The sequence below is a fragment of the Lactuca saligna genome, chromosome 4, assembly GCF_052625555.1.
Source record: "Lactuca saligna cultivar CGN05327 chromosome 4, ASM5262555v1, whole genome shotgun sequence".
Classification (NCBI taxonomy): Eukaryota; Viridiplantae; Streptophyta; class Magnoliopsida; order Asterales; family Asteraceae; genus Lactuca; species Lactuca saligna.
This window is the reverse complement of record NC_136420.1, coordinates 286,499,306-286,571,394: the sequence shown is the minus strand read 5'-3', so window position 1 is coordinate 286,571,394 and position 72,089 is coordinate 286,499,306. Positions and strand designations below refer to the sequence as shown.

Below are 72,089 nucleotides of genomic sequence, written 5' to 3'. Positions count from 1 at the left end.
AAGGGAAATAAAAGATTTTAGTAAAATAAAAAAAAATGTTTTACCAAAAAGAATTTTGAAAGCACTTAGAAAGAAAGAATTGCTTTTAACAAGATAGAGGTGTGTCCATGCGGTCAGCCGAGCTCAAGTAAGTACTCCCAAATTACCCATACAAGTTAATTGTTCAGTTTCAGTTTCAGTAGAACAGCATGCTAGTATAGGACTAAGGATCTAGGAGAATGCCTTATGTGCCTGCTTATGTGTTACAGCTTTATGAGTATTGCATGCTAGTACTGAGTAGACAACAGTAGGATCGCCTGATTAGGTTATGCATGTTAGTGGAAGCTTAGCATCCTATGCTAGTGCAGTTTCTTGTTATGGGAATAGTTTGGCCTGAGTCTGTTTCCCTTGTCCGAATGCTGCTTGCTTCGTGCTTGGTGGGGTTCTGAGTAGTGGGAGTTAGCCATTAGGTGAACACGTCACACCACATGTGATCAGGTTTGAATAATCCCAGAGTGCTGGAACTGGCCCTATTGCGCAGCTCTTGTTTGAGTCCAACCGTTGTAGGGACGGATCTTTTACTTGAAGGATTATCTGATCCTCATCACATGTGATGGTGTTTAGGTGGTGGCTAACTGGCATTATGAGGAGACCTACAGCAGTTGAGGACCAGTCGTGTTAAGCTTGAGGTCTCCCTAGGGCAAGCCTAGGATGAGAGTAGCAGAGAATAGCAGGAGTAGAAGTGACTTGGTGGAGTCAAGGCAGTTCTTGAGGAAAGTACGGATAGATGTGGAAGGTAGTATGGGCCCGTACTACTGAAAGCAGAGGATCCGTACTCGAATCAAGGAAGGCCAAGACAAGACCAGGAAGCTAGTAGCAGTGTCATGATCCCTTGAGATATTTCAGTGTTCTGATGTTGTTATGATATGTTTCAGAATGGTAGTTTTGCGTCCGAGACCAGCAGTCGGCAGCTCAGATGCCGGAGGGGGATCAGGATCGGGATCAGGCCCGGAGGTCGGGCAGATGGATGAGCAGACTAGAGAGTTCCTTTCTTCTAAGGTTACCCGCATCATACTGGAGCAGACTCCTGTGATCTTCGGTTCGATCAAGGAGGGTATTTTAGAGCTATTGGATGAGAGATTGAGTACTTTCCGTGATGAGATGGCGGCCGTGATGGGGTCGCGCACACTTACGTTCAGGGAGTTCAGGGCATGCGGGGCTCCAGACTATCATGGGGAGCGGGACCCCATAGCGAGTACTAGATGGTTGGCGGATGTGGCCAACGCTTTCCGCACTAGTAGGTGTCCCGAGGGGGACAAGGTCAGATTGGCGTCCTGTCTTCTGAAGGACAGGGCACGAGATTGGTGGGAGGAGGTCGGACATGCCATCGGGGATGATGCGGCATTGGATGCCGTGACCCGGGCTAATTTCTCTACCAGGTTCAGGGCAGAGTTTGCACCAGTCATTGAGGTGCAGCAGTTAGCTAGGGAGTTTCAGGACCTTACCCAGACTACAGAGACAGTGGCGGAGATCACCACCAAGTTCAGGGAGAGGGCCCTTCTTGTTCCTCAGTATGCAGCCGATGAGGAGATGAAGAAGGCCCGTTATCATGAGATGTTGCGGAGTGACATCTGCATGTTTGTGAGCCGGTCCAGTTGTAAAACGCTGGACGACATGATTGCCAGAGCTAGAGAGAGGGAGATTGATCTCGAGATGGAGAAGAAGAGGAAACCGGAGGCGGTTTCGGGTTCAGGCAGTGTGGGCAAAAAGCCCAAGGTTTCAGATCACAGGTCTACGAGTCAGCAGAGCCACGGTCGGTGTGGCAAGTGTGGGAGATTGCACGAGGGGGCGTGCAAGGCAGGGAGTTCCGGCTGCTACAAGTGCGGTCGGACTGGGCATTTGAGTAGGGATTGTACGGCCCCTGCTACTACGGTTACAGCATCAGATCTGATTTGCTTTCAGTGCAATCAGAGGGGACATAAAAGGTCCCAGTGTCCCAGTTTAGCTGCAACAAGGAAGGTGGTTGCACCTGCCCCTGCCACCTTGAGGATTACGGATGGCCGGCAGGGCCGATCTGATGCGCCAGTAGCGAAGAGCAGGGCATTTCAGATGACAGCAGAGGAGGCGCGAGCGACTCCTGATGTGGTGACGGATATGTATCTTTCCTCCATCTTTTAATTGTTATAATATCGTTTGAATATTACTTGATGATATGTTTTATTTAGGGTCGTTCTCGGTGAACGGCATCCCTGCTTTGGTATTGTTCGATTCGGGGGCTACCCGATCATTTGTATCGCTTGCGCTTAGCAAGAGATTTAGCAGAGCTCCAGGGGAGCTGGATTGTCCATTAGAGGTTGAGATAGCAGATGATAGGACCGTGAGGGTCGGCAGACTACATAGAGGGTGTTCCCTTCAGATATTTGATGAGCAGTTTTCAATGGACCTGTTTCCTATTCCCCTGCGTGGGAATAAAGTTATTTTGGGCATGGATTGGCTCAGCCCCAATGGGGCGGTGATTGATTGTGAGCTTCAGCTAGTGAGGGTTCGCACTCCCAGTGGGGGAGAGATAGTGATTCAGGGCGAGAGGCCCCAGCGAGGACCGACCTTTTGTTCCGCCGCAAGGGCGAGGCGCTATGTTCAGCACGGTTGCGCCGGTTTTGTAGCTTACGTCTTGGATGCCCGGGAGAAGGGCAAGACGACGATTGATGATGTTCCTATTGTTCGTGACTACCTGGATGTGTTTCCCGAGGATTTGCCGGGGATACCTCCAGAGAGGCAGGTTGAGTTCAGGATCGACCTAGTTCCGGGTGCGGCTCCGATAGCCAAAGCACCGTATCGACTTGCTCCCCCTGAGATGCAGGAGTTGTCTACACAGCTTCAGGAGCTGTTAGACAAGGGTTTCATTCGGCCGAGCAGTTCGCCTTGGGGAGCGCCGATCTTATTTGTGAGGAAGAAGGATGGGTCGCATCGTATGTGCATTGATTATCGGGAGTTGAACAAAGTAACGGTGAAGAACCGTTACCCACTTCCGATGATAGATGACTTGTTTGATCAGCTTCAGGGAGTGTCTTGGTTCTCCAAGATCGATCTACGCTCCGGTTATCATCAAATGAGGGTTAGAGATGAGGATGTACAGAAGACTGCTTTCAGGACCCGGTATGGTCATTATGAGTTCGTGGTGATGCCATTTGGGCTCACCAATTCCCCAGCCGTGTTCATGGATCTCATGAACCGCGTGTGCAGACCGATGCTGGATCGGTCGGTGATAGTATTCATAGATGACATCTTGGTATATTCCAAGACACAGGGGCAGCACGAGGAGCACCTGCGGGAGGTGTTGGAGACTTTGAGGAGGGAGAGACTTTTCGCAAAGTTCTCCAAGTGTGAGTTCTGGTTGCGCGAGGTGCAGTTTCTTGGTCATCTCGTCAACCAGAAGGGTATTTTGGTAGATCCGGCCAAGATTGAGGCCGTGATGCAGTGGGAGGTCCCGAGGTCTCCATCTGAGATTCGGAGCTTCCTAGGGCTGGCAGGGTATTATCGGAGATTTATTCAGTACTTCTCCAAGATAGCAGTGCCGCTCACCCGACTAACCAAGAAGTCGGTGGTTTTTCGTTGGGGGCCTGAGCAGCAGGCGGCGTTCGAGACTCTCAGACAGAGATTGTGCGAGGCTCCGATCCTTACCTTGCCAGAGGGAGTAGAGGACTTCGTAGTCTATTGTGATGCTTCGATCACAGGTATGGGAGCAGTATTGATGCAGCGCGGCCATGTGGTAGCTTATGCCTCGAGACAGTTGAAGCCTCACGAGGCTAATTATCCTACCCACAACTTGGAGCTGGGGGCAGTTGTATTTGCCCTCAAGATTTGGAGACATTACCTTTATGGGGTCCGCTGTACTATATACACGGATCACAAGAGTTTGCGATATCTTATGGATCAGCCGAGTTTGAACATGAGGCAGAGGAGATGGTTGGACGTGCTGAAAGACTATGACTGTGAGATCCTTTATCATCCAGGGAAGGCCAATGTGGTGGCCGACGCCCTGAGCCGCAAGGTGTCGACGACCCCTATCAGAGATCTGTGTATGAGGATGACAGTGATCACTCCGTTGTTGGAGCGGATCAAGGAGGCTCAGATGGAGGGCCTCAAGGAGGAGAGGCAGAAGTGTGAGAGGATAGTGGGCCGAGTAGCTTCATTTGATTACGACAGTCGGGGTTTGTTGACGCTTCATGGTAGGGTGTGGGTACCGTACTGGGGTGGGGTACGGCAAGTATTGATGGACGAGGCTCATAAGTCTCGATTTTCTATCCACCCAGGAGCGACGAAGATGTATCGAGATCTTCGACCTGATTATTGGTGGCCCTGCATGAAGCGGGACGTCGCTTGGTATGTTGAGAGATGTTTGACCTGCCGGAAGGTCAAGGCGGAGCACCAGAGACCTCACGGCAAAATGCAGCCGTTAGACATTCCCGTGTGGAAATGGGAGGATATCACCATGGATTTTGTCACCAAACTCCCCAGGACCGCACGTGGAGTGGACTCGATATGGGTAGTAGTGGATCGGTTGACGAAGAGTGCTCATTTTATTCCGATTCAGGAGAGTATATCGGCGGAAAAGTTAGCCGATATCTATGTGCGGGAGATTGTGGCACGCCATGGAGTGCCGGTATCGGTGGTGTCGGACCGAGATGTTCGTTTCACGTCCAGATTCTGGAAGCGGTTCCACGACGAGATGGGTACTCGTCTCCATTTCAGCACCGCTTTCCACCCTCAGACTGACGGGCAGAGCGAGAGGATGATTCAGACTCTTGAGGACATGCTTAGGGCATGTGTTCTAGATTTTGGGGGCAGTTGGGATACGTATCTTCCGTTAGCGGAATTCTCGTATAACAACAGTTATCATGCGAGCATTGATCGACCTCCTTTTGAGATGTTATATGGCAGGAAGTGCAGGACCCCGATTTGTTGGGGCGAGGTCGGTCAGCGAGTCATAGGGAGCACCGAAGTGGTGCTCAAGACGACTGAGTTGATCCAGCAGGTCCGTAGTAGGCTGCAGACTGCGCAGAGTCGGCAGAAAAGCTACGCCGACAGGAGGCGTTCGGACTTGGAGTTCCAGGTGGGAGATATGGTTCTTCTGAAAGTCTCACCATGGAAAGGTGTCATTCGATTCAGGAAGCGGGGCAAGTTGGGCCCAAGATTCATCGGGCCATTCAGGGTTGTAGCCCGGGTGGGCAAGGTAGCGTATAGGCTGGATCTGCCAGCCGAGCTCAGTCAGATCCACAGCACTTTCCATGTTTCGCAGCTGCGGAAGTGCCTGGTGGACGATTCAACGGTAGTACCGTTGGAGGATATTCAGGTTGATGACAGCTTGAATTACATTGAGCGCCCAGTCGCAATACTTGACAGGAAGTCAAAGGCTTTGAGAAACAAGAGGGTAGAACTAGTAAAGGTGCAATGGCAGCACCGCAAGGGTTCGGAATGGACTTGGGAACCGATGGACGAGATGATGGAGCATTACCCCGAGCTGTTTCAGGATCGAGCAGCAGACTTCGAGGACGAAGTCTAAAATAAGTGGGGGAGATTTGTAGCACTTGGTTTCCGGTATGTGAATTTTATTTGAGCATTTCCCTATTTTAGCCTTGGACTTGGCGAGTCATAAGGTCCGACTCACCGAGTAGGGACAAGACTCAGGACACGTTTAAGTTGGTGACTCGGCGAGTCCATATCCCGGACTCGGCGAGTCACCGCTGTTGGATGAAACCCTAAATTTCAAGGGTTTGCACCCTATTTAAACCCTCATTCCGCCCAACCTCGTCCCCATTCACCCCCCAGAACTCCCAACCTCGCTTTTCCCTTATTTCCTTGAGAGATTGAAGTGTTTTTGGAGTGTTCTTGAAGATTTTGAGGAGAAAGAAGAGTAGATCAAGAAGAGGAGAAGGAGACCAGGCATCTTTGTGTCATCCCAACGTTTTCCTTGAGGTATAGCTCGTTTCCCCCCTGTTTTCAAGCTTGTAATCTCTTTTAGCTTCATAGGAGTCCTTGTTGGGCTCTTCCCCAAGCTTGTTTGTGCTTTGTGGGTTGTAATAAGTTGTTAGCCTTTAGATCTAGGCATGATTTAGTCCCTGGAACTTGGATCTAATGCCTTTATGGGGTCATATTGCATGAAAGCCCTAGATCTACCTCTTTTGGTGCACTTTGAGCCTTAAAATCCATATTGGTGAATATCTACACGTAAAGTTGGAAACTTTACGTGTGATTTGTGTCCTAGAAGCCCAGATCTGTGAATGGCATGGACTGGAATTGAGCAAATCGGTGTATTTGATGGATGCATGGCTGCGACTCGGCGAGTCGTATATGTGACTCGACGAGTCTGGTCGCGACTCACTGGGCTGGTCCCTTCATGATGTGTCGAGTTGAGCCGTGAGCCACAGGGGGTGACTCGGTGAGTTGGGAGCTGAACTCACCCATGTTAGGACTCGGCGAGTCAATGCCTTGACTCGGCGAGTCCAAGGCAATCTTCTTAAAGATCAAGAACAACTCGTCGAGTTTGTTCATACGGCTCGACGAGTCGGATGAAGATTGTCTGAGTTCTTGGATCAAGAGGGTACTCGTCGAGTCGATGCCACACTCGACGAGTAGCAGCGTGCAGAACTGAGAAGTGAGAGTAGGACTCGGTGAGTTGGGCAGCCCAACTCGGCGAGTCAGCCCAAAAGAGAGTTGACTTTGACCAAGGGTAAAAGAGTCATTTTACCCCAAGCGCAGTGTTTAGTATTTGATTGAGTGTGTTTATGGACTTGTAGCCGAGGAGATTCAGGAGCAGCAGCCGTTAGCTTCCCGAGCCACACACTCAGCAACCAGCTTACGAGGTGAGTTTCCTTCCAGTAGGGACGGGTCTAAGGCCACAATGCCGGCCCGTTCAGTTAGCAGAAGTTTCCGGACTTCGGTCCGATGCAGTAGTTAGTATGTTTGATGCCTTCGTGGCTCAAACAGGATTGTGTGCTATGTTTTATGCGTTAAGTGTTATGTGTTCCAGGCTACGGCCCGATGAAGTATGTCGTATATGTGTTCATGTTAGTTGATGTGTTATGCTATGCCAAGTTCAGTCAGTCGGTTCCGGACTTCGGTCCGATGCAGTTAGTTCCGGACTTTGGTCCGATGCAGTTAGTTCCGGACTTCGGTCCGATGCAGTTAGTTCCGAACTTCAGTCCGATGCAGGGGACAAGGTCCCAGTTAGTTCCGGACTTTGGTCCGATGCAGTTAGTTCCGGACTTCGGTCCGATGCAGGGGACAGGGTCCCAGTCAGTTCCGGACTTCGGTCCGATGCAGTTTCCGGGCTTCGGCCCGATGCAGTGGGCGAGGCCCAATATGTGTTTATATGTTATTGTATGGTATGTGGTAGTTTGGGGGAGCTCACTAAGCTTTGTGCTTACAGTTTCAGTTTTGGTTTCAGGTACTTCCGCAAGCAAAGGGAAGAGCTCGGGGTGATAGCATCGCACACACCACAGCTTAGCTTTTATCCTGGGGATGGTTTTAGTTGTTTTGGATTTGATACAGTATGATACAGTTTTCCGCACAGTATTTTATTATGATTTGGGATGCATCGCGTATGTTTTTCTATGTTGTGATACTCATATTACGGTTTTGATTATATTGAAAAACGAGATTTTTGGGTCGTATTTTTGGGTCGTTTCAGTTGGGTGGGAGAATTTACAAAAACACATGATGGAAAAAACTTACAAAATCAATGAAAGAAAACAACTTAAAAATGGGCAAAATCTATGAAAGAAAACAACGTTCGACCGCACAGAGAACATGTTTATTAATGAAGTATTAAATAACCATCCTAGACGGTGTTATGAAAACAAATGGCTTATGGATGTACCAATAGATTTGTGCAAGATTTTTTTTAGTCAGCATGGGGATACGATTCGTAGACATTTCCATATAGTTTTGAAAGTTGTGCTTAAGATGAGCGCCAACATCATCAAGCTAGCCTCAAAGTATAATGATGAAGTTCCCGAATATATATTATTGTGATATATGCCCTGGACTTAACGTCGTCTTGTGAAGATTCTGAAGGGGTGAAACCCTGAAATCACAACAATGAAGAAGCAACGTCAGTCGACGTCTGGGAGGAGGTCGAAAGTTCGATGGTCTAGTTAGTATGAGTGTATATGGGTATATGGAGATTAGGGTTTTTTTAGGGAAGATATGATACCTTCCTCTAGAGATGAAGGATCCCTTTCATACATGTCATGCCTAGGGCATAATCCTAAACAATATCCTTTGTCCCGTCTAGGCCGCTAAGCGCTACACTTGTCGCTCTGGGAGTGACCAAATGTGTTTTGGCTTATTATAGATTGGAGATTATCGTTTAGAATTGGACTTGGGGCGAGAGCGCCAGGTACCAAGGTCCTAACGCGAAACTGCGAGGGTTTGGGCCTGCGTCTGGCACTAGGGCGGTCAGCGACCGTTAACTAGGTCATCCTAAAGATAACAATTTCGTTATCTTTAACAAAATCATAAAGGGATATGCTAACAAGTCCCTATCGTCAAGATCTTGTTTTTTCTTCAACAATTAGCTCCAACTTTTCCTCTCAAGCTCAAAAATCTCCCATGGGAGCTCCCCTCTTCAAATTCATTATCCTCTTGCAAACGAGAGCATCCACAATGACGAGTTTAATAAGAGAGTTGAATGAGATGACAAGTCTATTTGTCAGTCAATAGATTAAACTCTACTATAGTGAGATGCCACATTGGTATTCAATGTATTTGGAGTTCAATGGTCATTGAACTCTTTAATGAGAAAAAACAAAATTTTTAATTCTTATATATATATATATATATATATATATATATATATATATATATATATATATATATATATATAACTTTTGTAAATTCATATTGAACTTTGTAGAGTTCAATACATTATAGAAAAAAAATTGATAGATTTGTATGAAATGTAAAAAAGTGATGTGTCAATCTATTGAACTCTATAGAATTCAATAAATTGTGGATGTCCTAACTAGTTTGAATCTTTGGTCACTTGACACATATGGTCATTCTAACTTTCTTTTTTTCTAAAAAATGTTATCATTTGATCAAATTGCTTATGAAACTTCTTTCTTTCACACTCTCACCCTTAAATATACTTTCTTTTAACCAATTGGTCATTGACTAGGTCAACACTTGGTCTTTAAAGTTTGTTCTTTTGACAAAACTAATCTCTTATCTATTTTTCTTTACTTTTTAAATCTAGCACTTATTTTATTCAAGGTTGGAATTTATCTTATTAGTCACGTATTAATTAATTTATTATTTATTCAAACTTACTATTTTTTTTCACTAAAAATGACAAAGCTCCTAGGCCCAATTTGAAGATGATACATAAAAAACGCCTCTGAGGTTTTATGATGCATGCTGTGTTGCGAGGCGTTCCCGAAAATGCATCATGTACGTGAGGCGATGTAATTCCATGATGTGGGGGGATGCATACATTTTTCTAGATGTGTTGCAAGGCACGAAGTGTGGGCTTTTTTCACTCAATACATTGTTTGTTTGTTTGTTTTTTTTACTAAGGAGGTGTTTGAGATTGCTTATTTAAAATATTCCTTATTTGATTATATCAATTTGGTATCGGGAATAAATATATTTTAGTGTTTGGCTAAATAAAAATTATAGTATGCACTCGTTTTCTTACATAAGAAGCTTTTAAATAAGTTGATCTCTTTTCACTTATTTCAAACTCTTTAATTGAGTAGAAAAGTTAAAGTAAATATTTAAAGGGTGTTTGACATAACTTTTAAAATGACTTTTTTACTTTATCTTTTTCTAAAAATCAAAAAAATGTTTGGTAATTTTGACTTTTCCAACTTTTTCAATAGAGTAAATTGTATCTTTTTGAAAAATCACATAATCCTGACTTTTCCAACTTTTACAAAAAAATCTCTTTTGGTTTTTAAAAGCTAAACCAAACACCCTCTTAACCTATATTAATCTAGTCCTCTATATATTATTGGGGTTTATTTTATTTCTTGACACTTTTTGCTTTGTTTTTTCATCGTTTGGCTTGTTGGGACTTCTCAAATCTATATGAGATGCACGCATTTCAATAAATCCTTTCCCATAATGTAAATATTTACTTGATTTGTAATGAAGCGATAACTTGATTTATAATGAAGTGATAAGTTCACTTCACCATATTAGAATCAATATAAATACAAAAATATAAAATACTAACTAGATATTAAGCCTAATCAGAATTGAAAATCTTTTTAATGTTAGTGATATTAATTTTCTATTTTATATCTAATTATTATAAATGATAAAAAATAAATTATCTTAACAAATAAAAAAATGTTGGAAATTATGAATGTATAATAGTAAGTTGGCTATTTTTCTTTATCCTACATTGGGGGGGGGGGAAGAAATTTTATGTATTTATAAGTCTTTTTCTTTGACAGACATTTAAGAGCTTTAGTGGATCAAAAGAATGTGCAAAGTTGACACACGCACGGCTAGCCCAACCTAGTACTATCCGACACTTGAGTGTGCAAAATGGTGCGATTTATATGCACTTGGCACGACACATCGGTCGTTTGGAGTTGAGGAACTTCTATTTTTAGCGAAGTTTGGGTCAAATCGGTCGTGGATATGACAACAAAATATTCTAGAAGGCTTAGAAAACGGCTATCTTGGAGCATAAGTCGTCGCCCTAGGGTTTCTAAGGGGCCGACCTAGGAGGACTTCTTTATTTCCTTCTAGGGTTTCGATACATATAAATACAACTCTTTAGGACTCATATTTCATGCACGAATTTCGAAGCTCTCTCTCTCTCTCTCTTTCTCTCTACAATTTCTATCAGTTTCTCAGTATTTACTTTGCGTTTATCGTTTTTCATTGCTGTTGGAAACTCGGTAAATCTGCATTAAATCCTGATTTTTTACTTTGTTGCTTACAACCGATAGAAGCAAAGTAAAAACCTCAAATGACAAGAGTCATATCCGTGCAGTATTCCGTGTTCAAGATCACTCATCAACATATCAGTTTTATATTATTGTCTTGTTTTTTAATTCACTCAATAACATAACACTCTCATTCTATCTTATTTATAATCAGATCTAATCGAGAAGAATTATTCTGGTTTCTGGACGAAACTTGGTAATCAAATTAATTATAATTGGATCTATTATTCGCAACGAATCGACATATAATTCTCATTATTATTTGTCGATTTCATTACGTGTCAATTGGTTATGATTTACAACAAAAAACCAATAATGTATAAGATGTTCTTTTTTTTTTTTTTTTTTTTTTGTCATTTTGGTATTTTTATGTTTATAAACAAAATTTGTCAAATACTAAAAAAACAATTTATTAATTTATTATATTATGTTTTTCTAACTGGATAAACTAATATAAACATTTTATATAGTTATATTATTTTATAAATAAATATAAATCATTTTAAATAATCAAAAAAAGGGCATTTAATTGGTTTTATTAGCGACTTGGGCTTTTAATGGGTTAAATGAATAGATTCATTTTAGAGTAAATTACACGAATGGTCCCTATGGTTTAGGGTAATTTGCGCGTTTGGTCATTAACTTATTTTTTTAATTCGGAAGGTCTCTACTGTTTGTTTTTATTACGCGTTTGGTTCCTATCTTACTTAAAAAGACTATTATGCCCTTGATCTTTTTAATTTATTTAAATAAACACTCCCCTAATCCCACCCCCTCACCTTACCTCATCTACCCCATTATTTTTTCTCTTTAAATAATAGTCTTTTTAGATAAGATAGGGACCAAACTCGTAACAAAAATAAACAGTAGAGATCAAACGCGTAACAAAAACAAATCATAAGGACCTTCCGAGTTAAAAAAATAAGTTAGGGATCAAACACATAAATTACCCCAAACCATAGGGACCATTCGTGTAATTTACTCTTCATTTTGTATTCTTAACAAAAAAAAAAAAAAAACCTTTTTAACCCTAAAACACCGGCTCTCAATCACAACCGCATCTCTCAATCGATTTCAGCATCGATGATCTCAATCAACCGAATGAACCCCTGTTTCAGCGTCGATGATCTTGTGGTTCACTGCATAAGGCTCGAGATGTCTGACTAAGCATCGATCCTTATTCAATTTCAGCATTGTTCCTCAATTAATTTCATCACTCTTTCTAATTGTCGAATTCTGCGACTCTACATATCATCGGTTTATCTCTCTGCCTATCATCATTTCTGTTTCTTTCTTGATTCTGAGTTCTTGCTGATTGTTTCTGAATTCTGAATTGTAAATCAGTTATAGCTTGTTTCCGTATTCTGAGTTCTTGTTGATTGTTTATGAATTGCTATTAGCCTGTTACTGTTTCTAAATTGCTACGATAGTTTGATTAGTTTCTGAAATCTGAATTGCTATTTGTTACCCTTTTTTACAATGTCGATGTAGTGACTATCAGGTTTTTCAGTTGTAGGTTTTGTGGGCAAATGGAAAGAGGCAGAGGATCCCCCTTCAAGAAACGCCCAAACCCTCGCTTCAACAAGGGTGGCAACAAAAGAGGGAAATTTGATGACGAAGAATCTTCAGAAAGCTCTCATGTTTCAGAAACAGTCTACCGAATCCTATGCCAATCCAGAAGAATCGGCAGCGTAATCGGAAAAGGTGGCACTGTAGTGAAAGCCTTACGCGAAGAAACCCAAGCTAAAATTACAGTTGCGGAATCTGTCATTGGTTCAGAAGAAAGAGTAATCATAATCTACAGCCCTTCTGCAAAAGCTCCAGTAGTAAAAAATGACGATGATGATGATAATGATTTGGAGCTGCATTGTGCAGCTCAAGATGCTCTTGTAAAAGTTCATGATAGGATTGTTGAGGAAGATATTTTTGATGATGAGGAAAGTGTGGTGTTTTGTCGAATGCTTGTTCCAAATAACACAGTTGGGTGTCTTTTGGGGAAAGGAGGTGAAGTTATTAAGAGATTAAGAGGTGAGACTGGTGCTGTTATTCGTCTTTTGCCTGCAGAGCAGCTTCCTACTTGTGCTATGGAGACTGATGAGTTGTTGCAGGTAATCTACTTTTATTTATTTCTGTATTACTTTCATTCCTCTTGAAAATAATGTATTGATCATTATTATATACCTCTTTCTTTTTCATCCTACTTTCATTTTTCCCTTGAAAATCTCTTTTCCAGACTACATAAGGGCATTTTAGTATTTTCTCTGACATATAATAATACTATTTTGCAGATATCAGGTACACCAGATGTTACAAGAAAAGCACTTGCTAAAGTCTCAACATTATTACATCAAAATCCACGAAAAGATGAACCACCATCAAACAGTCGACCCGTGGGCCCCCCACGGGCCTTTCAGCCCGGTGCACCACCGCCGCCTGAACGTGGGCCATACACGTACGGTGCACCGCCACTTCCATGGCGGGAGCCACCACGATATGGGCCTCCGGCCATTGATCCTGTTCAAATTGAAGAGACACCAATTGAGTTCCCAATGAAAATTCTTTGCTCTGAAGCAAGAATTCATGGAGTGATTGGGAGAAATGGGATCAGTTTAAGACAGTTTCAGCAAGAAACGGGTACAAGTATCCATGTGGAGGATCCGCTTCTAGGCTCAGATGAAAGAGTCATTGTTGTTTCTTCTTTTGATGTTAGTATTTTTAATTCTTTCAGTTTTGATTCTTATTTTATAAGTAATAGTAAACAAATAAACTAAACGACATAAATTTTTTTAAGAAATATAATATGAAGGGCAATATAGTCATTTTAGGGACCAAATCCACAAAGAAAATAGTGTTTTCGCAGTTGACAAAATTTTTGACTACCTTTTTTGTCCCAAAAAGTTTTCTTTTGCAAAATTTTGAGGGTTTTGTAACATTTTGGGTAGAAAGTTAGAAAGACTATCTTGGGATCACAGTTGCAAAAATCAACTATACTCAGGGACCAAATAGTCATTTGGAATAGGGACAAAAAGCATTGCAAGAACCTCAATCAAATAAGGAGCAAAGTTTTACAAGAGCAGTTTTTGGGACCAAAATTAGAAAAAAAAACAGGAAATTTATGTTAATTATTGGTTAATATTTGAAAATGTTTCTCAGGCTTTACAGAAACCAAGGTCAAGAACAATTGATGCGATTCTTCTTTTACAAGATAAAACAAGTGAGCATGATGAAAAGGGAATAATTACAACACGTGTTTTAATTCCTTCTAGTAAAGTAGGCTGTATTCTTGGCCAAGGTGGCATGATAATCAATGAAATGAGGAGAAGAATTAAAGCAGATATCCGTGTCTATCCTAAAGAAGACAAACCAAAGTGTGCTGCTGAAAATGAAGAGCTTGTTCAGGTCATAACCATATCTCAGTTTCCAGAAATACCCTTTTGGTTTTTTCACTTTCCTGAAACACCCTTTTGGATCTTTTACAATTTCCGTAAATACCCTTTTAGGTTTCGGGGAGTTACGGTGTTGCGAAAGAAGCTTTGGCTGAGATTGCATCAAGATTTAGGGCAAGATATCTTAGAGATACAAAACCTGTAACAGAGGTGGTCCCACGAGGTGGTCGTTATGAACCTTTTAAGGTAAAATTTAAAATTGGGAAATGGGAATTTATTAATTTTAATAACTAAATATTTATTTATGTTTTCATGAAGCGCGAATATAATCCACATCAGCATCAACATCAACATCAACATCAACATCCTCCACCTAGTTACCTTGCTCCTCCTCCTCCTCCAAGAGAGTATCAACCTCATAGTTATCATGCCCCTCCAGTGGAATATGCAACCCATGCTTATCCAGTTCCTTCACACGCACCAGGGTATTTTAGTCATTTTTCATTTTCCATATTCCTATACTCTGTTTCACATTAATATATATTTAATTTTATTTTAAATCAGATATCCAAGTGGTGTTGATATGAATGTGGCAAACAGTGGGCAAGCTTCGGTTCCGGGTCCCCCTGGAGTTCACAACCCTAGTGAGGTCGGTTAGTTAGTTAGTTTCTTAATCAGGGGTAATTTAGTAATTTTCCAACTTGAAGTCATGAATTGTTGTAAATTGTAAAAAATATATATAGGTTGCAGGAACAATGGTGAACAGTCAAGATCCGTATGCACAAACAGTTGCAGTTGCAGCCACACATGGTGTGGTGGATGTGTACCAAGCATACGGTGGGGCTGCAGGCGGACAAACCCATCCTGTTCAGGTTACTTATGCTGAAAACTATGGTACCCAGCAAGATCCCTACTCTTCTGCACACACATCATATTACACCACCACGACCACCGCCCCTGCCACCATGACCACCGCCCCTGCCGCCACTGTCCCAACCTACCCCCCTCAGCAAGGCCATTACACCACCACCCAGACTTCTCAGCAGTATGGACACTAGTTTTAGTTTTGGGGCATATTTGAGTTACTACCAGACCTTTTTAAAGACCACCTGATCAGATCATGTTGTTGACTTTTTAGAATGTTGACCAGACTTAATTGTTATGACTTATGATTTAAAAAAAAAATATTGGGGACTTTTCTTGCCTAGAATTCAACATTATGATGAGACTTTGTCCTGATGATGTGGACTTTGGGAGTCATGTGATGTGTGCTTGACAGGACAGGATTTCATTTGTACTGTGTTTGACTGACTGACTGACTGATGTTAGTGGGATAAAAATTAAAAATTGGCAGCAAAAGGTGGGACAGGGAGGTTGCTTTTGATCTGTCGTAATGGCAAAAGACGTCAATGCCCTTTCTCATTCTTATCCTAGAAAGTCAGTCGTCAGTCTAGTCTGTTAGGTCTTGTATGACAAACATAGACTATTTTTGATGATAAGGATGAGAAGGGCGTTGTCTTTTTCACAAATGACAGATCAAAGGTGAGTCCTTGTCCTATACCTTTTGGTCGGGACAAATAAATTACAAATTTTGTCTCACCGACATATGTACCGTTCCTATCATGTGTATTACACTTGCATCTCCTCTCTCTCTCTCTCTCTCTCTCTCTCTCTCTCTCTCTCATATTTAAATTGAATACTTATTTTATTACTTTCATAACAGCTAAAATGATATAGTCTGTCTAGATACAAAAGGTATACAAAGTAGTTGTGTGTTGTATATGATGTACATATCATTATAGAGACGATTGTTTTTTTTTTTTTGTTTTTGTTTTTGTTTTGCCACCAAATCACTCATTTTTCTTAATATACGACTATTTTATAATGAAAAAAGAAAATCTATATATGCGTCCATATTAACATGAGAAACTGACTATTTTAAAATGAAAAAGAAGACCTATATATGCGTCCATATTAACATGAGAAACTTTTGGACATTCGGAAAGTCTATAAGGACTTGACCAATTTGCCTTTCACTCTATAAGGATTTGACCAATTCGCCATTCTTTTGGAAAATATACTGTTTGAAATGAGATGATGTAAACTCAAAAGAATTAAAACATTCAAACATTAGGATCATCTTTTACTGCGATTCAGATTATGATTACTAGTGATGTGGGTATATATATCATACCTTGAACAATGATCGTTTGGACAACCCTTCAACCTCTGTAATTTAGCTAAATGTTGTTTATTGATTGGAGTTAACACAAAGTTCTATCTAAACATGTTAAAACGGTGATGCTTGAAGTCTTAGTTACTACTATTCATGTCTTTCAAATCAAGACTACTTTTAATTTTGTTTATGTGCAAGTTGAGGTTTGAATTTTCTATCTCAAAAGGGTGGATAACAATAGGTATTGTTGAAATCTAACACCATATTGTTTGAATGTATTATGCAATTGACGTTTTTATTTTCAAAAGCATTTTGTGAACTTCATAAGATGATTGACAATGTAATCAAATTTATCAAAGATCTCCTATATCTCCAGATCAAATCTAGAATTAAAGACAGGAAATATGAAACATTATTCAAAAAGAATCTAACAAAACAGTTTAATAATCATGCAAAGATTACCATTAGACAATGTGAATGTGTGTTCTCTTAAAAAAATAAAAGTACATGACAACCCTTTATATACGACAATGAGTGGGTGACCAAAGGTTGTAACCTCTAAGTACATGAATACTACTTATGAATAAAATAAATATGAGCAATCACTACCAACATAAATGAGCAATCATTATCCTTATAAATGAGTTACAACACTCCCCCTTGGTTGCTTAGATTTATGTTATCATTGATGTACTTCTTCATCTTGTATTTTCAAACAATCCATTAGATGTTCACCTCATTAAAAACCATGTCGGAGAAAACCCTTTGGGACTAAAACTCTGGTCGAAGGACAAAAGAGTACGAATTGGATGTCTTAAGCGAGGGAAGGAACCATATATATGATGTGCCTTATTAAAACATGTTTAGAGAAAACATGATATGCCTTATTAAAACCTTGTTTAGAGAAAACCCAGTAAGAATAAAACTCTAATGAATGATAAAAGAGTGCACAATGGTTAATAAGTATTCACTACTCCCCCCGACTCCAGAAACTATACGTGGGAACGGGATACAATTAGTGTCTCAATAAAACAAAACATTGTCAAGGTAAACCCCATTGTACAAAACCCTTGAGCGAAAGGAAAAAAGTACACAAGCATTCATCAGGATGCTCCCCCTCATATACACTCAACAGGGTGCAAAACATATGTGATGATACAAGTCTTATTTACACACAACTGGGTGCATGATACATATCATTTAGGTAGCTCAGAGAGCTTCCTAAGTCCAATAGCTTTGACATATTTTTGGAAAGAATACTTTGGCAGTGAGTTGGTGAACAAGTCTGCATGATTCTTATCCGATTTGATATGTTGCACTTCAATATTTTGAAATGCTTGTGTGCATGTCTAAAGAACAATTCCGACAAGATGTGTTTAGTGTTATCCCCTTTGATGTAACCATGTTTCGCTTGATTAATAACACCAGTGTTATCTTCATATATGACAACTGGTTCATTAGGATCATAAGCCAAATCACATGTACTTCGAACATGGCTAATTATAGCTCAAAGCCATACACACTCTCTAGTCGCCTCATAAAGCGCGAGTAGTTTAGAGAGATTTGTTTAAGTAGCAACTAGAGTCTGTTTACAAGATCTCTAGGATATCGTCGTATTTCTGATGGTAAAGAAATAACCAGATTGGGAACGTCCCTTATGTGGGTCTGATAAGTAACATGCATCAGCATAGCCGACAAGGGTTGCGTTGTCTCGAGCATCATTTGGACTTGATACATTGGATGACGAGTAGGGATAAAATAAACCCACATACGTAGTACCTTTAAGACAACAAAATATGTCTTTAATACCATTCCAATGGCGGCGTGTTGGCGTATTACTATGTCGAGAAAGACAATTCACAGCAAAAGAGACGTCCACTCTAGTACATTAGGCTAAGTACAATAATGTGCCTATTACACCTAGATATGAACACTTGGGGCTTAATATCTCTTCATCGTTCTCATTTGGACGAAATTCGTCCTTTTTAATGTCTAGAGAACGAACGACATGGGAGTAGATGATGGCTTCACGTCATGATGACTAAAGTGTCTCAACACCTTTTGGGTGTAGTTTCTTTGATGGAGGAAAATCCTATCTTTATGATGCTCGATCTACATGCCGAGACAATACCGTGTCTTTCCAAGATCTTTCATCTTGAATTCTTTCTTCAGGATTTCAACAGTTTTGAACAACTCTTTTAAGGTTCCTATGAGATTTAACATAGACTGCGATAATCGCATATCATGAAGTGGATTTTTTAAAAATGTATGGACATATCTCGTTATTCAAATATCATACCTTGATCAAGTACTCACTTAGACGTTTATACCACATCTGCCCAATTGTTTCAATCCACAACATGAACGTCTCAGTCTTATCGACAACGTGTTCTGTGGTCTGGAACTACTTGATTCAGACAACTTAAGTCCATCAAGGAGTTTCATGTATATCTCTATGTCTAGATCCCTATATAGATAGGTTGTGACCACGTCCATGAGTTGCATATTCAGTTTCTCGGAAACTACTAAACTGATTAAGTAGCAGAACGTTCTAACGTCCATTACGGGAGAATATGTCTCTTCGTAATCAACTCCAGGGCGTTTGGAGAAGCCTTGTGCCACGAGGCAAGCTTTGAATCTTATAATCTCATTATTCTCATTACGCTTCCTTACGAATATCCATTTATAACCAATTGGTTTAACATTGGGTGGTGTTGGAGCAACAGATCCGAACACTCTTCTTTTCGCTAAGGAATTCAATTCTACCTGGAATGTTTGTTTCCATTGAGGCGAGTCCATTCTACATTGACTCTCGACAATAGTACGTGTTTCCATGTCATCATTGCTCATAATGTCAGTGGCAACAGCGTATATGAACACATCATCGATGACAGTCTCGCTTCACTTCAAAATATCGTCTAAGATAGTATACTTGACAAATATTTCAAGATTATCGGGACGATGAGGAATTGGTGTTCCATCGGGAACGCTCTCCTCTAATACACTCCCATGATCCTTAATGATCTCATGTGGCAAAACGGATGCAACATGATTTATCCTTTTTCGAGGCAGAACATCCTTGGAACCGACTGATCTTCCTCATTACTTGGTAAGAGCAGCGGACTGGACAGTCGATGTTATGTCCTTTGCATGATAGGTACGACCGGTGCAACATGTTCAAATAGAACATGCCATTTCACAGGGACGTCTATCCTTGCAAGCATATTTGCATAAGGTATATTTGATCTCGTGACATTTGCTAAGTCATTAAATGTATCTGGTAGCTGATTAGCAACATTTTGTAGACTTAGTATTCATTGCACTTCCTTATCATCATGTGCAGTTGGGGGATCCATATGAGACATACTAGGTACCTGCCACGTTATTTCATGTCATTCTTCATCAACATTAACCTGCAAATCTCCCTGTATCGACCCAAATTTTCAAATAAAAATTTTCATTTAAATAAAAATACCCATCTTCATAAATTATAAATTTTAAACACAATTGTTTCTCAAAATCCCAAACAACATGCAATTATTCCAAAATCAGAGTGCCCATAATAAAGTACTGGAGAGTGCGTGCAACGTCATTATGCCGAGTCCTTGCCCTTAGATCCCGAAGTACTTGAAACCATCCACAAACTGTAAGCTAATGCTTAGCGAGTTCCACATAACATACCCCACATAAATCCACAAAATCACATAAGTCCATATAACCATCATAAACCATGCATACAAACATATAGGGATGCTATCGACTCCCTCCATGGTCTTACTCCAGGATGTCGTGGGCTCCCCCAGGGTGTTATATCTATGTGCCATGGGCTCCTCCCAAGGTCTTAACTACTTGCCATGGGCTCCCCCCATGGTCTTTACATAAAAACATAATACAATACTAACACATCCATATATAACCACAACAACTGCATAACAAACATGGACCGACCTTGGCGCCTTCGACCCATTGGTATGGTGAGGAGACTCACCTCAGTCTGTTGAACACGAAAGTCGCTCGCTTAACAGTCTGAAACCACACGCACTGAAAAATAATACAATTAACCCTAAATTAGGATTAAACACAATCTACTTAAAGAGTCCATACACCTAAGCCCAAGTCCTTCCATAATGACCCAATAGTTGTAACATCCGGATTTTACCAGGTATCTTGTAAGTTTAAATTTTGTTATATTGTGAGAAGGACTCGGCGAGTTGGGGCTCAGACTCGCCGAGTAGGGACGCGGAATTGATCACTGGTGCGCGCTTGGACTCGGCGAGTCCAGGGTATGGACTCGGCGAGTCTGCGCTGTGTAATGAAACCCTAAATCTCCGGGTTTGAGGCCTATTTAAAGGGCCTTATGGCCGTCATTTGTGCTCATCCAACCCCCAGAGAGTGTCCCTAGAGTTCTTGAGCGTTTTGTGAAGGGAAGAGAGCCAATCTTGATCTTGGGTGTGTTGTTTAGCAAGAAGAAGGAGGCCCTAGGCAAGAGGAAGCAAAGGAGGTTGCTATTTCGTGGATTTGGAGCTTGGATCATCACTCTAGAGGTATTATTTTCGGACCATTCTCTGTTTGGTGAAGCTTGATGCAATTTAGGGTTTAATGTGGTCATTTATGGGGTGATTTGGTGCCCCTTTGGTTCCCTCTTTGAGTTGAGACCATGGATCTGGATCCATAGAGGTCCAGAGGGCCTCACTCATCAAGCTTTATGGGTGGAAATGGAGCCCTTGACCTTGTGTTGAAGTATTTGAGTCAAAAACATCATTTGTGATCATGTAGAGGTTATTTATGCATCAAGATTGTGACTTTACGTGCTAAATAAGCATGGAGGGACTGGATCTATGAATTAATGGACTGGATCTGACCTTTAGAGCAAGATTGAGTCAGTGCATGGCACGGACTCGCCGAGTCCGAAGAACAGACTCGGCGAGTAGCATGAATGTTGCCCGACCACTCAGCGAGTGGCCTCGCCGAGTTGGGAAAGGTGAACTCAGTGAGTCAAGGGGGAGACAGGAAGGACAGGTGGACCGAGTCAAACTGGACTCGCCGAGTTGTTCTTGAGACTCGGCGAGTTGAGTCGTGGTGGCCCCACCACTCGTGCCAGGTGGAGCTCGTCGAGTTGGGGGAAATGCTCGACGTATCGAGGGAGGGTTCCAGGGAAATTGGTGCATGCGCACAGACTCGCCGAGTCGCCATAGTGCACTCGCCGAGTCCGGTCAAAGTTGACCATTGACCGTTGACCAGCGTTGACCAAGAGTGACTTGTTATAGCGTGGTCAACCCTAGTTGGGAAAGTGTTAATTAGAGATGTATTGTGCTATAGGGGGACTACAGCTCGGCGGATCGAGTGTTAGCGATTTCAGGGTTACGATTTACCGAAACACGCGAGGTGTGTCTTCTCACTATACCTTACCTTGAGTAGGTAACCAGAGCTATGTGATAGAGTATTTGTATGCTATGTATGTTATGTGTTGTACTGCATGATTTCTATGTGATTTATGTGGTGCATGTTTATCAGAGTTAGAACCTGAGGGTTCACAGAGTTTGGGTGCACGGACCCACAGAGTTATAGCCTAGAGTGGCAAATACGTGTTATATGTGGTATTTTGGGGAACTCACTAAGCCTTGTGCTTACAGTGTTGATGTTATTTGTTTCAGGTACTAGTGACGACCGCGGGAAGGCGCCGGCTTGATCCGTACACACACGTTTGGAGTTTGACATGTCGATCTTGGGATTTTGTACTGTTTTGTTGAACAATTAAATGGTTGTTTTTATAAATATTAATGGAATTATGTTTTATAAAAAAATGAAAAATTGGTTTTAAATTTTCGGTGTTACAATAGTCTTCCCTTTGCTAATGGGCCCAAGGACCATGACTAAATCTATTAATGGGCCACATGCCTCAATTCAGAATATTAGCCCACAACTCTAAATGGGACCAGGCTCAATACTGACTAAAGCCCACTAAACCATCAAGCCCATAAAAAGCCCCAACCCAATTAGAGTGCGTACACCCTGTGTACCACTCTAGTACGCTCAGCGTACTGACTATGCCGCTATACGTGCAACGTACAACTTGTTACGCATGGCGTATTAATGGGTTATGCATATTCTTCATTAAGTGCTTAATGCATGAAGACTTTACGTCCCAAACTCAGATCTAGGTTGTTTGAAGAGTCCCAAGGCATAAAGTTGGCAACTTTATGCCTTTGCATGCTCTATATGCTCCCAACAACCCTTTATAACCTATTAAGACCTTTCCAAGGGTCTTAACTCATGCATGAGGTCAAAACAACCAATAAGTTTGTATTTTTATGATATGAACACGCTAAAGGACCTTAGATCTACTCTTCCTAAGCTCTAGAGTTGCTCAAACTCCGAAGAGGTGACTTATGAACTCAAAAGGGGACAATATAGCAAACCCTAACTCAATCTAATGAGTAAGATGACAAGATTAAGACTTTATACCTCCACAAGCTCCTCAAGATGAACTAGATGCAGGATCTTGAAGCTCAATGCCACACAAAGCTTGATCACTACCTTCTCCTTCTTGAATGATCTCTAAAATGGCCACCAACACACTTTTAAGCTCAAGAATCACACTCACGAGATAATCTAAGGTTAAGGGACAAAATGAGGCTATAGAGGCTGGCTAGGGTTAAGCCTCAATGAATTAAGGATGCTTAAATATGCCTCAAGTACAGAAATTAGGGTTTGGTTGTCCATTGCATACGCCCATCGTACTTTCACGTACGCCCCGCATACTCGATATTCCTTCACGATCCTTCCTCCATAGTACGCTAAGCATACACTTAAGTACACCCAGTGTACAAGAAGGGGTCATTTTTGCAAAACTAACTCATGTAAAGGAATAAAAAATGGTTACCTGATTTGGAGGTTACACTCCCCTTAACGACGGGAAGATTGTCTCATCAAAGTCACAATCCACATGTCTAGCGTTAAAGAGATCGTCTGCCAATGGCTCTAAATAAGATATAATGGACGGGGATTCATAACCAACATATATTCTTTGTCGTTTATGATGTACAAATTTTGAACGCTTTTAAGGTTCAATTGGAACATTGAGTAAACATCCAAATATGCATAAATGCGAGATGTCAGGCTCATATCTAGTTACCAGCTGGTACATAGAAAGTGGTTGGGTGGACATGGGCCTCAGACAGACCAATGCAACTGCTTGCAATATTGCGTAACCCTATGCAGAAATGGGAAGTTTGGTGCGCATAACCAAAGTTCTCGCAATTATTTGTATCCGTTTAATAAATGCTTCTTCAAGACCATTTTGTGAAAGAACATACGCAACAGGGTGTTCAAGATCAATGCCCAATGTTATGCAATATTCACCGAATATTTTTGACGTAAACTGTAACACCTTGTCCCGAATCGTTCCCATTTAGGTGTGGGTGACGTAATTTAGATTAGCTGGGTGTTCGGTTTGTGTTTTAGAGCCAAGGGGTATTTTAGTAAAGTGTCAGTTTGGGATTTTATGGAAGTTGGATTTTTATTCGGGAAGTTTTAAGGCCATCATGAGATGATTAAAGAGTAGAGATTCTCGTTACCTTTTCACAGATATAAGGATCGTCAGAATCGGATTTAGAATGAAGAAGTTATGGCCTTTAGAAGAATTTAAGGTTTTTGGGAAAAACCCTAGTACGCAGGGCATGCATGGGAAGTATGCAGGGCGTACTCATGTGAGGGCCCTTACGCGAGGCATACCTTGGCGTACCCTGGGCGTAGTTAGTAGTTGGTCGCGAAGCTTCGGCCTCGTACGCTGGGCGTACGAGGGATTATATAATCCCGAATTTAAGGGTGTTGTACCCTATTTAAGCACCTTAAGTCTTTAGGGCTGGCCTCTTTACCAGCCTCCAAACCTCCTAAAACCCTAAATCGTCCGTTAAGCTTCCTTAGTGGTGTTCTTAAGTCCTTGAGATGATTTATAACAACCTAAATGTCCAATAAAAATTTTCATTTTTAAGTAACTAAATCATTTCCATAAAATATAAAGTTCCAATCATATTTGATTTAAAAAATCCATGACATCAAACAATTTATTCATAATATCAGAGTGTCCCCAAATAAAATATTGGAGGGTGCATGTCGCACCATCACGCCGGGCTCTTGCCCTTAGATCCTGAAGTACCTAAAACAACCAACAAACTGTAAGCTAATGCTTAGTGAGTTCCCCTAGAGCATACCCCACACAATCCATATAATTACATAACCCATATTAGCTATATTAGCTACATGTACCACATAAGCCATGTATACAACCATATAAAGATGCTATGGAAACCCTCCACGATCTTACACCGGGTGCCACTGGAACCCCCACGTGGTCTTAACCCACTGCCATGGGAACCCCCACATGGTCTTAACTACCTGCCATAGGAACCCCCCCATGATCTTCACTAACTGCCATGGAAACCCCTACATGGTCTTAGCTAACCAAATAAATATCATGTTAGCTAAACATACAAGCATACTAGGATGCCATGGAAACCCTCCAAGGTCTTACACCAAATGCCATGGGAACCCCCACATGGTCTTAATCTACTGCCATAGGAACCCCTCGGGGTCTTCCATGCAAATTTCATACCAACATAACACGTAATCCACTAACAATCCATATATCACATAATGGGTCAGCCTTGGTGCCTTCGACCCATTAGTATGGTGAGGATACTCACCTCTCAAGAATTCCTAAACCAGTAAAATCAAATCCTAACTCACGACTTCGAGCTCAACCGCCAACAACCACCCTGCAACTAACTTCAACAAAACCCCGAATTAACAGTGATACCCTTTAAGTCAAACTTGGTCAATCCTGGTCCAAGTCAAAGTCAACAGTCTAGGTCAACAGGCCATGTTGACCCAACTCATCGAGTGCATCTGGCAACTCGTCGAGTTCCTTCAGTGCTCAGAAAACTGGGAAAAGCCCTAGCCAACTCGCCGAGTTATCTCATCAACCCACTGAGTTCACTTAGTATCCAGAAGGAGGGGAAACCCGATCCAACTCGTCGAGTTGCTAGGGCAACTCGTTGAGATTTCCCACTCTTAACATATTCATCCCCTTTCAGTCAAATCTGAAGCTCCAAACTACAGATCTAGTCCCCTAGGGTTAAGATGCCACGTAAAGTTGCTAACTTTATGCCCATGCAAGGCATCAAAGGGCTAAAACTCTCAAACAAAGCTTATCAAGGGACTTAGAGTATGAAGGAGGGCCAAGACTTGATAAAGTTGGCAACTTTAAGTCCACAAAGGTAATGAGATGTCCAGATCTACAGCCATATCGTCATAACATGCTCAAATCCAAGAATGGTCCCAAAATAAGTTAATAATGGCCATAAACTTTCAAGGGATGAGATCTAGCAAAAGAATAGTCAAGGTATCGACTTTATACCTTAATATAAATAACTGCCACAACTGAGAAATCCCCGTATCTAAAGCTTCTCCTTTCAGCTATACACCACCAAATTCAACTCCTTCAAGAAATACCAAGGAAACATACTCTTTTAACTCACACACAATCAAAAATGGGAGATGAGAAACGATTTAGGCTTTCTATGGACTGAGAGGATGATGAGGGAAGCTAACAATGCAGCTAAAGGCCTTTAAATAGGGTGCAAACCCTAAAAATTAGGGTTTTCCTTTCCAGGGTCTACTCGTCGAGTTAGGGCCTTTCAAATCATCGAGTAGAGTCTTAATCCCGCATCCAAAACGATCCATACACGACGAGTTGGAGCCCCCAACTCATTGAGTTCCAGTCCCAAATCCTAAAATGTTGAGAAATAAAGGATTCCTGAATAAAGCGTTACATGATTTTTGTGGTTGTTCTACTCTTTTTGAAGGAAGCTTTAAATATTGAAGGTGCTTTGCATGGAAGGAAGGTCATAGATCTAGAATTATCTCACTTGTTGCAATCTTTTTGAGGTATCAAGTTTATACCTTGTCTTGTAGATGTTTAGGTCTCTTTATGGCTTGATCTGTTGTGTCTTTGGTCCCTTTTTGGGTTGGTTGTGTGGATAAGGCATTTGAAGGAATTATTCTTTTGGATATGAGCTTATTCGGAGTTCCTTATGCATAAAGGTGCCAACTTTATGAGGTATTGGATCTCATGCATGCATTAAGTTACATATTAAGTCCTTTTAAAGCTTAAGAGCTTCATTTAGCCATGCATGAATGTAAAGTTAGTAACTTTATGTGATTAATCAGTCCAAGGAAGTCAGATATAGGTTGTGGTGTAAAGTCTTTATGGATTAAGAGCTTAAAATGGAAGTTGGCTGTATGAAAGGGTACGCTGGGCGTATAAGAAAGTACGCTTAGCATACAAGCCCTAAGGTGAGTACGCTGCGTGTACGAGCTGAGTACGCCCCACATACTCGGCAAATTGGGCCTCAGATTAATGGATCTTCGGTTTGGGCCATTTTTGGACTTTGCTGCTTTGGGCCTTGTTGGGCCATCAGAATTCAAGTGTTTTTGGACTAGGAATGTTTTGGGTTTAGGCCCAATTTGGAAAATTGGGCCATAATTAGGCCTTGGATAATTAATGGGAATTTGGGCTTTTGGATTGTTGGATTGGGCCTTGGCTTTGGGCCAAGTTATGAAGACGGTAAAAAGGTCTTTTATCCTAGTTTGGACACTTAGTGTGGGTCGGATCCGATTATTGATGGATGTTTATCTTGTGATTGATAGCGTAATGATTCTTGCGGTTCAAAAGTCAGAGATTCTAACTGTGAGATTCGGCAGTGCGAGGTGAGTTTTCCTGACTGTACTTTTGGGTCGAAGGCACCAAGGCCTGCCCATTGGATTATTATCCTGGTTTATTGCATGTTCGTATTTTGTAGTGATATGTTAGATATGTACCCTCGTATATAGAATGATGCTATGCTTTGTGATCTGTAAGATCTGTCTGATTATCTGTTGACCGGTTATATGTTTAGCTGTGTATATGTCGCCGTCTTGTGGGTGGGTTGAGATTGTACTATTTTGTGCTGTCAGTCAACAAACCCGATAATTTTTATATCGATATGTTGGTATGGTTTACTGGGATTATGTGTTTTGATGTGGTATATGTTGATATGTGATGGTGTGTTGGGTTGAGGTGGTCCTGCTGTGTGCTGAAGGGCAAGAGACCCAGGGTGGCCCAGATAGGGTACCAGTCATGCTGAAGACTCAGAGAACGGTCCAAATAGGCTGAAGTCTCGGTGAGGCGTTCCAGTCATGCTGAAGGTTCTGTGAGCGGTCCAGATAGTCTGTAGGCCGGTGGGGCATTCTAGTTAGGTTGAAGGCTTTGTATACATGTTGTTTGTTGATATATGTTATTTGTTTGTGTGTTGGTACTTTGGGGGAACTCACTAAGATTTGTGCTTATAGTTTTTGGTTTATGGTTTTAGGTACTTCCGAGAATCGTAGCAAGGCGAAGGTGTGACTGTACACATCCTAATTTTATGTCATTGATCTTGGCAGAAAAACATGTTTAAATAATGTTTTGGAGACAATATGATGTAGACACTTTTATTAGCTTGAAAAAAAGTTTTTATTGGTTGATTTTTGGGATGCTACATAAACTCCGCAACATTATCTAGTCGAATTGACTTTATCGAATAATCCAGATGATGAGCCCTCAATTTAATGATCCGGGCTAGGAGTTTAGGAAACGCGACATTGCTTGTGGACAAAAAAGCGACGTGTGACCATCTTGTTGATGCATCAACCAATGCCATTAATTATTTAAATGGTCCACATGTTGGTTGGATAGGTCCACAAATATTCCCTTGAATTACCTCAAGCAAACGAGAAACCACTTTTTTAGATTTTACGTGTAGTGGTTTGAGACGTGTCTTTCCAATTGAGCATGCTTGGCATACGCTTTTTAGATTAATCACGAAATTCTTTCCTCCAAGAGGATGCCTATGAAATGCATTTATTATTTGAATCATCGAATTTTGATCCAAGTATCCCAGCTGGTCATGCCATAACATATAAGTTCCCTCATCAACGGGGGCTCGGCGAATGATCAAATTGCTTTCAGTCTTTTGGATCGTGGTAAGATACAAACCATTCGACACACATCTCAACTTCTTCAATATACGCTTTTGGTCATATTGAGTGGAGGTAATGTAAAGGTATTCAATACCATTCTCTCGAGTAGTTTTGTAGGTGAAACATATTTTCTCGAATATCCTTAAAACTCAACATGTTTCGACTGGAACTTGGACAATATAAGGCTTCATTTATGGTTAAAACAGTACCATTTAACAACATAAACTAGGTGTTACCATAGCCAAAAACCAAGGTCGACGGGCCTGAAATGGTTGTCAATGAAGTTACTTTAGGTGTAATGTTGATAAAATAATCCATGTAGTTTAGGATAATATGGGTTGTACCACTATCAACCAGACAATCAACCGACCCAATACGCATGCATAAAAGTAAAAATAATTTATAGTCAGTCACACGTATAAAATAATTTCATAAGGAAATAATTTTAAATTATATCGAGAAACATGTTTGTGATAAACAAACCATAATCCAAAAGTATTATTCAAATGGGAAAGCATAAACCAAATGAAAAAGAAAAAACATAATCCATGGACTAAACAAAAGCTTTATTCTTTTATCTAAACCACAAAATTAGGGGTCTCAAAATAGGGAAATAAATTTTGATTCACATTTCCCTCAATGGGAGGAAAAATATTGGATTAGTTATCATATAAAACGACATGTTTATATGTTTATGGTTTGCATTAGCATAAATTGTGTTTCAAAACGGCATGCTCGCTAAACACACAATTTTCTAAACTTTGTTTTCGAAACGACAGGTTCGCGAAAGACAAGATTTACTATAAAGAATTTTCTTTTTCAAAACGACATGTTCGAGAAAACACAAGTGTGAAAAAGTTCTCATTATTCGAACAATTGGTCAAAAGAAATGATAAGATATGAAGACTACAAGGATGGAGTCAAGGAGTATCAAATGGAGAAAAAATAATATCAAGAGAAACTTACTTTACACTTAGACGGAGTCAAGGTATATCAAGAAAGACATACTTCACAATTAGAGAGAATAACGACCATGAAAGTTGTCTTTTTTTTTGTTACTCTGGAACGCCCAGTTCTTGGTATGTATTTTAATAAGAATAATTCATTTTTGCAAAGGGACTCGACGAGTTGGAGGCCCCAAACTCATCGAGTAGGAATGGGATTTTTGGACGCGGGACTTGAAGTCTACTCAACGAGTCGAGAAGCCTCGACTCGACGAGTAGGGCTGCCATAGTGAAACCTTAATTTTCAAGGTTTCCACCCTATTTAAAGACCTTAACACCCCCGTTGTGGCCTCTATCATCGCATCCCATAGTCCAACAAACCCTAATTCTTGATCTTGAGCTTTGTGAGTGAAAAAGGAGTGATTCTTTGGTGTTTTCTTGAAGGAGTGGAAGCTAGAAGTCCGTGGTTGAAGGAAGGAGCTTTGGATCCAGAAGAAGAACTTCATTTCTAGTTCATTTGAGGTATAAAGTCTATACCTTGTCTATTGGTTTACTAGATCTCTTCTTGGGGTAGTTTAGGGCCTTTTGGAGCATATTATGGAACCATTCATGGATGCAAGCATGTTTTGGGACAATAACTTCAGATCCAGAGTCTTTAAGGGACCCCATGGTATAATGGTGCCAACTTTATGGCCATGGGAGTCCCATGCATCATATGAACCGCTTTTTAGGGCTTTCTGAGCTAAATAACCCATGCATGCACATAAAGTTAGAAACTTTACGTGATATATTGACCCTAGGGAACCAGATCGACGTTTTGGATCCATTAAGACCAACAAAAATTGATTGTATGGACTTGGTCTATGGGGGACTCGACGAGTTGTTCATACAACTCGGCGAGTTGGGTCGTGGTCCCCGAACCTTTTCTGTTACTGAGTAAACTCGCTGAGTCTAGGAGATGACTCAACGAGTTGGCCATGGTTTTGGGTTATGAAGATTGTGGAGCTCGACGAGTTCAAGGAAGGACTTAAGGAGTTATGAGTGAAAGGTCACAACTATGTTATGAAGATTGAGGAAATCGACAATTTCAAGGAAGGACTCGACGAGTTGTGAGTGAAAGGTCCCGAATGTGTTATGAAGATTGAGGAACTCAGCAAGTTGTGAGCGAAATGTATCGACTCTGGATGAAGGGAACTCGAAGAGTTCATGAAAGAACTCGACAAGTAGGATCGAGATTTTAAGGTTTTATGGATCATGGAACCCGAAAAGTTGATGGACCAACTCGGTGAGTTGAGTCAACCAGGATGTTGACTTTGACATTGACCATTCACCGGAGTTGACCCTTAAAGGGGTTATGAGTATGAAAGGGTAATTAAAGGAGTTTGTTATGTGTAGGAGTTTAAGAGGAGTTGATCCCATTACCGAAGACAGTTCAGCTACTATGCGACAGTGAGGTGAGTTACCTTCCAGTAAAAGTGGTCGAAGGCACCAATACCGGCCCACCAGTAGATTGATTATAATAGAGATGATTGTCTTTGTGATAATTGTCTAGCATGCCACTATCTTCTATGCTATTCGTGCTAGTATGCTATGATAATATGTGATAATTGTCTTTATGATAATTGTCCGGTATGCCACTATCTACTATGCTATTTGTGCTACTATGCTATGATATTATGTGATAGTGTTAGGAGGGGACTAGTCCCCGGACTCGGTTGAGATATACCGGTAGGGTAGGTCGGGCACCCAGATATGCCTGACAATATGTAACGCCCGTAGATCTGGGCTAGTCAATTTAGAGGCAATAGGGGTCGAAAATGACTTTTCGAAAAAAAGATTATTTAGAATAAATAATCTTAACCAAGTTGTGGAATATGTCACAAGGTTTCCGTACATATAAAGAACGCCGAAATCCGAGTTATTACGAAGAACTTATGGCCCGTCGAAGTTTTACGGCAAAACCAGCACGGCACCGGGAAGCGTAAATAGTGAATTTACAATAGAGCGAGATTTATCCTTAGCAATCTAAACGAAATTCGTATAATATGTTAAACTAAGAGCGTCGATAAAAAGAATGCCCAAATCTGACTTCGTATGAGGAAGTTATGATTTTTCTAAGATTCGACTTAGTAGTGCACCGTCCGAAACTCGAATTTTAGTTCGAGCGGTTTTTGGCTTACACGACCTAAATGAGAGTTGAAGATCTCATTAATAGGAACTCAATGGTAAAAAGACAGACGAAAACGGAGTCCGTATGAAGGAGTTATGAATTCTTCGCGGTCATGTAACAGTCTAAACGCCTCCTACTGTTAAATTTGAGATCGGTCAATAATTAGCCAACGGAGTCTAAACGAAAGTTGTAGATCTTGATTTTACCTACGCGTGGATATAAAGAACGTCAAAAACGGAGCTCGTATGCGAAAGTAATGATTTTTCTAAGTTTGAAGGCTGATACGCGATAGGGGGTGACGTGGCACCACCAGAATTGGACACGTGGCACCACCAGAAGGTTGCCACATGCACCAACTCGGCGAGTCATGACTCAGACTCGGCGAGTCCATCAGGTTTTTGCACTATAAATAGAGGTGTCGGGTCTAGCCTTCTCTTCACACCTCCCAAACCTTCTTTCTCTCTCTAAACTCTCTCTCTAAGCTCCCTAACCCCCTAAAGCCTAGGGTAACTCCCTAGCACGAGGCGGAAGCTCCGGAGCACCTGACGGCTCCGAGAAAAGAGCCTTTCGGCTCGGGAAACGCTGCTCCAGCGAAGCTCGGTTTTTCGAAAAACCCGCTGTAAGTGAGCTACGCCTACGCTAGTTTTAATATAGCTTCTAATTAATTATAGTAACATTATTAGGACCTTAAAATAATTATTTGGGCTATTATTATGAGTTATATTGAGTGTTATTTAACGCTTATATAATAATAATAATAGTCAGACTATTAATTTGTCGCGGTTATCGTTAGACTAAACCCTAGTGGTATTGGTACTAGGTTTTATCGAAGGAAAGTTGTTTTGAGAGTATCGAAGCGCTGTCCGAGTGTTGAGTCACCACCTATCAAGTGAGTGCATGGTCCCTTTCATCTTACACATAGATATGAAGTATTTTATTATAAATTACGTGCTATGTGTGCATATTGTTTGAATACTTGTTGACTATGCTGATGAAAGATTTATACATGTTTTAAATAATTTAAACTGTATATGTAATTTATATCTACGATAATGTTGGGGTAAAACGTGGGTAGATGGAGTATGAGTTGGATGATGAGTTAAGAGGTGAAATATACCGTGAGGTGAGGATGAGAGGTGGACGATGTGAGAAGCCTTTCTCCCAAATGATGGCCTCGTCAATCAGCAGAGTATGGATAACAACCACGGACTATTCTAGACAGTCCAGTGGAACACTAGCAGGCTCGCAACCTGTAGGTGTTGTGAACGACGTGTTCACCCGGTGTACTCTAAACCTTGGTGATCATGCAGACTTGATGCCTAAACCCTGGTGATCATGCATACTTGATGCCTAAACCTTGGTGATCATGCAGACTTGATGCCTAAACCCTGACGACTATGCAGACTTAGTGCCTGTTGTGAAAACCGTGGCTATGATGGACTTTGTGTCGATTCCTTAGGATAATCCTTAGGAATGAATGAACGAGAAATAACTGATTCTTAGGGTAGATCCTTAAGAGTAAAGAAGATAATGGGGATGGGTAATTGGGTTTAATTGCTTGATTGTTTAAACATAATAATTATATTATTGTGGGTTGAAAACCCTATGTACTCACCAGGTTTCCCAACCTGACCCACTCAGTTTATTTATATCACAGGTGTTGATACGAAGTCACTTTACACTGAGAGATTTAAAGAGATGTAGATCACTAGTGTAAATAAATGTAAGTTCTGTTTATGCTTATGTTTCTGTATTAACGATGACATCCCAAACGTTTTGAAATGAATAAAATACGTTTCTCCGAAAATGTTTTAATAACGTATTTATCATGTTTTTCTGGGAACAAATTCCGCAACATTTTTATTAAAAGAAGTACTCTGATTTTTATAAGGCATAAACAAAACCGGTCTTTTCTGGCCGTGAAAATGGGGATGTCACAGTTGGTATCAGAGCATTAGTTTAAGCGAACTAGGAATATGGATTTATTTCTAGACTTAAACTTAGAATGCTAAGTGAGGAGTGTGTCAAATAGATTTAGGTAATGCACCTGAATAGACACAAGCACTAGCTTATTTTAGGAATGATGCCTAAATTCCTTTTACGTGCTAAATGATGTTATAGTTTGATCGGATCTATGGTCTGTTGCCGACCGGATCTGGAAACCTTATGTGTTTAGGATTCTAAATGTACGAATACGATATTAGAACTAGCATATAAACGTTTCGGAGTGATAAGGATGATTTAAACGTCAATCTTAAGTAAAGGTCTAGATTCACCTTATTCGGTGTATAGATCAAGATGGCGAGGACCCGTAGCGGAAACATGAATGCAAATGGGAACCGAAACTAACCCCCAGTGATTGAGAAAATACCGGTTGTGGTAACCGCTGCTGAGCCAATAACAATGGCCGGAGTGCAAGCGATGATCCAGGCGATGTTGGATCGTCAAATGGAGGAAACCAGATGTTTGCTCCAGCAAAATCGAGAAGAAGCAACCATACAGATCGAACAGCCCGAGTTGAACGAAGCGCAGACTGAGGAGGGAAACTACAGTGGGACTATTGGTCAAGCCAACCCACCGATAGTTAGGCAAAACCACCAGAATAGAGGAAATGATGGACGTGGATGCAAATACAAGGATTTCATGGCGTCCAAACCACCGAGTTTATCTGGAAGCCCGACGCCGGTGGAAGTCATGAACTGGATCTCCGAGATGGAGACGATGTTTGAGAGTTGCGAGTGTAGCAACAGGCAGAAGACCGCTCTCGTGGTTCCTTTGTTGAAATCTGGAGTACTAAGCTGGTGGAAGCTACTAGCCGATTCGATGCCCAAAGGAGAAGCGAGCAAGATGTCATGGGAAGATTTTCTGGTGCAGTTAAAAATGCAGTACTGCTCTGAGCAGGATCTTCTGGAGATCAACAACGAGTTTCAAAATCTAAAGAAGGGAAAGATGAGTGTCATTGAGTATGCTGCAAGTTTTACAGAGAAAATGAAGCTTGTTCCTTATCTAGTTCCAACTGAGCTCTCCAAGGTCAATAAGTTTGCCCATGGATTACCAGCAGACTTTGGACCAATGGTCAAGCAAGCAACCACTTTGAAAGGAGCCATCTGGGCAGCTAGGAATGTTGAGACCCAGATTAGGGAAAAAGGTCTGGAGAGAGCTGAAGTTGGCGAGAAAAGGAAGCATGAAGGATCTTCAAAATCCAACAAAGAAAGGAAATTCTCAAAGACTGAAGAAGGAGGAGGAGGTGAAACCAAGTGGTGCGAGAAGTGTAAAAAGAAGCACTTCGGGAAATGTAGCGAGGAGGTGACTTGCTACAAATGTGGAAAGACAGGGCATTACGCCAGCAAGTGTGCGTCCAACAAGAAGGTGTGTTATGGATGTAACAAGGAAGGGCATATTTCTAGGGACTGCCCGGGGAAAAATAAAGCAACAAGACCAGAAACGCCACCGAGACCACGGGCATTCCACATGATCCTCGACGAAGCAGAAAACCGTGCGAGGAATCAAGGATGAGGACTTCATATCCGAAGATCAAGTTATGCAGTAGCCATAGTGCCGTATGATGTAGCCTATTAGAGGCATAGTCTAGGGTGAACTTGAACACCTATGTAATAGTTTCAAGAAATAATAAAACCTTCGTTTTGTTATCTGATGTGTTAAACTGTTATGTGATTTTCTTGTATAGTGACTTGGTAAAACTGCGAGACAATACTTGGGACGAGTATGAGTAGGTGTGAATGGTAGTAGAGGCCTATACTACCAGAAGCACAGGACTCACACTTGGATCATGGAAAGTCACAAGGTTACCAAAAAGCCAGTAATTGATTTCGTTTTATTCAAGTATGTCGTTACCATTGTTTCGGTAATGACTAAGAAGATTGTTGTTATCCCGACCCTAGTGGTCATATCACATTGAGTCCGACTACGATGAGTAGGTTACGTGGTTCAAAGAACCAAGTTTGATATAGCGTCCGACTTAAACCAAACGATTAAAATCAAAGCGATCAATAGAAGTATCGCGCTCGTTGTTAAAAGAAGATGGTTGCTAGAGATGCTACCTTTTTAGATGTGACTAGAACATGAAGGAATGTATAGACTATTCTGGAATTTGACTCTAAGAGACCTGAGTCTGAGCATTGCAACATATGATGAGAGATCATTAGAATATGACACATCGGTCCATTGTATTAATAAAAGAACTTATCTTAAGTTCGTATCCAGTGAGGATCGAGATTGTGACTTGAAGGTCATAATTTGGATTCTAACGTGAGATAGAGAGCGCATGCAAGATCGAGCACCGCCTGTAGTCAAGGAGTCTAAGAGTTAGATACACGTTCGAAGAAACATCGAAGTTATGACTTAGGATGAATAGATAACAAATGGAGTCATCATGTGAGCCCTGTTTCGTTGATGATTCCGGGACGTAATCATCCTAAGGGGGAGATAATTGTAACGCCCGTAGATCCGGGCTAGTCAATTTAGAGGCAATAGGGGTCGAAAATGACTTTTCGAAAAAAAGATTATTTAGAATAAATAATCTTAACCAAGTTGTGGAATATGTCACAAGGTTTCCGTACATATAAAGAACGCCGAAATCCGAGTTATAACGAAGAAGTTATGGCCCGTTGAAGTTTTACGGCAAAATCGGCACGGCACCGGGAAGCGTAAATAGTGAATTTACGATAGAGCGAGATTTATCCTTAGCAATCTAAATGAAAGTCGTATAATATGTTAAACTAAGAGCGTCGATAAAAAGAATGCCCAAATCTGACTTCGTATGAGGAAGTTATGATTTTTCTAAGATTCGACTTAGCAGTGCACGGCCCGAAACTCGAATTTTAGTTCGAGTGGTTTTTTGCTTACGCGACCTAAATGAGAGTTGAAGATCTCATTAATAGGAATTCAACGGTAAAAAGACAGACGAAAACGGAGTCCGTATGAAGGAGTTATGAATTCTTCGCGGTCATGTAACAGTCTAAACGCCTCCTACTGTTAAACTTGAGATCGGTCGAGAATTAGCTGACGGAGTCTAAATGAAAGTTTTAGATCTTGATTTTACCTACACGTGGATATAAAGAACTTCGAAAACGGAGCTCGTATGCGAAAGTAATGATTTTTCTAAGTTTGAAGGCTGATACGCGATAGGGGGTGACGTGGCACCACCAGAATTGGACACGTGGCACCACCAGAAGGTTGCCACATGCACCAACTCGGCGAGTCATGACTCAGACTCGGCGAGTCCATCAGGTTTTTGCACTATAAATAGAGGTGTCGGGTCTAGCCTTCTCTTCACACCTCCCAAACCTTCTTTCTCTCTCTAAACTCTCTCTCTAAGCTCCCTAACCCCCTAAAGCCTAGGGTAACTCCCTAGCACGAGGCGGAAGCTCCAGAGTGCCCGACGGCTCTGAGAAAAGAGCCTTTCGGCTCGGGAAACGCTGCTCCAGCGAAGCTCGGTTTTTCGAAAAACCCGCTGTAAGTGAGCTACGCCTACGCTAGTTTTAATATAGCTTCTAATTAATTATAGTAACATTATTAGGACCTTAAAATAATTATTTGGGCTATTATTATGAGTTATATTGAGTGTTATTTAACGCTTATATAATAATAATAATAGTCAGACTATTAATTTGTCGCGGTTATCGTTAGACTAAACCCTAGTGGTATTGGTACTAGGTTTTATCGAAGGAAAGTTGTTTTGAGAGTATCGAAGCGCTGTCCGAGTGTTGAGTCACCACCTATCAAGTGAGTGCATGGTCCCTTTCATCTTACACATAGATATGAAGTATTTTATTATAAATTACGTGCTATGTGTGCATATTGTTTGAATACTTGTTGACTATGCTGATGAAAGATTTATACATGTTTTAAATAATTTAAACTGTATATGTAATTTATATCTACGATAATGTTGGGGTAAAACGTGGGTAGATGGAGTATGAGTTGGATGATGAGTTAAGAGGTGAAATATACCGTGAGGTGAGGATGAGAGGTGGACGATGTGAGAAGCCTTTCTCCTAAATGATGGCCTCGTCAATCAGCAGAGTATGGATAACAACCACGGACTATTCTAGACAGTCCAGTGGAACACTAGCAGGCTCGCAACCTGTAGGTGTTGTGAACGACGTGTTCACCCGGTGTACTCTAAACCTTGGTGATCATGCAGACTTGATGCCTAAACCCTGGTGATCATGCATACTTGATGCCTAAACCTTGGTGATCATGCAAACTTGATGCCTAAACCCTGGCGACTATGCAGACTTAGTGCTTGTTGTGAAAACCGTGGCTATGATGGACTTTGTGTCGATTCCTTAGGATAATCCTTAGGAATGAATGAACGAGAAATAACTGATTCTTAGGGTAGATCCTTAAGAGTAAAGAAGATAATGTGGATGGGTAATTGGGTTTAATTGCTTGATTGTTTAAACATAATAATTATATTATTGTGGGTTGAAAACCCTATGTACTCACCAGGTTTCCCAACCTGACCCACTCAGTTTATTTATATCACAGGTGTTGATACGAAGTCACTTTACACTGAGAGATTTAAAGAGATGTAGATCACTAGTGTAAATAAATGTAAGTTCTGTTTATGCTTATGTTTCTGTATTAACGATGACATCCCAAACGTTTTGAAATGAATAAAATACGTTTCTCCGAAAATGTTTTAATAACGTATTTATCATGTTTTTTTGGGAACAAATTCCGCAACATTTTTATTAAAAGAAGTACTCTGATTTTTATAAGGCATAAACAAAACCGGTCTTTTCTGACCGTAAAAATGGGGATGTCACACAGTATGATATGTTATGTTATTATGTGGTAGTGATAGGGGTGAAATAGTCCCCGTAGCCGGTTGAAATAAACCGGAGGGTAGGTCGGACACCTAGATATGCCTGACAGGGTAGGTCGAGCACCCATATATGCTTGACAAGGGGTAGGTCGGGCACCCCGGTATGCCTGACAAGTGTAGGTTGAGCACCCGGATATGCTTAGCAGGGTAGGCCGGTCACCCAGATATACCTGACAGTATGTTTATGGTATGGTATGTGGTATGATGAGGGAACTCACTAAGCTTTGTGGTTACAATTTTAGTTTTTGTTTCAAGTCCTTCTTCTTCGAAGGGAAAGGAACCGGTACGGTAGCAACGCATCACACACACGATTTCTGCATATAAGAATCTTGAGATTTGTACTCTCACATTATTACTATGCTATGACATGATTTTGAGACTTATGATCTATGGCTTTTTATGAAATGAAATAACTTGATGATGTTTTCTATAAATTGTTTTATAAATCGCTATATCAAAAATGAAAATTTTGGTCCGTGTTTTTGGGATGTTACATACTCGTTAAACGAGAAACGTGGAGTATGATGCTTCCGACCTCAAGCACACTGTTGATAACGTGTTGTGAGGTAAATTAACCCAGCTTAATGATCATGCAAAGATTCTCATTAGACAATGTTAATGTGTGTTCTCTTAGAAAAAACAAGAATACATGAAAACCCTTTATATAGGGCAATGAGTGGGTGAACCAAAGGTTGTAACCTCCAGTGGCCAATTCTAGAATTTTTTTGTTGGGCGCATTTGCGACCATCTATATAGCTGACTTGTAAAATGGCCAAATAACTAGTCTGGTCTTATGTTTTTTTAGACCCTCTATTCGGTTCGGATTCTAGTTCTTTTGGTTTGGTTTTGTTTTTTACGGTTCGGTTTCGTAACTATATTGCTAAAGTATTTTGGTTCAACATAGCACATACAAAAACATCCAAACTTGTGACTAGATTGCTAAACTAGTTTGCATAATATATATAATTAGCTATGTACTTAAAAGTACATAAATATTTTTATAGTTTGCTTTATATCGATTGGTAGCTAAGTACTTAAAGTACTTGAGATAACTAAATTATAAAAATACCATTAGATGCCTATGGGGTTGATAATTTATTAATAAGTTGATATAACAATAGATAATACCTTATCAAATGAAAACAAGTAAACTGAATTTAAAATTGAAAAATATTTATAAGTTAGTTAAAGTTAAGTAGGAAAAAGAAATGACTTACCAAAGACAAAGAAAAAAATAACAAATACGTGTTGACAGTTGTTTACCAAAGAACCATAAAGAACCAACCCACATCAATTTGAAAAAAAAAGGATATGATCAATTATAAAAAGAGGAATATATATACTGTCAAAGAGATATTCTACTTACTTTTAAGTTAAATTTCTTTTTTCCAAATTGAGTCGGGGGCATCCATAATAATAATGTTTTTAAGGCCATTTTTCTAGTATAAAATATGAGGTAATTGAATTGGCATTGGGGGCATGCGCCCCCATATCTTAAAGGGTGTACATAAATGCTACTAATGAATAAAATAGATATGAGCAATCACTACCAACATAAATGACCAATCACTACCATCATAAATGAGTTACAATAAATGCTACATAATATGTTTATAAAAATTGGATAGCTTGTTAAAGTTAATGTTTTGGAACAGGTTCATTTATAACTAAATATGGAGGTTTTTAAACTTCTATGAACACTACTGCGAGGAACCTTAAACTAAACGAATTAGCATATTGCCATGATCTATGTTCAGAAGTGACCAATAGCAAACTAAACGAATTAGCATATTGCCATGATCTATGTTCAGAAGTGACCAATAGCAAACTACCGATCAAATGCCACCAATCAAACATCAAACCAATCTTGGCACAGTTTATTTGACAAATAGAAAATAGAAAAACTTATAAGGCTATAAAGGTTTCATTCTTCCGCCTAGCAACAATAAAACTCCAACAGTTTTTACATGATTCATTGGTCATTAATTAAATTAGAAATGATTTTCATATTCATTACATAAAAGATTATCTTCATATCCAAAACAAAAGCCAAAGAAGATCATCACAAATAAACATCAAACTATGATCACTTAATTTGTATGCTTTTATTCATTAAAGAGGTTCTATATAAAAATATAATAACAAACATACAGAGTTGAAATGATAAGAAGCAAACCCTAAACATGAAATCCACCACACATTTTCCTTTTCCTTGCTTAAAATCTTAATAAGGGCATCAACAAGTCCTCTACACCTCGTAACTGCAAAACGAAATAATGTTCGTGATGTGTGAATGACCGCATGTCACAAAATGGGATTTATAAATTAAATATTTATCAAATTATGTTAAACATTCGCTTCAATAACATGTAAGAAAACGTTTAATACTAAAGTCAATGATGTTACAAGTAATTACCTTCCATATAAATCTATAGAATGACTCAATGGCTTCGTCGCTTTCGAGATCAACCGAGTTTGCTTCTTTCCATAGTATAAAACCAAGAATGCTATGACAGATTACCTATTGATAATAACAGTTAGATGATCTAATGTTTTCATGGGCTTGTAATTAAGTAATTCCATCTGAAATCTGTTGGTAATTACCTTTAAAGAAGTGTGTCAAAATGGGACCCAAATTATACAAGTTAAAGCAAAATATAGTTTTAGTTCAATAAGGTTATCAAATATATGTTTACCATTATCCATCCGATCCAAAAACCTGTTGATGATAACCCTATTAGTATTGCCACACCGTATGCCATTTCAAGGAGCCATATACAAAACCAAAACACCTGCAAAAATATTCAACCTTTTGTTTTAATTACAAAAAATTGCAGAGCGATTTGGAATTGGTACCAAAAGATCATCAATCATGATATATTTACATCTATATATAGGTTTGGAGCTCACCGGTTTTTTCCCAACTTTCAATGCAAATGAGTTAACTCCATTTATCTTGTCTCCCTCGACATCGGGAATGTCCTAAAACTCACAATTCATATATTATTATAAGTACAATATATATGAACATAAATAATACAAGATATACTTATTTTATTAGTAGCTAGGAATATATGTACCTTAAGTAGTGCGATAACTAACCCAAAGATGCCCGATATTCCAGATAAAAAAATAATATGCTTCGAAAGCAGGAGTGACCTTCCATATATGCATGTCTGTAATGTTCATCTCAGTTGAATATAATTATGGTCGAAAAAGTAAGACTTTTTTGTTCAAACATAATGTTTATGTAGCTAGTTACGTAAAGATTTATGTTTGGATAAATTTGTGTAAATAATCAACCTGTACGTGGAGGTAGAACAAAATATTAATGCATACGCGTCCTAAAGAAATGGACATTGCGGCAAGTGCAGGATTGTTCTTCCATCGTAGTAACGGTAGCTACAAGTAAATATGCATTAATTAAGATGTATATAACTATGAAGTTTGACATTTTGAACGTTAAAATTGTAAATGAAATGCACAGATAAAGAAATTAGACTCACGTGAACAGAATAGGCTGTTGCAAGAGCATACCATATCAAGAGACCCAACTTTAATGGCCAGGATTTGGTACTCCATCCAAGGCAAAAACCCTAATAACCATAGAAAATAGTCAAACACAGCATTAATTGTTTCAAGGCTAAGATTTGATATTAATTTTAGTTTATTGATCGATCCTACCAAAATAGCGTACAAAGAGGTGATGCGAATGGCATTTTTAACTGAAAGCTCGCCTAATGGCAATGGCAAATATGGCTTGTTAATCTTGTCGATGTCAATATCGGAGAGTTGATTTATGGCTGAAACATACGAGGTGGCTAAACTGCCACCAATGAGAGCCTGAAATATGACCAAAGCAAATATATATATATATATATATATATATATATATATATATATATATATATATATATATATATATATATATATATTAGTTTATAACCCGTGGAAACCACGGTTATAAAACTAATTAAACATTTATAGTAAAAACTCAAAATTATTAATCAATTATTTTAGATAAATATTAATTAAAAGATATTTTTATTAATTATATTAAATTATAATAGTTGATTCAAAGAAATATGTAAAATTAATTTTTAATATATATTAGATATTTTTTATTTGTGATTTAATGAAAAAATAATATAAAATTTAAATTTAAAATTTAAAATTTAAAATAGTTAATATATACATTGACAAATAGCATCGCATTAATGAGGTTAATGATGATATTTAATAAATTTAAAATGGAATAAATAATAGATTGAAATGTCTAATACGATGACACATAGCAAAAAAACTACTCATTTATTAGTATAGGGATATATATATATATATATATATATATATATATATATATATATATATATATATATATATTACAGTAGCAAGTCGAGAATAAAAAGTCACATGGTTCCTAAACCATGTTCAACCAGACCGATAAAAATATGGTTTAGATAACTAGACCGCACCGGCTGGTTCGATCAATTGAAGTAGGAACCGTTCTTGTTACCCGTTTTTAATCTAACAAAAACTCTTGTTAGCAATTAGTGGCAACGGCACCGGTTGGACCTTTAAGAAAAAAAATATTTATAAATATATGTATTATAAAAACAAATGTAAAAACGGATTTAGAATAAAAAGCACTCCAACTAATTGGTTTTTAATTTATTAGCTAAGTCACAGCTAGCCGTCACACACAAACTTACCTTAAAATTTTCTATCATTGTTTTATTTATAAGACATCATCTCTCACCTATATTGTGTAGTTAGTCATGTCGCACTAACTATAAATGGTCAATATATCCTTTTAAATCAAATAATTTTTATAAAACATATATTTTTTCCTTGTTTTTTGTTTAGGTAGATCCTTTATTATTTTTAAGGTAGATCTGTTTTCGGATATATAATTTATAGTAAGTATTGAAAGTTTAAGTGGGTCAAAGGACCAAACTTGTGATATAGAAGACTCGCCTCTCTCTCTCTCTCTATCTATCTATCTATCTATCTATATATATATATATATATATATATATATATATATATATATATATATATATATATAGTTAGGTTATTATTGTGTTCTAACTATCTATTGTGTGCATGTAGGATTGATTGTGGACCAATAATTTTAATTATTTTAAGATAATTAGTACATATTACATGTTGGAGATATAATGAGTATTAATAATATATTCAACATTTAATATGTATTAATTGTTTTTTTAAACTAACTAAAATAATTGATCCAGAATCAATCCTATATGCACGCAATAGATAGTAGAAACATTTGAATCAAACTCTTTTCTCTTTCTCTCTCTCACTCACTCTCTCTCTCTCTCTCTATATATATATATATATATATATATATATATATATATATATATATATATATATGTATATAGTTTTATATTATTTGCCAAGTATCACTCTAATACAACTTCCTTATTAATATTATATCATATGTCATATAGATATATTAGATAATTCATTTGAAAATTCAAATTTACATTTTCAAAATATATGTTAAATTTGAAGTTATAATAACTTTAAAATTTTGATATGTATCTTAATTAATAATTTATTTAAAATGACTTATTTAAAATAATTATAAATTTTTATTATAAAAGTTTAATTAATTTTATAACCATAGTTCCCATACCTATTCTAATCAATAAATAGTTTTAATCTTATTTTACCAAGTGTCACTCTAATACAACTTCTCATTAATATTATATAATGTGTCACGTAGATATACTAGACAACTCATTTTAAAATTCAAATTTACATTTTCAAATTATATTTTAAATTTGTAGTTATAATAACTTTAAAATTTTTGATATATCTCTTAATTAATAATTTATTTAAAATAATTGATTAATAATTATAAATTTTTATTATAAAAGTTTAATTAATTTTATAACTGTGGTTCCTACATGTTATGAACTAATATATATATATATATATATATATATATATATATATATATATATATATATATATATATATATATATATAGGGTTAGGTTCATTTGAGACCACCTATATTTTGTGAGACCGTGAGACGCATTTTTTTATTTATTTTTATTTTTTTTAGTTAATTCATGTTCCGAAAATAATAGTTAAAAAAAGAATTTTTTTTTTTATTTTTCCATTTATTTTGCATTTTAAAATTATTTTTAGAATATGTACAGTGTAATATTATATTTAGAATATTTCACGTATTTTTCAAAAAAAATAGAATTTTTATTTTTTTTATTTTTTTTAGTTAATTCAAGTTACGAAAATAATATTTAAAAAAAGAATTTTTAGATTTTTCAATTTATTTTGCATTTTAAAATTATTTTTTAGAATATATCAGTGTAATATTCTATTTATAATATTTCACGTATTTTAAAAAAAAACGGATTTTTTTTTTTATTTTTTTATTTTTTTATATTTTTTTTAGTTAATTCAAGTTCCGAAAATAATATTTAAAAAAAGAATTCTTGGATTTTTCCATTTATTTTGCATTTTAAAATTATTTTTAGATTTGTTATCACGGTCTCACAAAATTAGAATGATCTCAAATGAACCTGAACATATATATATATATATATATATATATATATATATATATATATATATATATATATATATATATATATATATATATATATATATATATATATATATATATATATATATATATATATATATATATCAAATTTATTAATTCACAAAATAATTAAATTAAGTAATCATGGTATAAGAAGAAGCTGGCCAACCTGCAAAACTCCAGTGAGAAAAGATGGAGTAAAATCTGAAAGTTTGTGGACGGCAAGTAAAGACGTTGAGATGATGGACAACACCTACTCGATCAAGGACATGGTTAAATAAATTTCACGAACAACATAGTGGACGTAAATTAAATAAAAGAAGAAAGGATCATGCATATTAACACTTGGTATCAGATATAATGTATAACTGGTGGCAAAATTCCTAAAACTAAAACGTGAATACTTATTTACAAGAAATATATATGCACCAAAATCTTGGCGACTACTTTATTTGTCGCCAAATATTTTTGTTTCTAAAACTTTTTTAAATTGTAAACGATGAAGACTCTTTGCAATCAATATTTTGTTTGCCATGACTCATATATATTGGCGCTAAATATTATTTACAGTATATTGTAGTGAAACTGATCACGTATATGTTGCAAGTTTTTGGTAAGAATAAAAATCATATATACCGCTCCTCGAATAGTGTAAACTTTTGCATATCTGTAAATAACTTTGAACGTAGCTCCAAGTGATTTGCTATGAATTTGAGGACGAACACCTGCAGACCCATGTGGATTGGGAGCAGCGCTTGCCAGAATTCGTGCTCTCTGTCTTGGATAGTTCATTTTACGACTTGGTTTGGTGATTCAGTCACCCAAATTTGACAATTTAATGCCGAAATCCAATTTCTGATTCAACCCTTGAAACTTCTCATTTTCCATATATAGACCAACAATAAATGCAAAAGAAGTTGGCTGGTGGAATTGCTGACGCCCTTTGGCTTTTTTTAGTTAACAACACAATTTTTGATGTACGTATCTTCTTCCTTGAATTGGTGCATCTTTTAACTTTTGTAATTAATCTAGTCCCATCTTGGAAGTTAGATCCTTCTGGTAAGTTCTCTGTTCGATATGTCAAAATCCATATTAATGATACACATCTTCCAACCGGTAATTTTGTGACTCGTTTGAATAGATTGATACCAATAAAGATTAATGTCTTTATTTGGAGAGTTATGATGGATCGTATTCCAACACGAAGGAATTTAGATAGACACATCGTGGAAGTTGAGTCAATATTGTGTCTGATATGTAGTGATGTTTGTCATTTGTTCTTTAAGTATTATCTCGCTCGTCAGCTTTGGTCACAGATTGGACGTTGGATGGAAATACAATTGCTTTTGATTGCTTCTTGTTTGTGATAGAGTGGATTGATACCTAGCATGTAGCTTGTTTGAAGCTTGGGACTTTGGACTCGGTATGTATGACGGTCATGTGGGTTCTTTGGACTTTGGACTTTCAAATTGGATGGCTGAATACCCCAATTCTTAACTAGTGTGTCCTTTTTTGTATGTTGCTAGCTCCTAGCTAGCTTTTGTTTTTAATTTATGCTTGTTCTCCAATATATATATATATATATATATATATATATATATATATATATATATATATATATATATATAGCTTATTTTATTTAAAATAATTATTGTGTTTTTGTATGCATAAATGCGAGCCAATCATTTTACTAATTTTAAGAAAAGTAATAAATACATATTATTGAATTAAATATAATCGAAAAATATCATCTAATTTAACTAGAATGATATTTTAGTCAATTAATATAGATTTAATAAATGAAATGTGCATATTTTAAGGGATTATAAATTCTATTAATTTTAAAAATCTGATTTTACGAATTATAAAGTTTTTAATTCGGGTATTCTGATAGAATATGTTTGAGTATGTTCAAAAATAAAAATATTCTAGTACTATAAAATAATAAAAATATTCTTGAACATATTTCTTGATCATGACTTTAAAAAATTCTTATAGAAATAAATTCTCGAACCAACAATTGAAGAATTAAAACGAAAATTACATTAATTCTTATAGAATACATGTAACAATTACTAAGAATTACATTTATTGTTAAAAAATAAAATTAAAAAACTTTCAAATCGCGAAAAAAATATCAAAATCTAACAAATACACTAATTCATTCTAAAATAATAATGTTGCTAAAAGGCGTCGTTCAAATTTCGTGGTCCGTTCTTCAAGCATCAACTTCTGTGGAAACAAATCCAATGAATAAATTAGTGAGAAAATATTCATATTTCATTCCAACATCATTGGAATTCGTGATTCCATTCTGATAGAATTGGAATTCATTTACCAATAATTATATTAATTCGGTGCATTGTAACAAATATGTTCATGATTATCATAAAAAAAAATTCTTTTCTGATAGAATACTATAAACGAAGAAATATCATTCAGTTGAAATACCATCTTAATTCTTCATTTTGACGAAGAGATACCATCGTAATTGCATAGTCCTGAAAAGATGAGGTACAAGAAATGTAATTTCACCAAAAAGCAATAAAGTGAACTAAACCAATGTAAAATTGAAGAAATTAGATACCTTTATGGTAATAGAGTCGGGAGGTATCATTTCAGCAGGAGGTTGATCCCATTCACTATGGGCATTGAGTATAAAAGTAAGAAAATGTTTGTTTTTATAATCTTGTTCAAAGTACTAAAATATATACATGGTCAACCAAACATGTCAATGTCATTTTCGTAATTAACTCCCCAATGAAGAACCCATTTCCCTAGAAGGTTACATCCTACAGTTAGTTGCCAATTTTCCTCATCCTTACCACTATCTAATCTAATTAGTATCTTTCATTCCACCTGTAATTGATATTGAAAAGACCATGAGACCAATATATTTACATTATAGTTTCTTTCTTGTAACTGTTTTCTCCATCCTCCATTGCCTAAAATGAGCTGCATTTTGATTTGTTATGCCAAACATTGCATCACTCAACAAATTGAAATGAAACGTTTTGCAAATTTGACATCAAAACTATTCTACTTTAACTTTAGTAATTGTTATCACAGCAGATTTAACAATCGGATAAAAACAATGTGCATATATAGTGCTCTAACAGAGAGAAAACCTATCCCCAAATTATATGGTCCTAACATCCATGGTTTGCGGTCTTTCTAGATGACCGTGTGACACATCGTTTGCAGGCACTTCAGTGTTCGTGGGCTAGAGTGATGTTGGTCCCTTGTTCGCGGCCACCGTAAACATCACGTGGGAATCGGGAGGTGTATCGTTGGAATTGGCATCGTTTGTACCGATCCTGAACGACACCGCGGGGTACTTCTACTTTGCAAAGTCGGAGTAGCAAAATTAGAGTCACGAGGTTGGAGTTTCGGGTGGAAGTCATGAGCCACTTAGAGCATTCGGCTGGCCGTGCACACAAGTAGTGAACGTGATGCTTGTTTCTGTTGGGTTAGGTAGCACTAAGAGACACTTTTCTATCAATTGGTTGGATAGAAATAATAAAAGGTTGAACATGTAACAAACGGTTGGTTGCGTATTAAAAAGTTGAATATATAACAAAGGTTGATTATTAACAAAAGGTTGGTTGCATATTAAAAGGTTGAATGTATATCAAAGGTTGCTTATTAATAAAAGGTTGAACATTTAAAGGTTGCTTATATATAAAATGTGATTAATTATATGCTATGTGGTTGCTTATGTGGTATTTGGCTGATCATATATGTTATGTAGTAGAATTGTGATTCAACATATATGCATGTATGCGGTTAAATAATTATGATATACGGTCGTTTTCTAAGTGGTATTTGTTTATCATTTTTATGCTTCATCATAAAATTAATGATTGACCCATTTGGGGTTTGTATGTTTTATGTGCAACTTTTTGAACTTACTCAGTAGGGGTGACACTCGTATCTTTTCTCTTTTGTGCCTTATGATTGGTGCAGACAGTTTAGAAGATTGGCCTTGGTGAGAGGGGTTCTTATGGGTAGTAGTCTTATAGTAACAATACCACTCTTGGACATTCTTTGATTATTTACCTTAAGTACTTTTGTTTACATTTTAAATGGTTTGGAATTTCGTTTGAGTTTTCAGAGTAACGTTGTGGTTTTGAAAATGTTTGGAATTAAAACTAAGTCTTCCGCTAACGTATTTTGTTAAATAAATGTTTTAAAAAGAAAAAAAAATCATGGTGAAAATCACGACGTTACAAGGTGGTATCAGAGCCATGTTATGAGTGAACTGAATTCAAATGACGGTGTTCATACTCACATCTTAGTTGGCTCAATTAAGACCTTTAGGTACTTAGGGGGGGGGGGGGGGAGGGTGTGTGTTGAGCGTTGTAGGATAATTGCTTATAAACTTTCCCTTTATAATATTTGTATATGCATTTAAAAAGAAACTCTTTATAAATTAGGATAATGTCGAATGTTGAGGAGAATATGAATGCTGGAGGCGCGGGAGGCAGCCAAAGCAATCGTACTCCCGGTTCACTGTCGTTCATGTTTCAGACCCCACCCATTAACCGCCAGCCACGAGCCCAACCATCACCGAGCACATGTAGCACAGGGAGTGCCGAAATCATTGCGGACCTTTAGGAGCAGCTCCAGGAGTGGGATAGGGCGTTGGAGCAGATACGGCAGGCGATGCGTCCCGTCTGACTATTGCCATCTAAGGGTGAGAACGAGGGTGGAGATCAATCGTTTGATGACGAGTCACATAGTCGTTCCGTGCCAAGGCAGGAGGTCGTTGGAGCTGTCAGAGGCCGAGGGAGTTCATTCAAAACCTTCATGTACTATAAGCTGCCTACCTTTAAGGGAGGCGAGAGTACTGTGGCATGCCTTCGTTGGATTAGAAAGATGGACCAAACCTTCCGATCTGGTTAATTTACTGAGGACCAGAAGGTGAATTATGCGGTGCGAACGTTTGACAAGGAAGCACTCGAGTGGTGGCACACTATTGACGCACGACTCACTGAGGTCACTCGGAGGGTTATGACTTGGGAAATTCCTAGTAAGAAGGTGAAAGATCGTTTCTGCAGTGAAGGCAACATATAACAGGCCCAACGGGAGTTTTTGACTTTTCAGAAAGGTAGCATGACAATTGTTAAGTATAACACCACCTTTACTGAGAAGTCACAATTCGCTACTGATTACTACCCGACCGAGGAGAAGTTGATTTGTCACTATGTGGAGGGGTTACCATTTGAGTACCGTGCAGTTGTGAGATTGAATACCACTTTGGTAGAGGCCATGGATGAGGCCCGCAAGATAGAGAATGATATAGCTATTCAGGATCGTACCACAGCGAGGTCCGGGGAAAAACGCAAGTGGGAGGGTCAATTAGGGTCCCCCTGAGAAGCAGAAATTTCAGAAGAATGGTGCAAAATCAACATTTTGTAAGAAGTGTCACTCTTTTCATGGAGGTCCATGTAGTAGCAGTACCAAGAGTTGCAAGCGATGTGGTAAGGTGGGGCACCGTTATGAAGATTGTAAGAGTCCTGAACCTATGTGCTACAACTGTCGCCAAATGGGACATATCAGTATGCAATGTCCCAACCGCAAGGTCCAGATGGGAGCTGGTGAGAAGAAAGATGAAGCGCCAAAGGTGAAAGCTCGTGCTTTCAATATGACAACTGATGAGGTAATTTTTAGGAACCCAACTAATTAATTTTATACATGTTTATGTGTTATTTTTGCTTGTGTGTTATTTGATGCTAGTGATAGTAAGTAGTTGGTATCAGTGCATTTATGTAGTCGTTTATGGTGTGTCTCGGACTCTATTAGTTGCGATGTAGATATTGATGTGGCTATGTTTGATTTAGTCATAACGCATGAAAAGTTTGATATGGGTGATATCTGTTTTGATGGACACATTTTTTTTCCTTTAATATTAATTCGTTTTGGAGTATAACTCAATGAGGCAACCTAGAAATGAGAAGAAGCATAGACATAGAGATTCCGAGGATGAAAACTTTTTAAGGAAGGGAAAATTGTAACGACCCAAATTTACTTCCGTCAGCGACATCAGCGTCCGTTACTTGAATAAGTGTTTATGCAAATGATTATTGGTTTAAGGTTTATAATGAAATGAATTAAATAAAAATGGTTTTATTTGGTATATAAAAGAATTACACAATATTTAAGAAGAAGAGATTTAACTAATTAATTTGTGGGAGTATTTAGAGTAAATATAATTTATGTAAGAATCATAAAGGTTGAGGGGTTAGAATGTAATTTTAGAAAATATGAAACTTTAAAATAAAATAAAAATGGGGTTATTATGGATCAATAGAGGGAAGACAAGGGACTGTTAGTGTAAGTTGGGAATTACAATTACGTTTTCAACCCATGCGTCAAATGAAATCGTGTCGATTCTTTTCTATTTTCCGTCGGTTACATCCCATCTTCTCTAACCATAAAAAATCGATTACGCCGCATCTTTTTTTGGGCTGCTACTTTTCCAAGAGAAGAAAACGGGAAAAAGTGAGAGAAAGTCGAGCAAATGAAGAAGAGACGAGTGAGATAAGTGAGAAATTAAGAGGCCGGCTGAGAGACGGGGACTGCGAGGTGGAAGATAGGAGACAAGTTTGGTTTTCTTGTTGCGTTTAATTCTCTTCCAGGTAACCTAATTCTGTTTTCTAACCTTCTTAGCGACGTTACAAGCCTAAACCGTGACTAATATCATATGTCTACGTGGGTATGCTGTGTTTGTTCTCTTGTGTCTGGTTGTGACTTTTGTTGCCCAAAACAGCCATTAAAGATGACTCCTTCTAAATACTCACGAAGCCTTTCCTTAACCAATATCGATCCTAACAAACATAAGTAGATTTTATTTCAGACTTGTAAAGATCAAAGTTAACTATGTCCTAATTGGCTGCAAATCCTACCATCTATTCTTCGATACATCATGCCTTCTTAGAACTTTATTAAGTTGCTGGAAAGTGAATAAAAGCCCAATGAAAGTGGTGATAACTGATAAAAGGATACATGTGTATGTAAAATAGTTTTTTGAAAGAACAAAAAAGATAGTAAGCCACGTTTGAGGTGTACCATAATTCATGGTAACATGAAAACCATTGCTAGGATTAATTAAATCTATGGTTAATTAATCATATGAGTTTATATCGATTATAACATACCCATATATGTCATCGAAGTCATGCTTTGAATCAAATAAAGCTTATTGAAATTTTAAAGATGCAAATGCTTAGAATTTAATATTAAAAGTTGATTAATTTGTTAGAAAAAAATTATACTTTAAGGATAAAATAATTATTTAAACTAAACAAAAGAATATGAGACAATGGATAAAGAAGTAAAATAATGCTTACCAAGGAATATATAATTAATATGGCAAGAGTGTATATATCATAAGACTCAAGACGAAGCAAAGGCATAAAAATATTGTTAACGGGGAAGACATCAACTGACCAAATCTTGTAAGCGAAGTAGGATAAAATGGGTGTATAATTAGACAAAATTTACAGAGATAAAAAAATTATAGGAAATCGAGTCTAGTTTTCATAATGTCCGATTTCATCCCAAATGGAGTTGTAGATTAGGTTTTATGCTTAAAACAATGAACATGGGTCGGGCAGGGAAAATATAAAAATTAATATAAAAGTTAGAATAAAGTTGTATTTTTGAAACATATACTTTATTTGTTAATTGAACGTTATGTGTGAAGTTTAGGTGGAGCCTTGAGAACTTCAAGTAAGTTCAAGACTTGGAATAGAAGGAAGATTTCATCAAGGCTAAAGGTGAGTTCATAGTTTTAACTCACTAAGGTTGTATTATTGAAACGTACAATCCGTAGATGGTGATTTGATTCACTTTAGGATGACCATATCATTATTTGTGCTTGATGATGATATGATATTTGTGATGCTAAAATACGCTTTGTGCTAATGCCATGATATGACCTAATTGCTAGCTTAAGTTACTTGAAATAAGATGTATGGTTATGTTTTGATGTGTTGGTTATGAATACATTGCATGTTTAATACACATTTATATGGTATGCATTACATGCTTTACTTAATGTATGACATTGTGAGGTTATGCGTAGTAGGTTTGGGTAGTTTGATGATCTTTGCCTAAAACCTTATCTGGATCATTAAGGGTGCCTACTAAGTTGAAAGAGTACCTATAGGAAGAGCTATAGCCACAACGGTGATTAGTTTCCGGTATTTCTAGATGACCGTGTGACACATGGTTTGCGGGCACTTCGGTGTTCGTGGGCTGGAGTGATGTTGATCCCTCGTTCGCGGCCAGCGCAAACATCACGTGGGAATCGGGAGGTGTATCGTTGGAATTGGCACCGTTTGTACCGAACCTGAACGACACTGCGGGGTACTTGTACTTTGCAGAGTCGGAGTAGCAAAAGCTGAGTCACAGGGTTGGTGTTTCGGGTGGAAGTCATGAGCTACTTAGAGCATTCGGTTGGCCGTGCACACAAGTAGTGAACGGGGTGTTTCTCTTGGGTTAGGTAACACTAAGAGACACTTTTCTATCAATCGGTTGGATAGATATAATAAAAGATTGAACATGTAACAAACGGTTGGTTGCATATTAAAAGGTTGCATATATAACAAAGGTTGATTATTAACAAACGGTTGAACATGTAACAAAAGTTTGGTTGCATATTTGTCACAACCAGGAAATTCGATTCCTTGTAAACATTTAACAATGATAACAAATGTGAACCAACAACGTGAAAGCACATATGATGCTTACTCAATAACAAATTGTCCATCAAACACTCTATGCAAACACTGCAAATAGTCAACAAATAATTGGAAACCCTAGAAATCCCGGTTTAAGTCCATTATGGACTAGGATTTCCTTATTGGGCCTAATGGGCCAATAAGCTTCCAATTTGACTATTTTGGGCTTAAAACTCTTAAATGGGCTCCAATTGGACCCACTTTCATTTATTTTAGCATTTTGGGCCATATTGGGCCTAGAATGAAGTAAAATACTTTAATGGGCCTTATTGGGCCATAACTAACCTAATTAACCTTAATGGACTACGAAGCCCATTATTTTTGACAAATTGGGCCGTAAACCATCATGGGAACCCAATAGATCGAAAAATCATCAAATTGGGCCCACAATATGGATTTAAGCAAAAAGGCCCAAAACTCTCTTCTCGTTTCTCTAGTTCTCGACCCAAGTAGGAAAACAAAGAAAAAAAAAAGAACAGAAAAGAGAGAAGTAGATTAAGAGAGTTGACTGTTATGCTGACACCTCATGATTATCCAACATATCTCTAAGTAATATCTTCCATGTATCCATGCATAATTTCATGTATCAAGGCAAGCTCATCTCTTCCCCCCTCTCTCCTTATCCACGGCCGAGAGCGCCCCACACCACCACCATTTTCATTTTGATCAAACTCTTACAAGAAAAACTCTTAAGAACTCTTCCTTTTTCTCCAAATTTTCGAGCATTGGTGTGTGACTTCAAGGAGTTTACCAATTAATATCATCATAGTTGGTAAGTAATTACTTGAATCCATGACTTAACTTCTACATTTCATCAAACATCTCATCTTAACTCATGCAAATTCATGATCTAACTCCCTCGAACCCTCTAAGTTCGAAAAGTTCCTCAAGAAGTTGCTAGGGCCGAAATATTCTCTCAAATCTTCATCAAAACCAAATCCAAACCACAAGGTGAGTTTCATACCCCTTTCTTTTCGGTTTTTATGAGTTTTATGGGGGAGAATACAAGAAAATGTGTAGATTTATGTGTATATGTATGCTATGTGTGATTTGATGCATGTATGTGTGTGATATCATGTGTTTTGTGATGAATATGTTACCAAAAAGGGGTGTAAACCCGAGATCTATGACATGAGAAAGGGAGCAAGCATAACCTAAGCTATCTTACACTAAACAAGTCAAGAAAAAATGTTTACAAGGTCATGATGAACATGTTCTAACATAAAACCCATTTTTGGGCTTAAATTGTTAAAAATACAAACCTAGGGGTACAAATCAACAAGTCACGGTTTCTTGAAGGTTAGAAGGGTCAAAACAGTTCCTATAATTATTTTTCTGAACATTAGGAATTTCAAGGGACTTAAAATGTAAATATTTGGCCTAATGGGCTATTTATGGGCTTCTCGGCCCAATAAGCCTCAAAAATGCGAAAATGATAAGTTGAGGAGTTGGAAATGTAACTTCCTGTAAAACAGGGGATAATTACCATAACAAAATGTTTATAAGGGTCAAAAATGCTTTTCACTAATAAAAATGACCAAAAATGTAAACCTTTTAGATTTTGGGCCAAAACTGTAAAAGTTGTGAAAAATGGGTCCCTAACAGAGAATCACTATTCTAGAGGGGCTGAAGCTGTCAACAACGTAAATTTTGGGTTAAAATCGTGTTTTCATCAAATAAATAATACAAAAGTGTCAAGAAAAGGGTTTTAAGGACTAAAAATGGAATTCTTTTATATGAAAAGGACTAAAAGTGTTATTTTTATAAAAGAAGGGTAGTTGATGTGTGTAAAACTCACTTAGTTTTAAACCTACTTTTAATTATCAAATAACACACAAAAGGCAGTGAACCTATCAATTGTGGTATAGCTAAATAAGTAGGGTATCGAACACAGGGAACGACAAATTAAATAAAAAACTAATTCTACCTAAGTTAATTAAGAAATAGGAGTTTTTCTCTAGTTTTACAAGACTAGAAACTTACTAACTATTACTAATTTGAGACTAGAAAATAACGACTTAACTAGATTCAATAATTGGAAAGGAACTTCTGTTTAGTTCAGCTTGGTTAACTCTATGGTTGATTTCAAGGTAATAGTGCAATGGATTAATTCTTTCGTTGGTTACCGATTCAAGTGATTAGGTTCATGTTCACTACTCTAATCCTTAGCAAATAAACTAACTCAAACAGTGGCCAATTGTTTAATTTAATTATATTTACTAGATTAGTTATTCGGGTTAAGTTAGACTTGCAATAGCTAATTAATTTATTATTTCTAATTAACCTCTTGTTTGATGGTCATCTTACAAGCTTGCACATGAATTTACTCAATTTTCTTATTAATTCTAGTTTCATATTCATTAATCTTAGACATATAGTATAGTGGTCACATATCATATGAGGTTAATAATCAATAAATGTTCATGCTAATCAATTATCTTCCTATTAACAGAAAATTAATTATTATTCACACACAAGGTTCTTTAGCAAGCTAAAATAACAAAAATTCACCAACTTGGAATTAATCCTACCAATCAATCAAACCATATTGTCAACTTTGTATTCCCAAACAGAAGTCTAAAGGTTTTAGTTCATAATTAAAGTAAATAACATCAAACAAACAAAGTCAAGTTGCTTAATCATAATGATAAAACAAAAGAATAAGCGGAATGATGAAATTTTGCCTCAATTACTCCCCAGAATTGAATTCTAGCTTTCTTTGTCGACTTCTAGGGTTTTTCTGGCTCCTCAATCGTAGCAAAGCACTTCTGAATCGTCCCAGAACTCTTCTAATCGATCTGTGGAGTTATCTTTAAATAAGCGAATCGACTCGTCGAGTCAAGTGGTGACTCGTCGAGTCCCTCTCACATTTCCCGTATTGCGATAACTATCTGGAATCTCGAGTCATTATCTTTCTGATTCTTCGACCGGACTCGTCGAGTCCAAGCTCGACTCGCCGAGTAGGTGCCATTTTTAGTGTTTTTCTTCTTTATTCCATTCTTGAGCTCACTTCTCCTGCTTCCTTTTGCTTCCAAGCTTCATCTTTGGACTGAAAAACATAATTTAACACTTTTAAGTACCTTTTGTCCATAATATGCGATAATTTAGCTAATATATGAATAAAAACTATACTTAATACACACTAAATATGCACATATCAAAATACCCCACACTTGACTTTTGCTTGCCCCCAAGCAAAATTGAATTTTAAGACATTAGAATTATATATGACAACTCAAATCTAACCCAGCCATTATGCCAAGACCGCAATGCATACATTTGTGTCTAAAATTTTTCCTAAAGAACCCCCCATACTCCAAATACTCACAATCCTCATAAACATTCGCCCACTCACCCCGAACTATGCTCATTTTATGCAACCCTCCGAATCCATCCTCAGAAAACCTCTTTACCCTCAAGGTATTTTTAATTGAGCAACCCAAGCATACATATTCTAGAATTACAACTTTTCGATACCACTATGGAGCTCTTTTGGAATTCTTCACTTCCTTGATAATTTGATCTTTGATTTCTTTGAATTCACCACCTTGTATTGATTTATTTTTGGTATCTTCAACTTTTTTGGATTTCTTGGAATTTTGATCTTTAGATCTTCACTTCATTTGCTCCAAAATTCTTACAACTTTTCTAGTAATTTTCTCTTTTTTTTTTACATGCATACCTCACTTTTGTCACTCAATTCCCTACATGCTTAAGCAGAGGCGCTCAATCTCAACCTTTATTGGCTAACGATAAAAAATTTCCTGGATACATTTCAGGTTCAGGCTGCTAAACATATTGCATCCCTCAGGCTGAGCAAGGTCGTGTTTTTGTCCCATGATTTCACTGAAATAAGGAAGCCACAAATGCACTAGAACGTATATAGGCTCAACTAAACATTTGGGTTTTCATGCAATTATCAACACAATTCTAACATGGAATCCTAATTTTTTTTTACCAAAATTCTCTAATTAAGTCCTAAATAATACTTTTGGTATGCAAAAATTTTTAAAAATTGACTCTAAAATAGACTATTATGTAACTAACCCCCTACCCCACACTTATTTTATGCAATGCCCTCATTGCATAATAGGCATAATAAAAACAATAAAATAAAACTAAAGATGGAATTGGAACAAACTCCCCTGGGATAGCAGTGGATAGGTTGATCACTTTCATTTAAGCTCCAACTTCAATTGACTTTAGACATGGTCATCTCATCCATGCCTTGGGTGTCTCGTCTCGTGTGGGTCGCTCCAAATACGCGGAAATCAGTGTAAGATCTTTAGGAATTGATATGGAAAAATAAGTGAGCAAGTGGTACACTTAGCAGCATCAAATCAGCAGTCCTTTGGTATAAAAAATGATTGACTCGTCGAGTCATATGGTGGACTCGTCGAGTACCAGCGCGGCCATCTCAGAATATGTGGAAATACAAGGCGACTCGTCGAGTCAGTTAGTGCACTCGACGAGTAGGCCACTGAACGAAAAAAATTGGCATTTTGCAACTGTGTCAGCCTCTAAGAACTTCTCTAACTCTTCCTCACGTTTGGACTCAATTGCTCATACCCCTAGGGACCGGACTCAACACTTTGACGTTAACATTCCGCTTCCTTGACTCGCTTTCACTCGTTATAACACCCGTTCGCTATGACTTTAAACCCTTCCTAAGCAAGCAATCCTAATCCAATCCTGAAAAATAACTAATGCATACAATCATTAAACACAATAAAGTCTTGAACAAGTCATACACACCAAATAAAATAAAAAAACAGAAAATAAAAATTGTTTGATTAAAACACAAATAAATCAATCTTCTTCCTCATCATCATCTGCGGCTGCTCCACTTCCCCCTGCACCACTTCTTCTCGCACCAATCACCTCATCCCACGATGGAATAAATGGATAATTGCCACCATCAATATGTGGGATATTGAAGTGGTCAAAAAGTTGGATATGAGATTGGTTGCTAAAATTCAAACCCCATGACATTTGATCATGTAGCCGCCTCATCTCCACATTGTACCAATCCATTGGTACATCTTCATTCTCAACCGGAATCACCGGCGGCTCATCCTCCACATCCCGCTCTCTTCTTGATCTAACCCTCCTTCCCGGTGCTTCGGGACCAACAACGGGGTCATCATTCGGGATGACATAATGGCCACCTCCATAGTCTTCAATAATCCTCGCTCTCCGGAAAAGAATTGGATTGAACGGAGGTGTAGGGATCAATGTCATGAAGTTCCATGCACCGCGGTTCATCAACCCGAATGAGTTGGCCAACCGGGTGACAAACATCCCATCATTAATTCGGGAAGTTTTGCGATCTTTGACCGCACCCTCCGAAAGATATGAAGCTAGACACCAAGGAATGTTGCAAAAGACGCCGGGTGTAATGATGCTCCATAAATAGAAGACGTCGAGGTTGGAAACCTTGTCATCATCTTTTCTTTGATTGATGGTAGATGAAATGAGGCGGTGTATGAGACGGTGTGTTGGGGATCGAATGCTCCCTTCCTGTGCAGACTTTGGGATATAGACTTTGTTACCAATAGTATTCCACCAGCCCGTACTCGTAACTCCCTCGGGAAACACCATATGGGTTTGTGCCAAAAAGGCCCGAAAGATGTGTGTTGAGACCCAGGGCTGATCATAGACCCCTAATCGACAGGCAAGATCCACCACAGAGCATTGATGAAACTCTCCCCCAAGACAAAAACTAAAGCTGGCCGGGTGATAAACATCCACTCCCCCGGTGAAAGATACCGTGGAGAAAAACTCCAAACAAAGCTCCAAATAAACCGGCTCTTGAATACGGAAGACCCGGCTCCACCCGTCACAGATCATTGTTTCGCCTTCATGGTGAAACTCCTTCAAAAGATAAGGAGCTAATTCCTCCTCATATCGAACATTCTGCAGCCACTCCCAATCTATCTGGTTGGGCACATAGACCTCCTTCTTCTTGATATCAGCCAGCTTCTTCTTCCATTTCCGCACTGTCGAAGCGGACTCGATTTGTGGGAAGTTTAGCCATGGAAAATCCCCTTGGTTGCCCCTGGAACTTTGTCCCCTTCTGAACATGATTTCTGCAAAACAAATACACAAAACCCAGAAAACACAGAATATAATTAAAAAAAATATCTGCTATATGTTATTCGACTCGACTCGTCGAGTCCAGGACCGACTCGGCGAGTCGTGCGAACTGTACGAGTCAGTCGACGGGTCGATGAAGATTAGACCATAAAACCTGTAAATTTTGTCAAGGGTTTTGTCTAAGCACTTACTATTAAGGTGTTAAGGCCAAAATAAGCATTCAAAACAACATAATTCATGAAAAATCAAAACCCTAGAAATTTAATACTTTTCAAAAACGAGTTTTTCATGCAATTGCTACCATAGATGGCCTTATAATCATGTTCTTAACAGAACACAAGAAGAAATTTGTTACCTTTTGAGATTGGGCTTGAGAAATTTGAAGGAAACTTGAAAAACAAAGATGAATGCTTGAGAGAAAGTGAGGATGACGTCACCCGACGAGTATGTTTGTGAAAACTAATTCTGAGGGTTAAAACCCTAGTTACCGGTTGTAAAAGTAATTTCGAAATTATTTTTTTTCTGTAAATAATACCGACTCGTCGAGTCGTTGTCAGACTCGGCGAGTCTGGTCGCGAAGTCATGGTTTTTTTTCTGAAATCCATATGGACTCGTCGAGTCGTGGTCAAACTCGGCGAGTCGCTTAAAAATTCATAATTTTCAAAAATTTGCTATTTACTAGAAATCATTTCACCCCACACTTAACCTATGCACACTCTCAAGCAGACATGTCCGATGATTTGGAAGATTAAGATTCTAAAAACGAAGGGAAAAAAAACTAAAAAGTAAAAGAAAGCAAACTCTATATAACGGGTTGCCTCCCGCCAAGCGCTTCTTTTTAAGGAGTCATTAGCTAGACTCCTTCCCATCTACGTTTCGTCATCTCCGAGCATCGGGAACGCACACCTAACTTTTTGTGATTTGTACTTGGTCTTGTAAGCGTGAATCTTTTTCTTGTAAGCCCTTTTCAATGCATCTCTTTTCTTTTTCACGGCCTCATCCTCAGCTGCTTGGGCTTCCCTTTTCCTCTTTTTCTTCTTTACCCCATTCTTTTTCACCTTCTCTTGAACTCCTTCTCTTTAAATTTAATTACTTCACATTTCATGATGGTCCGTGCTTTAGGTTTAGTAGTGAATAGGTGATCAGCTTCCTCCATCCTTTCCTTTATCTCTTCGTCCTTTCCAGTGCTTAACCCATCTTCGAAATGAACCGTATCAAGACATGCTACATCGGCGTATTGAACTTTCCTTCCATTTCCTCCTTCTGCTGTTTGTTCTTCTAAAGAATCATGTATATTATCGAAATCCAAGGTATGTGAAGAACTAGTAACAAGCAGATCTAAGTCGGTCAAGTTTTTGTCCAAGTCGATTAGACTCGTCGAGTCCATTAAAGTGACTCGGCGAGTCGGAACGAATTCCATCAATTCTTGGGTTTTTTCTGAGTGGGCTCCTTCCAGTAGCTTTTTTAATTCATCCAAGTCCTTGTTAACATCTCCTTCTTCTTCAGAGTGTATCACAAACTTGCTTGGATCCTCTTTTAGCAAACGTGCAAGCTCTTTTTCTAATATCTCATCATCCAATTGGATTATTGAGACTTCTTCAATCTTTTCCTCTTCTTGCTTGATTTCTGGAATAGCTTTAAACGTCACAGCCTCATCACCCACCCTTAATGTCAATGTAGACTCACATATATCAATTAAAGCACACGCGGTGTTCAAGAAGGATCTCCCCAAAATAATTGGAATTTCGGGGTCTTCTTCCATATCAACTACCACGAAGTCTACTGGGAAAATAAACTTGTCAATTTTTATAAGGAGATCTTCACAAACGCCTTGTGGATGAATTATTGTCTTGTCCGCCAAATGGATCTTCATATTCACCGGTTTTGGTTCTGGTAAATTCAACTTCTTATAGAATGAAAAAGGCATCATATTGATGCTTGCCCCCGAGTCAGCTAATGCTCTGGTGAAGACCTCATTACCAAATTGACACGGAATCACAATATTTCCTGGATCACCCTTCTTTTCAGGTATCTCACTCATCAATACTTCTGCGACTTCAGCCAAATCATTCCTAGCAGCAAAAAGGCCCTTAAGCAAGTTGAAGTATTTAGGTGTTTGGAGTATTGTTTCCACAAATGGCACATTAACTTGTAGAGCGTTAACATGATTCATGAAGGTTCTGTATGCTTCTACTTTTTTTGCAGGCATGGCTTTGATTGGGTATGGCAGCGGAGGATTATAAGGTTTCAAAGAACTGACAGGTGGATCAATTGCGCATGGACTCGTCGAGTCCAGTGGAGTGACTCGGCGAGTCGGGTCGGGTTTTGCTGGGTTCGATTCTTCTATCTTTTCTTCATTCTTCTTGGAGATCCTAAGTGCTTCTGTAAATGTTCCTTCACTGCTGGAGGTTATTACACTTACATTCTCCATTCTTGGATTGGGTTCGGTGTTGCTCGGAAGTTGGCCCGGTCTTCTTTTATTCACTTGATGTGCAAGCTGTCCCAGTTGTTTCTCAATGTTGAGAATGGATGCTTGCTGATTCCTCAACATGTTTCTGGTTTCTTGCATTGCTACATCATGATCATTGTGTCTTTTTTCGGACGCAGTTATGAATCTTGTGAGCATATCTTCTAAATTGGCCTTCTTTTCCATCACCGGCTCTTTCTTTTGATAGAATCCCCTCTCCCTCTGTTTGTATTTCTCCTCCTTATCCTTTTTATATTCTTCGTATGGGAGCCATTCCTTCTTCGGTTTCCTCAAATCTTCGTCGTATCTATCGCCACTGGAATAAAATACTTGAGCCTTTTTATTTCCATTTTCGTCTCGATCACAATCCTTGGTGAGGTGGGGGCCGCCACAATTTTCGTATCCGACCCTAATAGCATGTATTGTTTGATCCATTTTTGTCATTATTCGGTCTAGGCTATCGAGCTTAGCTATTACCGATGCCATGCTATCATTCACCGAGGTCACTGCTCCACGATTCACTTCGTTCCTCGGATTGTGGTATTCTCTAGAATGCTTGGAGAATTCTTCAATTAATTCCATTATTTCCGGAGGCGGCTTTCTGGTGAGCGGGCCTTGTGAATCGAGTAGTTGCCTTGTGGTGACATTAACTCCATCATAAAAGATGGAGACCTTTTGTTGGCTATTAAGGTCATGGTGTGGGCAATTTCTAAGTAGGCTCTTGTACCTTTCCCAAGCTTCATAAAGAGATTCTCCGGGTTGTTGCTCGAAGTTGGCAATGGCTTTCTTTAGCTTGGCTATCTTGGAAGGTGGGCAAAAATGGTCTATGAACTCTTCTTTCATCTTGGCCCATGTGGTGACCGATCCGGGAGGAAGTGACTTTAACCAATCTTTTGCAGCTCCTTTAAATGTGACAGGAAGCATGCGAAGAAGCTGGATCTCGCGAGGCACATTGGGTACATTGGAGTAATCAGCCACATCATTGACTTCATCCAAGTGCTTATAGGCGTCTTCGTGATCTCTCCCGTGAAAAGGAATCTCCTTGAGTTGAGCGAGAATATGGCCCTTTAGCTCAAAAGTAGCAGTTGCGGGAATTGCGGGTTGCACAAGTCCCGGGCCGGTGTCATCACGCATCCTCTTCTTCCATTCCCCCATGGGGATTTCGTCAATATTAGCCATAGCGGTGGCTAAATCGTCTTCAAATTCGGATGTGTGCTCGTATGTAGGTTCGTTTTTTTCCTCGGTCTCGTACTCGGTGTCTTTTTGAATCGGGTCTTCGATTGTCAACGAGGCACTGGATGCTCCTGATTTACTGCACTCGGCGACTCCAAGGTAAAATCAGGTAAAACTAATTCTACCTAAGTTAATTAAGAAATAGGAGTTTTTCTCTAGTTTTACAAGACTAGAAACTTACTAACTATTACTAATTTGAGACTAGAAAATAACGACTTAACTAGATTCAATAATTGGAAAGGAACTTCTGTTTAGTTCAGCTTGGTTAACTCTATGGTTGATTTCAAGGTAATAGTGCAATGGATTAATTCTTTCGTTGGTTACCGATTCAAGTGATTAGGTTCATGTTCACTACCCTAATCCTTAGCAAATAAACTAACTCAAACAGTGGCCAATTGTTTAATTTAATTATATTTACTAGATTAATTATTTGGGTTAAGTTAGACTTGCAATAGCTAATTAATTAATTATTTTTAATTAACCTCTTGTTTGATGGTCATCTTACAAGCTTGCACATGAATTTACTCAATTTTCTTATTAATTCTAGTTTATATTCATTAATCCTAGACATATAGTATAGTGGTCACATATCATATGAGGTTAATAATCAATAGATGTTCATGCTAATCAATTATCTTCCTATTAACAGAAAATTAATTATTATTCACACACAAGGTTCTTTAGCAAGCTAAAATAACAAAAATTCACCAACTTGGAATTAATCCTACCAATCAATCAAACCATATTGTCAACTTTGTATTCCCAAACAGAAGTCTAAAGGTTTTAGTTCATAATTAAAGTAAATAACAGCAAACAAACAAAGTCAAGTTGCTTAATCATAATGATAAAACAAAAGAATAAGTGGAATGATGAAATTTTGCCTCATTTACTCCCCGAAATTGAATTCTAGCTTTCTTTGTCGACTTCTAGGGTTTTTCTGGCTCCTCAATCGTAGCAAAGCACTTCTGAATCGTCCCAGAACTCTTATAATCGATCTGTGGAGTTATCTTTAAATAAGCGAATTGACTCGTCAAGTCAAGTGGTGACTCGTCGAGTCCCTCTCACATTCCCCGTATTGCGATAACTATCTGGAATCCCAAGTCATTATCTTTCTGATTCTTCGACCGGACTCGTCGAGTCCAAGCTCGACTCGCCAAGTAGGTGCCATTTTTAGTGTTTTTCTTCTTTATTCCATTCTTGAGCTCGCTTCTCCTGCTTCCAAGCTTCATCTTTGGACTGAAAAATATAATTTAACACTTTTAAGTACCTTTTGTCCATAATATGCGATAATTTAGCTAATATATGAATAAAAAACTATACTTAATACACACTAAATATGCACATATCAGTAGTGAAAATGGTCAAATTCCACTTTTAAACAAATTAATTCATTAATACAAAATACAAGATCCACTACTACCGATGAAATGGAAAACAAATACACTCTCAACAACAAATATCGTTACAAAACGAATTGATTCGGTCTCAAATCAATAACAAAACAAAATCGTAAAACCAAAGCATTTCAATAAACACGCAATAACTATGATGAGCTAACTTACAAACTTTGGGCTTGGAAGTTTCAAATCATGCTTGTTGGGCCTTGCTAGCCCATTAACATGATCTTTGGGCCTAAAGGGAATATGCTTACGTGTTATTGGGCCTTCTATGACCCAATTCCTTGTAAAAGGACTTTCAATAGCTCTAATGTGCTATTGGGTCCTAGTGGCCCATTAGTACTGCTAGTGAGGTCGAGAAGTCAAATGCAATTGGGGCCAAGTCTCTTTCGCATTCCCGATAGCCTTGAATAACTCATGGAAATAAAGGGGCTTCGTACTCTCCTATCTCCTCGGTTGTTGGGCTTATGAGAAATCAAAGTAAACAGATTCAGGACTATAAACAAGAGTAATCATGGTGGGTAGATTAAGTGAGTAGTAACGGTCGATGCCTTTAAGGATCGTTCATAATATGTAGTTAGAAACTAGTCATTTTCTTTAATGCGTGATTATAACAACTCACAAACCCTGATTAATCCAACGCCACCCGGGTAATCAAAATCATTCAACGTATCGGTATAACAATAAACAAGTCATTGTATTTTATGTATTGGGAAAACATCGGGTTTTCCTGGGAAGTTCAACATTTTCACTTGCGTGATGTATACAGAGGTTCAACAATTATACATGTTTTGAAAATCAACAAGCATATATTCACGGATCTTCACACTTTTTATAAACAATTATCTTTTCAGAAAATATCGGATTTTCTGGGTTTTACAAACTACACCAAATCATTTTACCACAACATAACTTATGAACTCACCAACATTTCATATGTTGAAGTTTTTGAAAATAACTTGTATTCTCAGGTAACAAGTAAACCGAAGAATAAGTACCAAGTAATGTCATGGTGTTTTGTTTAGATTATCTATCAGACAGTTTATGTTATGAAATTGTAATGCCTAAAACAATGTACTGGATGTAAACAATATCAGTTGTAATATTACAATGCATGGTGATGAATTATGTTATGATTCATGTATATTCATTGTGATGGTATTCAATTTAAGTCACAAGAGCCCTCGGACGTTTCCGCCGTTTGGTTCGGGGGTGTGACAGGTTGGTATCAGAGCTTTGTTTATAGTGAACTAGCATATCTAACCACACATTGATATGCAACTATAAACCAAAAAGAGGGACTAACACAACTCTGAACAAAACAAGTAAAACATAATGATAGAACATCTTTACTTGTGTGAATTAGGAAAAAGAACATAATACCGAACCAAACAAGATAATGATAGCATCTCGGTTAAGCCAGGACTGTTCATAGTCATATAAAGGAGTGGATGTAGCCTGATCAACTACATTCCCTCCAAGGTACAACTATCACATGTCCTGAGGAAATCGTGATGGCTAGGGAACCTAAAAACATACCCCTTTATCACCAATAAGAGAACATAAGCTCAATCTTTACAATAAATGTAGCGTCTTAGGAATAATGTTAGCCTATTTACACACTCTCGCAGACGGCATGGCTGGTTTCCATCACCCCAGAGATCCTTATTTCCCTAACCAGGGGAATAATGGATGGTTGGAAGAATCCGATGAGGAACCCGAGGAAGACCCCAAGGAGGAATCCGAAGGGGAACCTGAGGCGGAAGCCAAAGGCGGACCTGCCGAGCCAGTGGTGGAACAAGAAGAGGAGGAAGCCGAAGGAAGTCTCGAGGAGGAACCCAACGATAACGAAGAGGGTGATTCGGACGCAGAGTCTGAAGTCATCAACCCCCTTATCCGATTAGAGTGCCTGCTTATCGGGTGGGCCCCACTGGTCCTACACCCCCTGGGGTATTGATCTTTGGAGGTGGAGCAGACATCAGGGACAGTGACCCCCATTCAGCATGTCACGCGAGTTCTTTGACATGAGGGACGGAGGACCGGCCGATTGTGCCCTTCCAGTCATGGTGAGATGATTACGGAACACAGGCGACCTAGCTCAGAGTACCGCTGATCAAGTACGCCAGATGTGGACTAGGGTTGAGTGTGCGGAGCAGGAGACGCGAGATGTCCTCTGAGAGTTCCACATGAGGCAGGTAAGGTGGGAGTCCCGACTCCAGGATGCAAAACGACAAGTGGCTCGTATTCAAGGAGCATCCACTTCCTCAGCACCACCCCCTGGCACATCCCAACGTGACTAGGGTTAGCCGTATCAGTCCTTAGTACTAGTACTATGATCTATGATATGTATCGTGACTCTATGTTTAAGTGATTATACTACTCATAGAGCCGTTATGCTGTCGAACATGTAGCAAAATTTTCATGTATCAAAGTGCGCATAATAGTAATAAAAAATCTTATATGTTTACTGTGATGTTTTAATCTGCTATGTGTTACATATCTATGATTGATGCTAAATTTTGAAATTACTTAAGTTTGTGCCACACACCTAGTTTATAGGATCACAACCTCACAAAAAAAAAAACCACAGACACTCAACATCTTTCCGTTCCATGACAGAAAGATGCCTCAACGACCCACCCGCACAAACCCTAGGCCAACCCCACCCGAAGTCGACTCAGCTGCATTCCAAGCAGCTATATCTGCTGCGGTCACCGCAGCGATGGCACAAATTCACCAAGGTAACAATGGAGGAGTCAACGGACAAGGGGCTGGAAGTTCAAACAACGGGATGAATCAAGGACCTACCAAAACATGTTCCTAAAAGACTTCACCAACGCCAAACCACGGATCTTTAATGGCACTGGAGGAATGATCACCCTGAAACGATGGATCGAGAAGGTGGAATCGGTGTTCGAGATATGTGATTGGATAGACATACCAACCCTAATGCCAACAACAGCCCATGTTAACGACCATGTGGTGGTGGCGATACCACCAACCCTAATGCCAACAACCACCCCTGTTAACGACCATCTTAATGGTGAAATTGTTCAGAAGCAAATATATGATAGTAGTACATGCAAGAACGATGACTGTGTAATATGTCTTGAGGCTTTCACGAAGGACCATAATATCGGTGTTCTGGTGTCCTGCGAACATTCATTCCACTTCCATTGCATCAAGAAGTGGTTGTTGGTTAATCCAAGTTACCCTAAATGTCGACATTCCATGATCAGGTCTTGACATTAGTTCATCGATAAGACTTGCACAGTTTATTTGGATTGTTTGGTTCTTGAAAAGAGCGATTTGCTTGATGTAATTTTGTGGTTCATGGGCCTTGTTTCATTATTTGTGATTCATGGGCCTTGATGTAATTTAGTCTTACTCTTAAGTATCCTCCAAATTAGTTGCTAGATACTGATTTATTAACCAGAGACAGCATAATGAAACATCATTTTGAGTTTTCTTTCGAAAGCAAATTCATCTGCTACAAATACAAAGTTATGCATTCACATCATTTTCAATAAAATAAATTAATGGTTCTTAATTTTCTTAATCTGTGTTTGTCAACATATATTATTTTGTATTGGGTAGTGTTGGTTAAAATGTGTTGATTCATCATTCTTCATTACTCAATTTTCAGAGAGTTAATTGGTGATACATTTGTATCCATACAAAAATCGAGTACAAAGTTTGAGATATTGACAAATTGTTAAAATGGTTTTTAAATAGCTAGAATATATTCCAATTTGAAAAGAGGGAACTAGCATGCGGCAGTACTTATAGTAAATTAAGATTGAGACTTGTCAGGAGTCTGATACCATTGAGAACCTTAACATAATGTATTCCGGATTGAAACATCGCAGTACGTCATATACTTTTTCCTGGCCAACTCCGCCAACTCTTAACTGAAACACCTAAGACTCGAACACTAAACCCACCAAATATAGAGAGAGTTTGTCTAAGTTCTTACATTTCTTAAGACGTCTCGGCATGCTTAATCCAAACTCTTTACACATTGAATGTCTATTTTTTTATTCTTTAAAAAAAATTAGGCAATCACTTAAAAACTTAAACAATATTTTTTTTTCATTTTTTTAGTACTAGAAAATTTCAAAAAGAATTTACTTGTTTTTAGGTTTAAGTCTTTTGTCTACTCTAAACAGTAAAAAACAAACACAAAACATACTTTACCTCTACTTTTGTTAGATGAATGCAAGGTTTTTTCTAAAAATAAAAATAAAAATAAAAATAATATTTGTAGCTTTGTGACCATTAACAAAGTGATACTTTTCTTTAGGGTTATAACATATTTTAGGTAGTAGGATTAAATTTTGGCTATGGGCTACAATGTTTTCACATTTAGGTGAAAATTATTTTCATGATATCTTGTAAAATATTCATTTTAAGATTAAACCAAGATTTAACTATGGGATACGTGTTAGACGATTTCAACAGTACAGGAAATCCAAAATGAGATTACTCGAGTCTCGTTTATAGTGACAAGCAGTGGTGAGGCTAAGTGTTCCAATGGTGGGTCACTTGACCCACCTTTTTCTTTAATAATAAGTTGTATAAAGTTTAAAGTTGTGACCTCCCTAAAAAAAATTAAATGAACCACCTTAATGACAAAAAAATATATAAATCATATTTTTAAAGTTCATAATTTATAATAGCCTAATATTTTTTTAGGCATAGTTCAATATTCATAGCCCATCAACCTTCTATTTTCATAACCGTCAAACCAATTTGTCATCACCTATAAATATTTTACTTTGTTAACTATGTGAAAGTTAAATATACTATGTTCAAATTCTATCCATGAGCATCAAAAAGTCCACCAGGGCAACTATCGTGTGAATTGATAATTGATAATTTAGTTGTAGGCTTAATTTCAGTTACAGTTTTTTTTTTTAAAATTATTATTCATTGTTAATATTTATTTCATGAGCATCAAAACTATTGAAATTTTGTTAATACTTATTACTCCTTAGGTACAATTGTAAGAACTTAATTTTTTCCCTTATACAATTCGACTCGATCCGAACCCGCAACTACTTTTTTTTTGTTTTTTATTTGTTCTACTGGTTTTATTTAAATAGTGAACCATGTTGTTTTACGTTCTAGACTCGCCACTGGTGACAAGTGATTTTCATTTATGTGGGCATAGGCTTTATTAATTTTCTTACAGGTTTTACAATATTTATACCTTAATACTTGGTTCTCATATAGAACAAATATCAAAATGATAATAGATGGTCCCTTTCTTGAATTTCCATATATAATACACTATTGTATATTCACCTTCTTTGAACCAGAGTAAAGCCACTTCACCATGTTCGTAACAACAGTGGCAGATCTATTATCTAATCGAATTCAATCCTGGATGTTGATTCTAACAACTTTTATCTTTTAACACCTAAGTTAGATCTTGTTTCTTTTTCAATTTCAAAACGATTCTTAGAATACACTCAAAATGAGACATTGGAGAAGTTCAAAGCTCAAAATTAAAGATAGAAAATTTGTTGTCAACAAAGCTCCAAAGTTCACCTCCAAGAAACATCAATTGAAAAGTGGAAGATGAAGCATGAGTTTCATTCAAGCCACAAGGAAGACACAAAAGTAAACAAAAGAAAGCATGAAGTCTCTCCAAAATCATTTCTAAAGTTTCACAACAACCACTTCTGAAGTTTCAAAAGGAAATATGAAGTTTCACAACAGGAAAGGCAACATGTAACGTCCCAAAACATCAAGTAAAATTTTCATTTTTTAAAACCATCAAAACATATATCATGTTTTCCAAAAGCCAATCAGAACATATAATATTCTCAACATCAGAGTGGAATTAACATAAAAAGTGCGGAATAAAATTCCAAGTGGATGCAGTGCAATCAAGTCGAGCTCTTCCATTTCAAAAGGAAGTACCTGAAGCAAGTAAACACAAAACCATAAGCACAAAGCTTAGTGAGTTCCCCAAAAATACCACATACCATACAAGTAATGGACCCAACTCGTCATACATGCATTCGATGTCACACCCCAAAACCAAGAACGGCGGAAACGTTCTGGGGCGGAGGACGTCATGTAAAGTATCACAACAATGTAAAGTAGTAAACAAGCAACAACATCATCCATTGCATTAATAGTAAGATTTTAATACATGTGTGTTCTGTGGTTTATAAGACACCAAAATATGAATTAAAATAAAAGATGAGTCTTGTATGTGCTTTATCTTCTCAAAAGCCAGCATCGGTACCTGTCTACTTATGAGATGAGAATACAAGTTATTTTGAAAGCGTAGATCAGCATTTAAGCTGGTGAATTCATAAGTATTTTAGTGTCTTTGATTTGTAAAACTGTAAAGAAAATACTTGTAAATGTTGGATGAAAATTTTTGTATAAGTATGAAAACCCTAGAAAATCTCATATTTGCTACTAGTATAAAATGTAGTCTTCTACCAAGACCCAACAGTGTTGGAGTTTTGCTTCTCCGTATGAATGAAGGTTTTTCCCCATGTACAACTATTATTATCAAAATATAGTCTACCTCATCGTTTATGTGAATGTGTCACAAAATAAAGATAATAGGGAAAAGTATACAATCATTGAAATCATTTATGTGAATGTGTCACAAAATAAAGATAATAAGAATTTGTTTATGTTAATGTGTCACAAAATAAAGATAATAAGAAATCGTATCCATTTGTCTAGGATAAACACGGCATAGTAACTCGCCGAACAGTACAACCGTAGACATCCATCGATGTGCATTTTCCCACTGTAGCTAACAGTCGGGTGTAGAATGGTAAGTCCCGTAACGTATATAATAGTATCCCATCATATAGTATGTAATAATATCTCTTCATATAGTATGTAATATATTTGTATAGACTCATGAATGAACTGACTCTTGTGTGATTCCTTGTACTAGGAATAGTAAGTATTATCTCCTAACTATACCTATTATAGTTACTAGTAATGTACGTGTATAACCGAAAGTATGCACTTGCTACC

General features: G+C 38.1%; 2 protein-coding genes and 1 non-coding gene across 4 annotated transcripts; 2 read left to right on the top strand and 1 right to left on the bottom strand.

The window, feature by feature from the left end:
- The first annotated feature begins 11,978 nt into the window (after window positions 1-11,978).
- LOC145043740 (KH domain-containing protein At4g18375-like) lies at window positions 11,979-15,589 on the top strand. 2 transcript variants are annotated; one of them, XM_078992483.1, is made up of 8 exons: window positions 11,979-12,200; window positions 12,460-13,051; window positions 13,232-13,648; window positions 14,097-14,342; window positions 14,444-14,575; window positions 14,648-14,814; window positions 14,894-14,978; window positions 15,073-15,589. In XM_078992483.1, the coding sequence occupies exons 2-8, from the start codon at window positions 12,473-12,475 to the stop codon at window positions 15,385-15,387; spliced, it is 1,941 nt and encodes a 646-aa protein (XP_078848609.1). In that variant the 5' UTR covers window positions 11,979-12,200; window positions 12,460-12,472; the 3' UTR covers window positions 15,388-15,589. The 2 variants fall into 2 exon arrangements, with proteins under 2 accessions (XP_078848609.1, XP_078848608.1); XM_078992482.1 differs by having other exon boundaries at window positions 12,454-13,051.
- Window positions 15,590-40,615: 25,026 nt separating this feature from the next.
- Window positions 40,616-45,941, bottom strand: LOC145039180 (homogentisate phytyltransferase 1, chloroplastic-like). Its single transcript, XM_078987286.1, has 10 exons — window positions 45,769-45,941; window positions 45,302-45,385; window positions 42,217-42,375; window positions 42,039-42,128; window positions 41,836-41,934; window positions 41,613-41,708; window positions 41,443-41,514; window positions 41,229-41,324; window positions 40,949-41,053; window positions 40,616-40,793 (listed from the first exon to the last, which is right to left on the bottom strand). Exons 1-10 carry the CDS (start codon window positions 45,922-45,924, stop codon window positions 40,749-40,751), a joined length of 1,002 nt encoding a protein of 333 aa, XP_078843412.1. The 5' UTR covers window positions 45,925-45,941; the 3' UTR covers window positions 40,616-40,748.
- A 17,189-nt stretch (window positions 45,942-63,130) lies between these two features.
- LOC145044703 (small nucleolar RNA R71) lies at window positions 63,131-63,237 on the top strand. Its single transcript, XR_013681648.1, has one exon. It is a non-coding gene; the product is annotated as a small nucleolar RNA R71 (small nucleolar RNA).
- Window positions 63,238-72,089: the final 8,852 nt, after the last annotated feature.

Coding starts and splice junctions, on each gene's coding strand:
- LOC145039180 (XM_078987286.1), bottom strand. CDS start 45,924: ATGAACTATCCAAGACAGAGAGCACGAATTCTGGCAAGCGCTGCTCCC. Junction 42,129..42,216: donor CCTCTTTGTACGCTATTTTG/GTAGGATCGATC, acceptor TATGGTTATTAG/GGTTTTTGCCTTGGATGGAG. Junction 41,054..41,228: donor TTTGGATCGGATGGATAATG/GTAAACATATAT, acceptor TATTATCAATAG/GTAATCTGTCATAGCATTCT.
- LOC145043740 (XM_078992483.1), top strand. CDS start 12,473: ATGGAAAGAGGCAGAGGATCCCCCTTCAAGAAACGCCCAAACCCTCGC. Junction 14,576..14,647: donor GTCGTTATGAACCTTTTAAG/GTAAAATTTAAA, acceptor GTTTTCATGAAG/CGCGAATATAATCCACATCA. Junction 14,815..14,893: donor GTTCCTTCACACGCACCAGG/GTATTTTAGTCA, acceptor ATTTTAAATCAG/ATATCCAAGTGGTGTTGATA.